This window comes from Triturus cristatus, chromosome 2_2 (assembly GCF_964204655.1).
Source record: "Triturus cristatus chromosome 2_2, aTriCri1.1, whole genome shotgun sequence".
Classification (NCBI taxonomy): Eukaryota; Metazoa; Chordata; class Amphibia; order Caudata; family Salamandridae; genus Triturus; species Triturus cristatus.
The window spans coordinates 221,760,988-221,833,076 of NC_140582.1; the positions used below are offsets into that span (position 1 = coordinate 221,760,988).

At 40.8% G+C, this 72,089-nt stretch overlaps 1 protein-coding gene across 1 annotated transcript; it reads left to right on the top strand.

Annotated features, from left to right (window-relative positions):
- The first annotated feature begins 8,376 nt into the window (after nt 1-8,376).
- On the top strand, nt 8,377-47,918 carry LOC146862072 (uncharacterized). Its single transcript, XM_085643055.1, has 3 exons — nt 8,377-8,486; nt 12,867-14,843; nt 47,741-47,918. The coding sequence occupies exons 2-3, from the start codon at nt 12,910-12,912 to the stop codon at nt 47,916-47,918; spliced, it is 2,112 nt and encodes a 703-aa protein (XP_085499181.1). The 5' UTR covers nt 8,377-8,486; nt 12,867-12,909.
- The last annotated feature ends 24,171 nt before the right edge of the window (nt 47,919-72,089 follow it).

Genomic DNA, 72,089 nt, shown 5'->3' on the forward strand with positions numbered 1-72,089 from the left:
CATACATGCACCACTGCCGAAGAACCAGGGAGGTGTGAGAACTTTGCGATGTTGAACACACACACACACATAAATATATATAGTATACATAATATATATGTATTGGAATAATATATATATATATATATATTTTTTTTTTGTACTGTACAAAAAGGAAATAATTAAAAGTTGGGAAGCGATAGCCTTAGAGCAGTATCTAGAGGTAAAAAGAGTCCCGAGGGGACTGCGCATATTTACCATGCCCACACACCCTGACACTTAGACAGCATTATTAGAAGAGTGGGGACAAAACAACATGGATTGTTCAATGAATATGATAAGGATTCTAATAAAACACGCCAAAATAGACCTGGATGAAATAACAAAAAATATAGAAGAAATGGACAAGCAAATAAAAGCACTATCAAACAAGGAAGAAATAAATAAACTGCGCAAAGAAATGGAAATACGCTTAGAGAAATATGAGACTGAAATACAAGAGCTCAAGCAAAGAAAATCCAAAAGGGATGAAGCAGATTACACGCATGGAAGGATACTAACATACGCCAAGAGATTTGATGCGTTAAAAAGGAATTACCAATCAAATAAATACAAAAACACTGGATATCCCTAGTGAATCAAACACAAGTGAGGGAGAAATGACCATCGGAGAAACAACTACTGCAAAACCAACTTTTTTAGACGAAATGAGGAAAATGCATATTGATCAATCAATACAGAGAGGGTAAGGAGGGGGGAGAAGCACATATCGAGGACGAGGCAGAGGCAGAGGGGACCTGGATGCCTCAAAAAATCAAGAAAGACAAGACGAGGGAAACGGAAAAAGAAAGTATCCACTGCGCAGTTTGAAAAAGTAATGGAGGAAAATCTTATTGTGAATTTATCCAAATATGAATTAACGAAAGAAGAAACAACTTTACTAAATAAAGGACTATCCTTTTGTCCAGAACATTATTTCAATTTCATTACAAGACCGGAGGCTACATTATGCATTAATCCTTTAATGCAGTCACAGACAGCCGCACTACATCACAAAGAAAGAAACAGTTCTAGAATGTGGTGACCAGGATACAAATGGCATGAGACACAAACAGACTGCCTCTTTTAAATGCGGCTCACAGGCAGATAAGTAACAATTCTTCTTCCTATGTTACATTGTCTTAGTTATTCATTTAATATATAAAAAAGGGGGATTTACTATTAACATTTAGATTACCTTACCGATTTTCATGGTGTTTAAGCTGCTTTTGATGGTGTTTATCGTTGCGCAATTTCTTCTAACCATCGCCTTCTCCAACAGCGTTGCCGTCGTGCCATTAACGACTTTGGGCTCACACCCCCCTTCCCTTAACCCCCCCTCCCTATCGACTTCCTATTAAGGTCGTCGATCCCTTACATTTTCGCGCGTTTTTTCAATATTTGTAACTTGGATTCTAACTTAATACCAAGATAAATAACTTGTTTTCGCTATACCTCTCATCTCACACCCAATCTCGACGCGTTCGTATTTTTTGGGGTTTCTTGACGCGCTCGCGTTAATCGGAACGAGCGCATCATAACTTAGAGGAATGCAACCTTGGAAACGGTGCACGTTCGCAAGCCTTTTCCCCAGGCTCTTTCCTCTGATTTTGACGGCTCCCTGGCAACAGCTGATCTCGAGCGAGAGCTTCAGTTACTCGCTCGATCAGCTGCTGCCAGGGATCGCGTTTCAACGGATTTCTACAAAAAAAAAACTAATAAGCTTATAAATCTCGTATAAATAATTTATAAATCAATACTTCTTACTCCAATCGAATTTTATACCACCCCACTCCTACCTGATCCCTTCAGGTTACCCAAATTACATGTTGCCTTTGCCATCTCAATAAAAATTAAAAAAAAGGAGAGAACTTAATACTCCCCTATTTGCCATCTCAATAAAATAATAAAAAAATAAAAAAAAACAATAAGGGGGAGAGAACTTAATAATCACCTATTTATTCCTAAACAATATTAAATCTTCATTTATATTTTATTAACTATGGTTTTAATAATGTCAGATGACACCACGGAATTGACAATTGATCAAATACCAAACTTACAAACAATGCATGCTTGAACTAATGTTCAATTTAGATGAAGGGGAAACCACTGAACAACAAATCGTCCAAGATTTATCATTTAAAACCAACAAACATCCCCCAACAGGCCTCAAGAAAAAGTCACGATTTTGTCCAGCCATGTCACCTGGAAATAAATTCGACCTCTTTGCTGAAGCAATAACTGAGGAATTAGATAAAATGGAAAAAATCACTCACCCTAACCGAAACGACAACCTCACATGCAAAAAAAGAGAAGCCTTAAAATCCCTAATGGAGAATAAAACGCTAATAATTAAACCTGGGGATAAGGGCGGAAATATTATTATACAGGACATAGAGGCATATAAAAGTGAAGTTTATAGGCACTTAAATGATACCTCCAAATTTACAAAGCTTCACAACAATCCCATTAACGACATGACAATCAAACTGAACATGAAATTGAAATCCTGGCATAAAATGAATCTACTAGACCAGGATGAATAACAATTTCTGACAAATGAATTACCAACTATCCCGACAATTTACTTTTTGCCCACAATACACAAATCACTAATAAATCCACCGGGCAGACCTATTGTGTCTTGATGCAACTCCCTTTATGAAAAAATATTGACATATGTAGACCATTTTCTAGTGCCAATTGCACAAAATGTGAGCTCTTACTTACGTGACATGGGAGAATTCCTAAGAATCTTAACAGGAACAGCATGGAACCTGGAATGCACCATGGCCACCATAGATGTGGTCTCACTATATACATCGATTGAGCATCAAATGGGACTAAAGGCTTGCGCATACTTTTTACAACAACAAAATATATCAGAGTTGGAACACACGAAAATGTTACTGTCCATGATTAAGCTATGTCTGACTGATAATGTATTCCTCTTCAACCACGGCATGTATCGACAAAACTGTGGGACTGCCATGGGCATATCCTTTTCGCCAAACTACGCGAATATCGTTATGGGATGGTGGGAAAAGGAGATAGCCTGGAATACACAAAATCAGGATTATGTGAATAAAATAATTTTATGGGTCAGATTTATTGACGGCATTCATAATCTGGAACGGCACAGAAGGCGAGTTCATGGAATACTTCAACACATTAAACAGGAATGATGTAGGACTGAGCTTTACATGCACCACCAGTACGAAAGGCATTGCATTCTTGGATACGTGGATTTACACAGAAGGAGATCAAATTCACTCCACTCTTTACCGAAAAGAAACCTCAACAAACAGTTTATTACATGGCATGAGCTTTCACCCGAAGTCTCTTTTGGAGAGTATCCCCTATGGGGAATTCACACGAATGAAACGCAATTGCTCAAAAGAAAAGTGATGCGGAAGAAAAAATAAAGGAAACGTCGTCAAGATTAAAATCAAGAGGATACAGAGAGACAATACTGCGGAAAAGCAGACAGAAGATAGAACAAAAAACAAGAACCCAAACCCTAATCACTAAAAAAGATAAATTAACAACAGAGGCTAAACAGCAAGAACCACCAAGATGTATCATAATATACAGTAAAGAAAGTGGACTAATCATAAAAAACATTTTTAAAAAACATTTTTAAAAAACATTAAAAAATATTGGCATCTAATAACGAATGACCCGGACATTGAACCTTCACTTGGATCACGTCCTTCAGTCACATATAGAAAGACAAAATCTATAAAAGATTTACTTTTACAAAGCCACTTCTGGGAAGAAATGCCAACAACCTGGTTACAAAAACAACAGAAGGGGTTCGTGAAGTGTAAAGCATGTAAAGCCTCCAAAATTGGAGAAAATCATAAAACAATATATGACTTCCAAGGGAACAAAATTGAAATTCAACAAACAATAACATGCTCCACGAAATTTGTGGTATACATCATTCAATGCAAATGTGGTATGCAGTACATAAGAAGTACAATCTGTATGCTTAAAAAAGAATCCTCAAGCATATTCGAGCTGTAAAAACAAAGATACTTCCTATGCAACAGCAAAATATATGATGATGTGCCAAAACAGTGACTGGAGAGCGATGCGTTTCTTTGGAATCCACGTCATACAAAGTAATGAAAGAGGAGGCAATAGAATGAAGAGACTGCGCCAAACAGAACCCAGATACATAATCAGATTACGATCAAAGACCCCTCATAGGATCAATAATGATGAGGAGCTATTTGTACATCTGGACTGATAATCTCTGAATCCTAATATGCTGACTAGAGAACAAAAAACAAAAAAACGAATAAAGGAGAACTGCTGTAGTTGAAAGTATCACAAAAATCCCCATAATACAATAATTAAATGAAGCAGGAACATTGGATGTTATAATACACGTGAAAAAAAGGAAAAAATACAAAAATACAAAGAGACACTAAGGTCGAACAAATGGACATAGAAGAAAGACTAATTGACTTGGTACTAACCAATAATAAAGTGATAGAGTATTTAATAAATGCACATAATGTAATAAGTGAACTACGTGTCCCACAATGTCACATTACAGGCAAAGTGTGTTTGGTATAAATAGTGAAATAGAAAAAACATTCACTAACCGTGACAAAGGCCTCGCAAGGGCTGAAACGCGTTGGTGTGAGCCACACTGGATTTTGGAGTGCGTCGTATCCTTCTTTTGAAAATTAATTAAGGGCTTGGATTCAGCCCCATCACGATTGCACCCGTCTTTGAGCGCGCTGCTAAAAGAATCTGATTGTGCTGCAATATATATATCTATATATATATTCACTGAAAAAACCATAGGTTTCACACATGTTATAGTTAGCGGAAATTTTACTGATAAAAAACCAATGAAATTCCCCCGTTATAGTTAGTGCAGGCAACTATAACTCACGCGACCGCAATCCTCTGCTGATGCTAATACTGTATTTAGACACTTATTTGCCCATGTCTTCTTCCATACATTTTTAGCTATACATATATTACAAATATTTTTTTTTCATAAAGACACATATGTCATCAGCAGAAGATTGCGGTCGCGTGAGTTATAGTTGCCTGCACTAACTATAACGGGGGAATTTCATTGGTTTTTTATCAGTAAAATTTCCGCTAACTATAACATGTGTGAAACCTATGGTTTTTTCAGTGAATTTGCAAGGTTTTTTAAATGCTAATTCCTAACTATAACGTGTGTGAAACCTATGGTTTTTTCAGTGAATTTGTACGGTTTTTTAAATGCTAAGTTACTTTACGCCATTCGTGGCGTGCGCGCCCACTTAACGCAGTTCGTTCCGTGCGCGCACGGTGCGCTTCGCGCACCGTGCGCGCACAGTGCGCTTCGCGCACCGTGCGCGCACAGTGAGCGCGCGGTGCGCTTCGCGCACCGCGCGCCCACTTTACGCAGTTAGTGCCGTGCACGCACGGTGGGCACGCGGTGCGATGACAAAGCAAGAAAGCACGTCAACAAATCTGTTTCTGCTTTCCTCCGTGACTATGGTATGGGTGCCATTTACCACAACAACTTGCGTTATGACATGCAAGACATTTATATGGTGTGCACTTCAATGATGAAGGGAACAGAGTCTTCCTCTTGAACCTTAGACTCTGCATCGGTACTTACTTGTAGGTACCACTAAAAAATCATTTCATAAACACAACGGCTCTTTTTAGAGCCCCCTAATATCTAAACACTTAAATCTGATTTTCATTTTTTTTTTTTTTTTTTTTCTACCGTACGCTTACCGTAAGCTTACCGTACGCGTACCCCGTGATTTTTTTTAAAATCAATAAATGTTTTTTTTGTACTTTTCTGTCCTTCTTTGACCCCCTTACAAATGTTAGGGGGTCTGTAACTCTCCTCATTGCCCCCTTTCCTTGTTTTCACTCTTTTTTTTCAGAGTGAAATACACAAAATGGCGGCCGCCGCTTCCTGGTTTCGGCCGATTCGAATGTTTACTAAGATCTAAGAGCCAATCAGAATCGCGCTCGCGCACGCCACCGTACGCTTACCGTAAGCGTACGGTAAGCGTACCGTAAGCGGGCTCAGATATATATATTGATTTAAAGGCTATTTTCTCAGAATCTACTGAACAGATTTACACCAAACCTACAAAAGGCACTTCCTTGACCTAGGGACTACCTCTCTGCCAAATTTTGAGTAATTCTGTTCAGCCGTTCGGGCTGTAGCTCGTTCTAAAGGTCCTATGGAAAAATGCATGGGAAAAACGCGTTTTGGGACCCCCCTTTTATCTCAGCCCCCGCTTGACGGATCCCCCTGAGACTTTCAGGGTAGGAGCGGAGCGCAGCGCCCCACCTATTTTGAGAAATTCGCGAGGATTCGTCGACCGGCGCCAAAATTATTCAAAATAGAATGTTGAGGTTTTCCTATGGAAACGTGGTCCTAACTATAACTACCTACTGGCGACCGCCAGTAGGTAATATAATATATTACCTACTGGCGGTCGCCAGTAGGTAGTTATAGTTAGGACCACGTTTCCATAGGAAAACCTCAACATTCTATTTTGAATAACTTTGGCGCCGGTCGACGAATCCTCGCGAATTTCTCAAAATAGGTGGGGCGCTACGCTCCGCTCCTACCCTGAAAGTCTCGGGGGGATCCGTCAAGCGGGGGCTGAGATAAAAGGGGGGTCCCAAAACGCGTTTTTCCCATGCATTTTTCCATAGGACCTTTAGACAGGGCTACAGCCCGAACGGCTGAACAGAATTACTAGAAATTTGGCAGAGAGGTAGTCCGTAGGTCAAGGAAGTGCCTTTTGTAGGTTTGGTGTAAATCAGTTCAGTTGATTTTGAGAAAATAGCCTTTAAATCAATATATATATCTGAGCCAGCTTACGGTACGCTTACCGTACGCTTACGGTAAGCGTACGGTGGCGTGCGCGAGCGCGATTCTGATTGGCTCTTAGATCTTAGTAAACATTCGAATCGGCCGAAACCAGGAAGCGGCGGCCGCCATTTTGTGTATTTCACTCTGAAAAAAAAGAGTGAAAACAAGGAAAGGGGGCAATGAGGAGAGTTACAGACCCCCTAACAATTGTAAGGGGGTCAAAGAAGGACAGAAAAGTACAAAAAAAACATTTATTGATTTTAAAAAAAATCACGGGGTACGCGTACGGTAAGCTCACGGTAAGCGTACGGTAAAAAAATAAAAATAAATAAATGAAAAGCAGATTTAAGAGTTTAGAAATTAGGGAGCTCTAAAAAGAGCTGTTGTGTTTATGGAGTCATTTTTTTAGTGGTACCTACAAGTAAGTACCGATGCAGAGTCTAAGGTTCAAGAGGAAGACTCTGTTCCCTTCATCATTGAAGTGCACACCATCTCCTCTATAAATGTCTTGCATGTCGTAACGCAAGTTGTTGTGGTAAATGGCACCCATACCATAGTCACGGAGGAAAGCAGAAACAGATTTGTTGACGTGCTTTCTTGCTTTGTCAATCTGTGGACAGAAATGATTGGACCAGTTCCATTTTTGCCTTTGGCATATGTTGGAAAACACAAAGGCAGTTTTAGGGAAAAGTGTAAACAGTTGTGCAAAGGTGTCCTTCATAAGCATTTCCAGACCTACCCCAGTCAAAGTGCCTAGGTCATTGCCACCACAGTGCACTATTATGAGGTCAGGGTGTTGGATTTGCATGAAGGATTTCACCAATGGCATCAATTGGTGCCACTTTAACCCTCTCTGACCAATCCATTTAATGTCTACATTTGGCAAAGCAAGGTCTCTCACCATATCTGTTTTCTCTGCAAACTTTTCACTCCAGAAGACATAGCTGTGCCCTACAATCCACACTGTGAACATCTTCAAAGGAGAACTGGATGCACTCAGGAGGTGTCTTTCAGTAGAATGGCAATATGAAAAGAAAGACAGTTTGGAAATGGAGGCATACATATTTTTTACAAAACAAAAAGAACTGATTGGCTGTTTCATACCATTCTAGAAAAAAAACTAGGCTGTATGTGAAAATTAATAGAAGCATGTTTTGTATTGGTACAAAAAAATGTGTAACCAAAGAACAGTACTATGGATTTGCAGTTAGGTTTGAAAAGTCAAGCACTCTTGCTCTGTGGAATTGAAACATTGTGTGTCGAACTTCTGACCTAACTGCACACAGCAGTGTTCCATGAGCTGTTGCTATGGTAGCAGGCAGAAGTCAAGTTGGGGGAAGGGTACTAGGCAGAAGTCAAGTTGGGGGCAGGGTACTTTTGGAAAAGGGTTGGTTTTCAACCAATAGAAATGTGTCATTACATTTGAAAAAAAGGGGGAAGCACTGAGATTTGAAACTTACATGTATATGTGTGGAAAAATAGAGGGAAAGTTTGCCATTATCTGGTTCTGCTGAGAGGAGAGAGGTGTACAGAACAGAGATCCTGGCTCTGATAATCTGCTGTTTGAGTGACACATTTCTTTCACAACTAACTAATTTTAAAGGTGAGTTTACAGTTTGAGAGGGGATGTATGTGGTAACTTAAGAAATGAATAATAGAAATGGGAATTGTTTTTGTTGTAGTTACACATGGTGGATTCATAATGTGTCAGTCTGTAAAAGAGATTTTCACTTGGCCCGAAAAAAAAAGAGCAGTAAGTGTGCTTTCAAATTGGCAAAGAAATTTCGTTTTGGCACTAATGTGAAAACATGACTGTGTGTGCATAGAAGAATTATAGGCAGAAATGTATTGCGTCTTGCTCTGGTGATTTCACAGTTGCAGTAGATGGAAAAGAGGAGCGAATTTTTGGGGGAAGAAGCAGAGGTTTAGCACACACCCATGTGCTTGCCATGTATAGTCATGCACAGTAATTAGAAGCGAGTGGGGTTTTCAGGTTTAAGTCTGTAATGCAAATACATTCAGCATCACTAAGGCTGGTTGCCCCTGCTGGAGTGTAGGCAGTCACAGAGAATGCACACGGTGGTGGTCTGAAAAAAAAACAGCTTGGACATGTGCATTTAAATAAATTTAAAAAAAAAGGTTTCAGAATGTGTCAGTCTGTAAAAGTGATTTCAAAGTGTAAAAAGAGATTTTCACTTGGCCCGAAAAAAAAAGAGCAGTAAGTGTGCTTTCAAATTGGCAAAGAAATTTCGTTTTGGCACTAATGTGAAAACATGACTCTGTGTGCATAGAAGAATTATAGGCAGAAATGTATTGCGTCTTGCTCTGGTGATTTCACAGTTGCAGTAGATGGAAAAGAGGAGCGAATTTTTGGGGGAAGAAGCAGAGGTTTAGCACACACCCATGTGCTTGCCATGTATAGTCATGCACAGTAATTAGAAGCGAGTGGGGTTTTCAGGTTTAAGTCTGTAATGCAAATACATTCAGCATCACTAAGGCTGGTTGCCCCTGCTGGAGTGTAGGCAGTCACAGAGAATACACACGGTGGTGGTCTGAAAAAAAAACAGCTTGGACATGTGCATTTAAATAAATTTAAAAAAAAAGGTTTCAGAATGTGTCAGTCTGTAAAAGTGATTTCAAAGTGTAAAAAGAGATTTTCACTTGGCCCGAAAAAAAAAGAGCAGTAAGTGTGCTTTCAAATTGGCAAAGAAATTTCGTTTTGGCACTAATGTGAAAACATGACTCTGTGTGCATAGAAGAATTATAGGCAGAAATGTATTGCGTCTTGCTCTGGTGATTTCACAGTTGCAGTAGATGGAAAAGTGGAGCGAATTTTTGGGGGAAGAAGCAGAGGTTTAGCACACACCCATGTGCTTGCCATGTATAGTCATGCACAGTAATTAGAAGCGAGTGGGGTTTTCAGGTTTAAGTCTGTAATGCAAATACATTCAGCATCACTAAGGCTGGTTGCCCCTGCTGGAGTGTAGGCAGTCACAGAGAATACACACGGTGGTGGTCTGAAAAAAAAACAGCTTGGACATGTGCATTTAAATAAATTTAAAAAAAAGGTTTCAGAATGTGTCAGTCTGTAAAAGTGATTTCAAAGTGTAAAAAGAGATTTTCACTTGGCCCGAAAAAAAAAGAGCAGTAAGTGTGCTTTCAAATTGGCAAAGAAATTTCGTTTGGCACTAATGTGAAAACATGACTCTGTGTGCATAGAAGAATTATAGGCAGAAATGTATTGCGTCTTGCTCTGGTGATTTCACAGTTGCAGTAGATGGAAAAGAGGAGCGAATTTTTGGGGGAAGAAGCAGAGGTTTAGCACACACCCATGTGCTTGCCATGTATAGTCATGCACAGTAATTAGAAGCGAGTGGGGTTTTCAGGTTTAAGTCTGTAATGCAAATACATTCAGCATCACTAAGGCTGGTTGCCCCTGCTGGAGTGTAGGCAGTCACAGAGAATACACACGGTGGTGGTCTGAAAAAAAAACTGCTTGGACATGTGCATTTAAATAAATTTAAAAAAAAAGGTTTCAGAATGTGTCAGTCTGTAAAAGTGATTTCAAATTGAAAAAAGAGATATACACTTGCCCCCGAAAAAAAAAGAGCAGTAAGTGTGCTTTCAAATTGGCAAAGAAATTTCGTTTTGGGACTAATGTGAAAACATGACTCTGTGTGCATAGAAGAATTATAGGCAGAAATGTATTGCGTCTTGCTCTGGTGATTTCACAGTTGCAGTAGATGGAAAAGAGGAGCGAATTTTTGGGGGAAGAAGCAGAGGTTTAGCACACACCCATGTGCTTGCCATGTATAGTCATGCACAGTAATTAGAAGCGAGTGGGGTTTTCAGGTTTAAGTCTGTAATGCAAATACATTCAGCATCACTAAGGCTGGTTGCCCCTGCTGGAGTGTAGGCAGTCACAGAGAATGCACACGGTGGTGGTCTGAAAAAAAAACTGCTTGGACATGTGCATTTAAATAAATTTAAAAAAAAAGGTTTCAGAATGTGTCAGTCTGTAAAAGTGATTTCAAATTGAAAAAAGAGATATACACTTGGCCCCGAAAAAAAAAGAGCAGTAAGTGTGCTTTCAAATTGGCAAAGAAATTTCGTTTTGGCACTAATGTGAAAACATGACTCTGTGTGCATAGAAGAATTATAGGCAGAAATGTATTGCGTCTTGCTCTGGTGATTTCACAGTTGCAGTAGATGGAAAAGAGGAGCGAATTTTTGGGGGAAGAAGCAGAGGTTTAGCACACACCCATGTGCTTGCCATGTATAGTCATGCACAGTAATTAGAAGCGAGTGGGGTTTTCAGGTTTAAGTCTGTAATGCAAATACATTCAGCATCACTAAGGCTGTTTGCCCCTGCTGGAGTGTAGGCAGTCACAGAGAATGCACACGGTGGTGGTCTGAAAAAAAAACTGCTTGGACATGTGCATTTAAATAAATTAAAAAAAAAGGTTTCAGAATGTGTCAGTCTGTAAAAGTGATTTCAAAGTGTAAAAAGAGATTTTCACTTGGCCCCGAAAAAAAAAGAGCAGTAAGTGTGCTTTCAAATTGGCAAAGAAATTTCGTTTTGGCACTAATGTGAAAACATGACTCTGTGTGCATAGAAGAATTATAGGCAGAAATGTATTGCGTCTTGCTCTGGTGATTTCACAGTTGCAGTAGATGGAAAAGAGGAGCGAATTTTTGGGGGAAGAAGCAGAGGTTTAGCACACACCCATGTGCTTGCCATGTATAGTCATGCACAGTAATTAGAAGCGAGTGGGGTTTTCAGGTTTAAGTCTGTAATGCAAATACATTCAGCATCACTAAGGCTGGTTGCCCCTGCTGGAGTGTAGGCAGTCACAGAGAATGCACACGGTGGTGGTCTGAAAAAAAAACTGCTTGGACATGTGCATTTAAATAAATTAAAAAAAAAGGTTTCAGAATGTGTCAGTCTGTAAAAGTGATTTCAAATTGAAAAAAGAGATATACACTTGCCCCCGAAAAAAAAAGAGCAGTAAGTGTGCTTTCAAATTGGCAAAGAAATTTCGTTTTGGCACTAATGTGAAAACATGACTCTGTGTGCATAGAAGAATTATAGGCAGAAATGTATTGCGTCTTGCTCTGGTGATTTCACAGTTGCAGTAGATGGAAAAGAGGAGCGAATTTTTGGGGGAAGAAGCAGAGGTTTAGCACACACCCATGTGCTTGCCATGTATAGTCATGCACAGTAATTAGAAGCGAGTGGGGTTTTCAGGTTTAAGTCTGTAATGCAAATACATTCAGCATCACTAAGGCTGGTTGCCCCTGCTGGAGTGTAGGCAGTCACAGAGAATACACACGGTGGTGGTCTGAAAAAAAAACAGCTTGGACATGTGCATTTAAATAAATTTAAAAAAAAAGGTTTCAGAATGTGTCAGTCTGTAAAAGTGATTTCAAAGTGTAAAAAGAGATTTTCACTTGGCCCGAAAAAAAAAGAGCAGTAAGTGTGCTTTCAAATTGGCAAAGAAATTTCGTTTTGGCACTAATGTGAAAACATGACTCTGTGTGCATAGAAGAATTATAGGCAGAAATGTATTGCGTCTTGCTCTGGTGATTTCACAGTTGCAGTAGATGGAAAAGAGGAGCGAATTTTTGGGGGAAGAAGCAGAGGTTTAGCACACACCCATGTGCTTGCCATGTATAGTCATGCACAGTAATTAGAAGCGAGTGGGGTTTTCAGGTTTAAGTCTGTAATGCAAATACATTCAGCATCACTAAGGCTGGTTGCCCCTGCTGGAGTGTAGGCAGTCACAGAGAATACACACGGTGGTGGTCTGAAAAAAAAACAGCTTGGTTTCATAATGTGACAGTTTGTTATACAGATTTTCACTTGCCCAAAAAAAAAGAGGAGTTTGTGTGCATTCAAATTGGCAAAGAAATTTCGTTTTGTGACTATTGTGAAAAGAAATGTAGTAATATATTTAAATTCAATAAAGAATTTTTTTTTTAGTTTTTTTGCAGGTATTGCTGAAGAACAGTGAACAAAATTTAAGATGCCTACAAAATCTCGAGTTCAAAAAACGCTAAAAAAAAAACTATATTTGAGGACAACTGGAGGACCAAAGTTAGTAGAAGATGCTGATGTTGGGAAAAAGAAAAAATCTTCTGGTAAGCAAAAAAGACAATTCCTAAACAAAATATTGAAAACAAACAAAAATGTACAAAATGTCTGTTCTCGGAAAAATGTAACAAAACCTACAGAACAGCAAAAAATTGAGGATTTAGTTAATGCAAATATACCTTCTGCAATTGAAAAGTTTAACATAAACAGAAAAACAGCATTTAAAGAGATACGTAGAAAAATGTTTCAGAGAAGAGTTATGTCCAATTTGATAAAGGATATAAAGAAATATAAGCAAAAGGCTAAATATTATAAGAGAAAAAAAGAAATTGAAGCCATTGCAGCAAAGGCATTAGAATTAAAAAGGAAACTATTCATATTAATTTTGAATAGGATGCGTACATTAGATAAAATGGTTAATGTACTGAAATCACAAAGCAAAAGCAAAAGAGTAGTGAACAGAACAAATTTTTGTAAAGTGTTTTTAGGAAAGTGGATGCATAGCTCAAGTAGTGAACCTTTTTTTAATGAAGAGAGCTATTTTCAAAGTAATAGTTTGCTGCATGCAGTTGACACCAGAGGTCGTTCATACGAAGTAAAAAATGGTTGCATAATGGAGAAGGAGATAATGGTTCCAAGAGATGAGGTACAAGTGATGGCAGATGAGGCAATGGGGAGACGTCCTAAAGCCCCAGTGTACACTTGGAATTGTAGTAGTATTTGCACTGTGCGTCAGGAATCTATTGACAGATTTCGAGAGTTTCTAAGAGAATATAGTAAAAAAAGTGTAAAACAAAAGATTAAGGTGCTTCAAAGTCTGGATCCATGCAGAGTGAGAGAGAATACTGGTTTGCAGGGTCATTCTCTTGCTTGTCTATCTAGAAAAGTGTGCAATAGTGTTTTCCATCATTTTAGGATGCTGGCTGTTCATCATACTGAAATGAGAAAGTTTGTGAGACGGTTGTATTTTGCCAAAAGTCCAGCAATAAAGTTAAATGAATTGAATAGGGCTCTGTTCCGAGGAACGGTATCAGATGTAGAGAAGGTTGTTGATGAAATTCAGTTTTGTTACTTTGGTCCTGAACAAAACAGTGCAGAGAAGGACACAGTAAATGAGGCAGAAGTGGAAGAGAATGTAGAACCTTGTGTAAGTAAGACATTTAATGATCACATAACAAAATTTGCAATAGTCTCTAATGAAAGACCAAATGTTACTTGTATTTGTTGCCGCAGAACTCATTATAGAAAACAAACTAGGAATGTTGATCTCTACAGAAAGAGTGAAAATGAAGATAATTATAAGTGGATGGATTTTGCAACATATATATTTCTTGAAAATTGTTTTGAATTGGGTGAAGATCAGCGTATTTGTAAATACTGCTACAACAAGTTAGAGGAAAATAGAATGCCGACCAGAGCTGTACATAATAATTTAGAATTGGATGCTATTCCTGCTGAACTTTCTGAATTAAATACATATGAGTCTATACTCATTCAATGTGTTCATCCGTTCCAGACCATAGTACGTATGGAGCCCAAAACTGGTAAATTACCTCCTTCAGATTTAGTGAGAGGTTTAAAAGGTAGAGTGGTGTATTTGCCCTTGGATTTGAAAAAAAATATGGAAACTATTGATGCGGATACTTTGGAAACTGAACCATTAATTATTCTGGTTAATGGTGTACCTACAAAGAATAAGAAGATTTGGCAGGAGCTGGTAGATGTGCGGAAAGTACAAAGAGCAAATTTGTATTTGAAAAAAAATAACAAATGGTATGAATCAATTTATATAGTAGAAGAAGAAGAAGAAGAAGATTTACAAGGAGATACAGAAACACCAAGTGGACAAATTGAAAAAGTGGACAAGTCAAAGGAAGAAGAAATTTATGAACATTTTAGCATACATCCTCTCCATTCGAAAGAAGTTATGGGAGACAATATTGATCTCTTTCAGATGAAGAAAGCAAAAGGAAATCCCGTGAGTGTATGGGAGGAGAGCTTGGAAGCTCGATGTTTTCCCCAGCTGTTTCCTAAAGGAAAAGGAGGACGATACGATGAACGTCCGGAACAGATTCCAGCTTCTGAGTATCGGACTACAAGACTATATGCTGAAGATCCCAGATTTCGACAAAGTATCCCTTATTTGTTCCATCTTTTATTTGAAAGCGACTTGTCTGCACTGTCTTATGCAGTAAATCACATTTTAAAAAGTGGAGTACATTTACAAAATGTGTCTGCTAAGGATTTTATGGAGAAAGTGCAGCACCGAGATGATCATTTGGAAACACAACTGATCAATCTGATGGCTTGTCAGCGTGGGACAAATGAATATTGGTACCGACGCCATGGTGAACTAAAATGCATGTTATGCAATTTAGGAACACCAACATGGTTCCTTACCCTAAGCTGCGCCGAGTACGCTTGGGATGATTTACTGGATTTTCTACGAGAGGCCAATTCAAACATTGAAAACATCGAATACAAGACAGCAGGAGAACTGTGCTCATTGGATCCGGTTAATGTTTGCAGATATTTCAATCATAGATTTGAGGCTATGATGTCCTTCATCTGCAATAAAAAAAATCCACCCCTTGGAGAAGTAGTGGATTTCTTTTGGAGAAAAGAGTACCAGGCAAGAGGTGCTCCTCATATTCATATGCTGCTGTGGATCAAGGATGCCCCAAAGTTTGGAACAGATACTGATGAAGCAGTGTTATCTTACATTGAAGAATATGCAACATGTGCTATACCTAAAAGCACAGAAGAGTACAAGTTAAAGGAGCAAGTTCTACGTTTCCAAAGTCATCGGTGTGGAAAATACTGTCGACGGAAATACAAGAGCAAAGAAAAATACTACACTAAATGTCGATTTGGATTTCCTAGACCTGTTCTTACAAATGGAAGAGTCAACAGTTTTATGTCAGCTGTGAGACATACTATCACAAGAAAATCACCTAAGAATACCTACAACCTTAAAAGAAAAGAAGAATCAAAAAATATAAATGACTACAACCCAGTCATTTTATCCATGTGGAACGCTAACATGGATATACAGTATGTTGCTGACAATTCCATTGCTGTTGCTCGATATGTAACGTCTTACATTACGAAATCAGAAAAAACAGAATTGAAGGAAATGTGGGAAGAGATTTCTCACGAGAAGACTGTCAGTAAGAAGCTGTACAGTTTCAGTTTGAAGATGTTATCGCATCGAGAAATTGGATCCTACGAATGTTCAGATAGATTATCTTCTGCAAGTCTCTACTCGAAGTCAAGAAGAATAATTTGGGCAAGTTTAGGCCTTGCAGCAATGAGAAATCGGGTACTGAAATCTGTTGGAGAAATTGAATATTTGGCACAGTTCGAACCTGAAAGTACAGATATATTGAAAACAAACATGTTGGACACATATTATCCCAAGAGAAGTCATCATCTGGAGAACATGTGTCTCTATGAAGTGCTGCAGAACTACATTTATTCACGGAAAGCTGCAGAAGACATCAATAATGGAAAATATAAAGTCGTTGGTGAAGAAGGATGTTTGGTGAAGCAAACCAAAGGAAGTTTGATAAATCACCGGAAGCTGAGTTGCGACACTACCGACAAGAAAGAATTTTACTACTTGGCTCTTTTACAGTTGTTTAAACCATGGCGTTCAGAGGATGAACTACTGGGAGAATTCCAGAGCTATGAAGATTCTTTTAATGCTTGCAAAGACAGCATACAATGCAGTACATTCTCAACTTATCTGCAAATGTTAAATGAAGAAATTGAACAGGAAACTACAATTGCAGCAGAAATTGCTAGAGACAGTTCTCAGGACAGCCAAAGTTCAGGAACATACAGTCAAGATCCCCTAGGACAACCAATCGTTGAAAATGAAGCATCAATAGCCATGAATGAAGTGGAAACGGCTATGAATCAAGCTCAAGAAGAATTTATAGACTTAGAAAATTTGGAAAGACAACTGAATCAAGAGCAGCAACAAATTTATGAAGAGATCAAAAACAAAATTGAACACGGATTTCTACATGAAAAAAAAGAGTGCTCATGCACATCATTTCATCCAATCAGGATGTATGTAAGCGGACAAGCTGGCACTGGAAAAAGTTTCCTAATTAAAGTCATCAGAAGCTACCTAAAGCAAAAAACAGATTCTACTTTGTCTTGTGTGGTTACTGCTCCAACTGGGTTAGCAGCATATAACATAAAAGGAATCACCTTACATCGTTTGCTAATGTTACCAGTGGAGCATGAGAACAAAATACAATTCAACAAGCTAACTGGAGAAGCATGCTTGGAAGTTTCAAGAGTATTGAAGAAGATGCAAGTTCTCATTATTGATGAGGTGAGCATGGTATCAAACTTAATGCTTGCCTTTGTGCATTTAAGAATGCAGCAAATTTTGAAGACAGACTATGACGTGTTATTTGGTGGAAAACACGTCATCGTTTTTGGGGATCTTTTGCAACTTACTCCGGTTAAAGGACAACCAGTGTTTAATACTGTGACACATGAAGACACGAAGAAGTCATTGGGAAGCATCGGTAATACAAATATTTGGTCCTTCTTTGAGTACAAGGAACTTACAACTAATATGAGGCAAGCAAACGATGAAGAATATGGAAGTATTCTGAAAGATATCAGGATTGGACTACTCACAGAAGCTGGCAAAAAAGCATTACAGACTCGGCTGCTACATAATTTATTTCCAAAGGAAGAAATAGTTGCAGAGAAGATATACAAGAACATTGCAGAAAACAAAAGTGTCATCTGCTTAATGCCAACTCTACGTGAATGCTCAATATTCAATGAGGAGCTTTTGAAATTGGAAAAGGAAGAGATCATGAAATTGGAAGCAGTGGACAAAATTGAGGATGGAAGAATTACTGTCACAGTAACAGGCAAACTGAAAAATAAATTGGACTCACTAGAGAAGAACATCTCCAAAACAGCAGGATTAGAAAAAAATCTATATGTTTGCATGAACTGTAGAGTGTTTTTAAGGAGAAATTTGGATGTTGAAAAAGGCTTAGTAAATGGAGCGATGGGAAGAGTTGTGGGTTTTATTAATTATCAGAAAAAAGATGGAATTGAATGGTTAAAAATAAAATTTGATCAGATAGAGGAAGTTAAAGACATTTGTCGTTGTTCAGTTCGTTTCATGCTTGTGAAAGACTTATATGTACGTAGGAAGCAGTTTCCGTTTTCTCTAGCATATGCTGTAACTATTCACAAGTCTCAAGGATTGACTGTAGATTGTGCATTTGTGAACATTGGATCTAGTGTGTTCAAAGAAGGTATGGCATATGTTGCTTTGTCACGAGTCAAAACATTATCAGGTTTATTCATGATAGACTTCGATGACTCAAAAGTTAGTGCTGATACAAACTGTGTAAAGGAGTATAATAGATTAAGAAGAAGCTATGCTCCTCATTTAGGTCAGTATCCTGTGTTGGAGAAACGTGTAGTTTCTCGTAAAAGGAGAAATGAGAATATCTGTAATGAAGATGTAGAGAAGAGGAAAAAAAAGAGGAGTGATGTAATTGCAAGCAAAAAGAATAAGGAAAATGAAGAACAGGTTGTAGGATGTCATTTTGAAAATAGCTCTGGTGTCAACTGCTACGCAAATGTAGTGCTGAATGTTGCTTTTTATCTGGAAAGTTTGCAAGAGCAGATAATAATAAATCAGGGAAAAAGATTCTGTTCAGAGCTCAGTCTCCTTTTTCAAAAGCTGAGTAAAGATAAAACTCAAATAGAAAGTGCTACTGATATTAGAAAACTTTTAGATGTATGTTCAGGACGAACACAGTTTTCTCAAAATGAACAGCAAGATGCTCACGAATTTTTGATGTATTTTCTTCAGGTAGTGGAAGAAGAAGGAGTTCCCATTGACATTTTTTTTGGTCTCTCTTATAAATGGGAACATAGTTGTGATAATTGTTATAATATAAGTGGTTCTATTGTTGATAATGAAAGGTTTATTTATTTGACATTGCCAGAGAGTAAAACAGTCACTTTTGCAAACTTAGTTAAAGATGCTAATCATAGCATGAAATGTGGTGAGTGTAATTCTGACATGTTATCAACATTAATTTTAAGGGAATACGGACAGTATGTAATTTTAATGATGCAACGATGTAGAGCTGATGGATCAAAATTGGATACTTTAATAAAGAAGTTTACAGGACAGCAATTATCAATTTCAGGAAAAACTTTTGTAACTGTTGCAATAATTTTCCATGATGGACCTACTGTTACTTCTGGACATTACACAGTTTATCTAAAATGTGAAAAAGGATGGACACTGTGTAATGATTCCCAATTGATTTTCAAACAACGTTTGCCTTTTGATTTAGCAAATTCCTATCTAATCTTCCTGAAACCTAAATTTTAGAGAGACTTGGCAAGATCTGGACAAAATAATTTTACCATTTTACAGGATTACCATTGCAATTTTGTAGAAAAAAGATTTTTAAAATTATCATTTGGCCTAAAGGAAAGATAACCAATTGTAATGTGGACTTTTTAAATTTTTAATGCAATTTTGAAAAACCAATAATTTAGAGATTATCGGTAACTTCTGCACATTTTAAATTTTGGAATGTTATTGGACTGCCACTGGAAATTTTTTCAAAAATAATTTCAAAAATTACTATTTGGCCATGTGGAAAAGTAAGCAATTCTATTGTGGACTAAATAAATTATTCGAAAAATTTTCGTGAACCAAAATGTTACAGAGAATCGGTGAGATCTGGACAGATTAAACTTTAGAATTTTAATGGTTTTCCCTTGGAAATTTATTCCAGGGAAAGAATAAAAAATACTATTTGGCCTAAAGGAAATAAAATCAGATGTATTTTGGAGTTATTTGAGATATATTATTGTGAATGTACTTCTGAAACAAAAATATCAGACGGTATTTTAAAGAAAAAAGTATTGTTTTTAGATGACATTTTTTAAGAATAATATGCATTTCTGTAATGATAAGTTTAAGTGAGAAGAGATTCTGGGCTTTTTTAATACAATCTTTGAGATTGTTATTTTTTTTTGCCCGCTGTAAAATGATGAATGCAATTGCTTTCACAATTTATAGTGAAATGCAATATATTCTGAAAACAGCAAAAATAAGGCAAAAATATTTTTTGGGAAAAAATGTAAATATGTGTACTGTATTATAAAATGTTTTAAAAATATTAATACTTTTTTCTTTTTTTTCAGATCGATATAGAAAATTTTCGTAAACTACAACCATTTTAAAAACTATTTTTTAAAAAAACAAATGAATAAATATTTTTTTCAGTGAGTATGGTAAGTCAATAGTAATAATTGTAGTCTTTCAAGGACCTTGTAATGTGAAAAATGATTTTTAGTGTTTTTTTTAAAAAATAAAAAAAAAGGTACGCTTACCGTACGCGTACGGTAAAAAAAAAAAGTTTTTTAAAAAAAATGTAAAAAAAAGATGAAAGATAAGGTTGGCTCTTAAAAGAACCGTTGTGTTCATGCAGGGACAGAGGAAAGGAACCATGGGAAAATCATTCAAAGCTACAAATGTGCTGATCTATTTTGTTATTCACTAGGGAAACACTGGTCTCCCTATAACAAATTAGAGCTTTACAAAATGTGCAATGAATATCAACCTTCCGAAATCGAGGGTTCATTTCCAGAGGGCCAGCAAAAGGAGATTCTCCCCCCACAGATGAAGGGCTCACCTGAGCTGCAGAAGAAGGAGTAAGCTCTGCAGGTGATGGTCCAGGCTGAGCTGCTGTGGATGTACTGGCTCGTCTTTCTGAAGAGTTACCTCCAAAAAGTTGAGCATGTGTCCTTTTGTGTACATCCTTGAGGTGCCTCATCATGGTGTGATTCCCAAAGGAATACTTCCTGTCAGGATTACCTCTAGAAAGTACACGCTGACACAGCTTGCAAGTAACTAAGGGTGCATTCACCTTTTGCTGGCCTTCTGGAAAAGTAAAATAATCCCAAACATAAGAAGGTTTTACTTTCCTCGCTCTCTGCCTCAAGACAGTGCTGCTGGTGCTAGCCTCACTCTCAGAAGAGCTCTGCTGTTCTGCCATCGTATCCCAAAGACAAACCAGCTCCTTCTCCCAAGGGATCACAAGCAGAAATGAGGGGAATGGGTGTGGTGTAGGAGAGTTCTAGAACTGAAAGTAGTTTCAACCAATCAAAAGTTGTGTTTCAAGATCACATGACCTACCGTACGCTTACGGTACGCTTACGGTGCGCTTACGGCAAAAAGTACGCGTGCGCGTAAAAAAGACACGCGCTTGCGCACATGCGCATAACAGTCATTTCCCGGCACTTCCGCGTAACGTGCGCGTGTTGCGTAAGCGCGCACGCGTCCCACGCGCAGTACGCGCGGCTACGCAAAGTGCGTAACTATACGCAAGCAGCGTAGATAGATTACGGACGTTGCGTAAACCGTACGCTTACCGTGAGCTTACGGTACGCGTACTATAAAAAAAAAAAAAAAAAAATCTGGAAATAAATTTTACATGTTTATTTTAAAAAATATATATAAAAAAAATATTTAAGGATTTTAAAAATTAAAGCATAGTCTTTATAAAAGATAAGAAAATTAAAATAAAAATATGTTTGAAAAAAATGAAGAATATAAAAAAAAAATAGCATTTAAAAAACCTTGCAAATTCACTGAAAAAACCATGGGTTTCACACACGTTATAGTTAGGAATTAGCATTTAAAAAACCTTGCAAATTCAATGAAAAAACCATGGGTTTCACACACGTTATAGTTAGGAATTAGCATTTAAAAAACCTTAGAAATTCACTGAAAAAACCATAGGTTTCACACACGTTATAGTTAGGAATTAGCATTTAAAAAACCTTAGAAATTCAGTGAAAAAACCATAGGTTTCACACATGTTATAGTTAGCTGGACATTTTACTCGTAAAAAACCAATGAAATTGCCCCGTTATAGTTAGTTCAGCTAACTATAACTCGCGCGCCCGCAATGCACTGCTGATGACGTCACATATTACATCACTCATGACATGGTCAGTGACATCACTCATGACATCACTGATGACATCTCAAATGACATCACTGATGACATCACTGATGACATCATCTAGTGAATGTGTGTTATTCTGAAAATTAAATATGTTTTATATATGTATATCTCATGGTCGATGGAAGAATAAATGGGTATATAAGTGTCTAAATGGATGATTTGTTTTTGAAAAATTGATTGTGTAACTGACTGATTAAGTGTATCATAGTGAATACATGGCTTAGTGAATAATGTTTAAATATGTAAATATCTGTATCAGTCTCTCACTTTGTGTATAAGTGGCTGCATGGGTTGGTGAGTAGCTACATGGGTGCCTATTTAGGTTATTAGTTGTTTTTTTGAGTATCAGTCTGAGTGTCTGCATGGTTCGGTGGGGGGTATTACGTAGTGCATCGGTGCATGAATGAGTGACTCACTGTTTGTATGTGTTGAACACAGCATGTGTGCAGGACTGTATGGGTGGATGAGTGTGTGTATGGGTGTGTTAGTGAGTGAATGACTGTCTCAATAGTGTCTTCAGGAGTAACTACATACGTTTTAAACTAGTATATGTGACTATTGGTGTATATATGTGAGTATATGTGAAAGTGAGAGATTGAAAGAGTTCCTGTATGAATAAGTATGTGTTTCTATAAGTGATTGTTTAAAAGACTAAGTATGTGTAAGTTTCCGTAGAAGTAAGTGTGGTGGTGTGTGTATAACTGTATATGCAAGTAAATGTATGTTTGATTCTTTATTAGCATGAGTGACTATGTGTGTGAGTAACTCTATGGATGAGTGGCATTGTGTAACAGGATGTATAGATGTATGAGTACATATGATGAGTGAGTACATGTATGAGTGACTGTATAGGACTGTTGGTGAATGAGTGGATGTGTATGTGGATCTTAGAATTACTGAAGAGGTTGTTGTAACTGGTATTGGTATGTCCATTGTTTTGAAATTTTTAGTCTCTATTTTTGAATGTGTGTATCAAAGCTTATATTAAGGTGAGAGGAGGTCTGCCACTCTATCACAAGGATGATGTCATCAGTGATGTCATCAGTGATGTCATTTGAGATGTCATCAGTGATGTCATGAGTGATGTCACTGACCATGTCATGAGTGATGTAATATGTGACGTCATCAGCAGTGCATTGCGGGCGCGCGAGTTATAGTTAGCTGAACTAACTATAACGGGGCAATTTCATTGGTTTTTTACGAGTAAAATGTCCAGCTAACTATAACATGTGTGAAACCTATGGTTTTTTCACTGAATTTCTAAGGTTTTTTAAATGCTAATTCCTAACTATAACGTGTGTGAAACCTATGGTTTTTTCAGTGAATATATATATATATGTACACAATGGCCGACTAGCAAAATAAACTAATTTGCACAGAAACGTGGTCCGTGCCTGCTTTGTATCTCGGAGATTGGGGAGCGAAGTAAGCAGCAAAACAGGATATATATATATTATCTACTGGCAGTCGCCAGTAGATAGTTATAGTTAGGACCGAGTTCCCATAGGAAATCTGAAAATTCTATTTTGAATAACTTTGGCGCCGGTTGACTTATCTTTGTGAAATTTTCAAAACTAATGGGGTGCTCCGCTCAGCTTCTACACTGAAAGTCTCGGGGTGATTCCTCAAGCGGGGGCTGAGAAAAAAGGGGGGTCCCAAAACGCGTTTTCCCCATGCATTTTCCCACAGGACCTTTAGTCGAAGGTACAGCTCGAACGGCTGAACCGAATTACTTGAAATTTGGCAAAGAGGTAGTCCTCAGGTCAGGCATGTGCCTTTTGCTTAAATGGTGTAAATCCGTTCAGTAGTTCCTGAGAAAATCAAAAGTAAAATCACATATATATCTGGGCGGAGCCTAACCACACATCTCATCGTGATATCTGATTGGCTGTCAGCACTTCATCCAAGAAGTGTTGGTGGCCATCTTGGGCCCAATATACATGATAGCACCTCATTAAAAAGCATTACAGTTAATAGAAGGTTTTAAGACTTTAGTTACATTATAAATCATTTGTTGATGGTACCATACTCATTTTAGGAATTGTGGTGTGTTCTAAGGTGATTTTACCATGTGAAAAAGCCTTCTGCTGTGATATCATGAATCATGTTTGAGAGAAAACTATTTTCTCATGCTTTTCCCACAGAGGTTTGGAAGGTGATCTATAAGCTAACTGAGAGCATATTTTCTGTAAATTCACATTATCTTTCTCAGTCATGTGAGAATGAAGTCTGACATTCTCAGTAAAACATGTACATCCAACAAGGGCAGAGACTGTCAGTTGATTCCTTTGTGTTCTACTGCAGCTTCCCAGAGTGTTCTAAAGAACAACTAGAGCGCTAACAGTCCTACTTATGACAAACGTATGGCACACCTGAAGCCATCTTGGTTGGAATAAAGTGGTAATTCTTAAAACATTTAATTTAAAAAGGAACAAAATGAGGGGGTTCATTTTGCCATAGAAAGTATGATTAGTGCTGCAGAAAGAAAATTAGGGCACATTTTGAGTGACTTCTCAAATCCTCTTCTATTTCATTAACAAATTCTGACATGCAGACTGAAACATGCACTTTCAATACCAGCCGCAGACTTCCCTGGTGAGCAGTAGCTTTACTACAGTGATCTAATAAGCAACTAGAGAGCTAACATTCTGAATTTATGGCAAATTTATGACACATCTGAATGCCTTCTTGATGGAATCAAAGTAAAAAACTGAAAGTATTTCCTACTGAGGAGACTGTAGTAAATGAGGAAATTAGGAAACAAATAAGTCTCCCAAAATGGCCACCAGAGACAAAAGAGCCCAAATGTAGCCCAAATATCACCCAGATGTAGCCCAAGTATAGCCCAATGACAGAATGTCCCAGAGTGTTCTAACGAACAACTAGAGTGCTAACAGTCTTACTTATGACAAAAGTATGGCACACCTGAAGCCATCTTGAATGGAATAAAGTGGTAACACTTAAAACATTTAATTTACAAAGGAACACAATGAGGGGATTCATTTTGCCATAGAAATTATGATTAGTGCTGCAGAAAGAAAAATTAGGGCACATTTTGACTTCTCAAATCCTCTTCTATGTCATAAAAAAATTCTGACATGCAGACTGAAACAATGACTTTGAATACCAGCAGCAGACTTCCCTGGTGAGCAGTAGCTTTACTACAGTGATCTAATGAGCAACTAGAGTGCTAACATTCAGAATTTATGGCAAATGTGTGACACATCTGAATGCCTTCTTGATGGAACCAAGTAAAAAACTGAAAGTATTTCCTACTGAGGAGACTGCAGTAAATGAGGAAATTAGGAAACTTCATAACAAATACATTTCCCAAGATGGCCACCAGAGACAAAAGAGCCCAAATGTAGCCCAAATATCACCCAGATGTAGCCCAAGTATAGCCCAATGACAGAATGTCCCAGAGTGTTCTAACGAACAACTAGAGCGCTAACAGTCTTACTTATGACAAAAGTATGGCACACCTGAAGCCATCTTGATTGGAATAAAGTGGTAACACTTAAAACATTTAATTTACAAAGGAACAAAATGAGGGGGTTCATTTTGCCATAGAAATTATGATTAGTTCTGCAGAAAGAAAAATTAGGGCACATTTTGACTTCTCAAATCCTCTTCTATTTCATAAACAAATTCTGACATGCAGACTGAAAAATGCACTTTGAATACCAGCAGCAGACTTCCCTGGTGAGCAGTAGTTTTACTACAGTGATCTAATGAGAAACTAGAGTGCTAACATTCAGAATTTATGGCAAATGTGTGACACATCTGAATGCCTTCTTGATGGAACCAAAATAAAAAACTGAAAGTATTCCCACTGAGGAGACTGCAGGAAATGAGGAAATTAGGAAACTTCATAACAAATAAATCTCCCAAGATGGCCACCAGAGACAAAAGAGCCCAAGTGTTGCCCAAATATCACCCAGATGTAGCCCAAGTATAGCCTAATGACAGAATGTCCCAGAGTGTTCTTAAGAACAACTAGAGCGCTTACTGTCTTACTTATGACAAAAGTATGGCTCACCTGAAGCCATCTTGATTGGCATAAACTGGTAACACTTAAAACATTTAATTTAAAAAGGAACACAATGAGGGGGTTCATTTTGCCATAGAAATTATGATTAGTGCTGAAGAAAGAAAAATTAGGGCACATTTTGAGTGACTTCTCAAATCCTCTTCCATTTCATTAAAAAATTCTGATATGCAGACTGAAACATGCACTTTTAATACCAGCAGCAGACTTCCGTGGTGAGCAGTAGCTTTACTACAGTGATCTAATGAGCAACTAGAGTGCTAACATTCAGAATTTATGGCAAATGTGTGACATATCTGAATACCTTCTTGATGGAATCAAAGTAAAAAACTGAAAGCATTTCCTACTGAGGAGATTGCAGTAAATGAGGAAATTAGGAAACTTCATAACAAATAAATCTCCCAAGATGGCCACCAGACACAAAAGAGCCTAAATGCAGCACAACTATTACCCAGATGTAGCCCACATGTAGCCCAATGACAGAAGTGTGCAAAACACTTATTTTTTGTATATTTGTAATTTTATATAGTGCAGACTTGTCAGGTATTGGAATGCTTTACATGAGCATTGGTTACATCACACAAGATCAAATTCATTTTGGTTGTAGACATGGGGAAATTAAGTGATTTGACCACAATCACAGAATGTTGAGCTGAAGCAGAAACTCCAACCTGGTTCCCCAGTTGCAAAGTCTGCAGCTCTGGAAGTAACACCACATCCTCTCGCCAAGGTGCAACATTTAATCAAGTGGTCAACTGGATAAAAAAACATAAAGATTACAAATAATTTAAAAGTTCTTTGTCGCTATTTGAAAACTCAGAAAATATGTCCTCATTTTAGTTTTTTAGAGCACTAACCATAATTTTGATGCCTAAGAAGACCCTCTCATATATGTAATTTCTAAAGGAAATACTCTAGGTATTACAGTTTTGATTACATCAAGATGACGTCAGGCGTTCCACACTTTTGTAATAAATATAGAATGTTAGCAATCTAGTTGTTCATTGGGATACTGTTGAGAGGCAGAGGCCAGAGGCACGGACTCTGAAAATTGAAGGCAGGTAGGAGAGTGCAGAGGCAACAATTTGACCACACTGGGCAGGCAGGAAGGGCAGTGGCAGCACAACAGACTATGGAGGGCAGTGGAAAGTGGGGCAGGGGCAACAAACCAACAATACAGGACTGTCAAGAGAGGCTGTGGCAATATAATAGGCCATTGTGGGCAGAAGGAAGAGGCAGTGGTAGTACAACCATACATGCCAACAGACCCGTTTCAGCCAGGAAACGTCCAATGTTTTTAAGTTCAAATGGGCTTTATTTGATCTGTCTCCTGTCTACAGTCTCCTCTTTTTCAATGTAACTCAAAGGGGAAAATCAATACCCCAGTTTTTTTTCAAATTCTCCCTCTTACCAAGTCCAAAATGTTCGCAAGTATGGTACATTGAATCATGGTAGGCAGGAGGAATTGGGGTAGGGACATGGACTCGGATAACAGATGACAGGAGGGACATGGAGAGGTGCACCAAACTGACCCTACAGGGCAGGCATCAGGGTTTGCAGCAGCACAATACACCTCACAGCGCATGCGGGAAGGGAGTACAGCACAACAATCCATAGAAAGCAATAGGGAGGGGACAGGACCATGCACATGGACAACAGAGAACAGATGGGAAAGAGGCAATGGTAGCTAGCTGACCATAATGGACAGACAGGAGAGAAAGCTGCAGCATAACAGACCATAAAGGGCAGGAGGGACAAATCAGGGGCATTACAATGGAACAGACAAGCCAGGAGGGAGGGAATAAGGGGTCTGCACATGGAAACAGAGGGCTGAGGGCAAAGTGGCAGGGCAGGAGCAGCAAGATGACCATGGAGGTCAGGCAGGATGGGCACTAGAAACAAGACACACCATGGAGAGCAACAATGAGACTATGGTGGCATACACACAGACCATGGAGGGAAGGTGGGAGGGGGTGAGGGGCAGCTAGCTGACCACACAGGGAATGTGGGAGGGGCCATGGCAGCACAGAAGAACATGCATGGCAAGCGGGAGGGTTAGTGGCAGCACAATGGCTATGATGGGCAAGAAGGAGGGTGCAGGGGCATGCACAAAGGACCATGGAGGATAGAAGGGAGGGTCAGGACCTGGGCACAGACAAGAGAGTTCAGGGGAAGGGGCCTCGCAACAGACCACGCGGGGCAGGCAGGAGGAGCAGTTGCAGCACAACAGATCAGGGAGGGCAGAAGGGTGTGGCAGTAAAATGGACCATGGAGGACAGGAGGAAGGGGATAGGGGCATGGCATGTGGACAGGCAGGGTGGAGGTGGCAGGGACAGGTTACAGTCATCTGACAATGCTAGGCAGGTGGGAGGGGAGTGGCAGCTCAACAGAACACTCTGTGTGGCAGGTCCATGGAACATAGTGGGCAAAAAGGATGGAGCAGGGGCATGCACAAAGACATCGGAGGGCAGGGGGAAGGAGAATAGGGGCAGCAAGCTAAGCACAGAGGCTAAGCAGGAGGTCAATGATGGGCCATAGAATTGGGCAATGGAGGGCAGGAGGAGTGGACTGGTACATCATACTAAATGGAGGGCAGTGGCAGCACATCAGACCATGTATGGCAGGAGGGAGGAGGCTAGTCCATGGATTCAGACAACAGAGGATAGGGAGGAGGAAGATGGGGCAGCAAGCTAACTGTTCAGAGAAGGTGGGTATTAGGAACTTTATTGTTTTTAAAATGTGTGTCTGTGCGAACTACTTAAAATATGAACAAGTATGCAGCATAATCTCACTTTTATTCAGGAAGAAGAGGACGTTTGTGACTGTGACTCCGGGCTCACTTGGCAGAAACACCCCTGACCCTCCACCCCCATCGCAAAATGTAATGCCCGTGAAAAGGGTAGGTGGACGCAGTGTTATAGAGAACATAGTCCTGAGAGCACGATTGAAAATGAAAACTAGATGTAGTCTATGGTATAAACTATGCACCAAAAAGTGTGATATAAGATGAACCGGGGCGTGAAATATAATATGCAATACATTGTGCGCAATGACAGATTCATTGGAGAGCGCGAGATAGCACAGGCACTAGCGCGTGCTATGCGATATGCGCCTTGGAGTGTAATATGCACAGGGCAGTGTTGTGTAACATAACTAGTCTTTAAAGTTGTAATATAAAATATGTGCTGGGGAGTGTAACGTTGCATATGCACTGTGACAAAGATATGGATCCCAGATTGTAATATGTATGGCATAGCGCTGTGCGTTATAACATACACATCGAGGAAGGCACGTTAGATGGGGCAATATAACCCGTGCGAAGGCAAGTGTGGCATGACATATTCACGGGGTGGTGTTACAGTGCACATGGGCTAGAGAGTGTCATAGCATATGCACTAGCTGGTGGAATACGACACAGAGGTGTGAGGCAATCGGCGGGCACTGGTGGGTGTAACACAGCATTGGGCTCAGCCAGGAGCACGCTGTGACTCTCAAGTGAGGTTTGTCTCCTTTCCAGAGAGTAAAATAAAAAGTATTACACATCCGGCGGTGGATGTGTTTTTTATTAACCGTGAGGGGGGTTTCTTGCATAGTTTGGTCGAATTTTTGTCTAATCCCCTTTGAATGGCTTGGTGTGCGTGTATATTAAATGAGCCCGTCAATAGCTTTGTTTGTATAAATAAACGACAAGGGTGTCTACTTGGAGAGTACCCACCGGCGGGGGCGCCGGGATTAGGCATGGTAAGGCGTCAGACAAGTCAGAGCTTCACTAGCGGTGTAAATACATTCCATGTGGATTCATTCTATGCATAGTCGCCTTTTAATGAATATCACGCAAATCGTCATGGTGATAGGTACATACGGTTTGTCCAGCATGTCCTAGGTGTTTCTATAAATATATATATTTTTAAAATAATAAAAAACAAAGGCCGGCCCCGGGGGATAGGGTCCCGGGAGCCATAAGTGGCCTAAGGAGGGGGGCAGCGCAGCCCCCTCCTAAAGAATTTAAATTAAAAAAAGGCCATGACCCGGGGGTTGGGGTCCCCATGGCTGATTAAGGCCTTGGGAGGGCCAAATTTAATTTTTTCAACAAAAAATGAGGGTGCCCGCAATGCACTGCTGATGACGTCACATATTACATCACTCATGACATGGTCAGTGACATCACTCATGACATCACTGATGACATCTCAAATGACATCACTAATGACATCACTGATGACATCATCCTTGTGATAGAGTGGCAGACCTTCTCTTCCCCTAATATAACCCTTGATACACACATTCAAAAATAGAAACTACAATGTTCAAAACAATGGACATACCAATACCAGTTACAACAACCTATTCAGTAATTCTAAGATCCACATACACATCCACTCATTTACCAACAGTCCTATACAGTCACTCATACATGTACTCACTCATCATATGTACTCACACACCTATACATCCTGTTACACAACGCCACTCATCCATAGAGTTACTCACACACATAGTCACTCATGTTAATAAAGAATCAAACATCCATTTACTTGCATATACAGTTATACACACACCACCACACTTACTTCTACAGAAACTTACACATACTTAGTCTTTTAAACAAAGTTTGGGGGTGTTTCGTCAAGGGGGGGCTGAGAAAAAAGGGGGTCCCAAAACGTGTTTTCTCCATGTTAATTTCCATAGGAAACGGAATTGCCCCAAATTTGGCAGGGAGAAGGGTCTTGGTCTAGAAAACACGCTTTTGTTTATTTGGTGTAAATCCGTTCAGTAGTTTTGGAGAAATATCAAAATTTACAGATATCAATATTTGGGAATTCTGCCATCTGATTGGCTGAGGCGTTACGAGCACGAGCTTGCTGCTTATTGGCTGTTAGCGGTGCGAGCGGTTGCAATTAGGAAGTGTTGGCTGCCATTTTGTGATTCTGTTGAAACGAGTAAGGGGGAAAAAAGCGAAAAAAGTAGGAAAGGGGAGGGTAGGAGCACTGTAACGTCTGTGGGGTGTTTAGGGTGTGCTATACAGGGAGTGTGAAGCGAAGTATTTAGTCCTACCGGTGTGAAAGTGCTGTTTTACCTAGAGTGAGAGGGTGCTGAGGTGAGGTGCTGGTACACTCGGCGATGAAAGCGTGCGCCTAAACCATGAGCTGAGTGCTGTAAACTGATGTGCTGAAGTATTTATCACTACCCGTGTGAAAGTGCTGTTTTGCGCAGTGTGAGATGGTGCTGAGGTGAGGTGCCGGTACACTCGGAGATAAAAGCGTGCGCCTAAACTGTGAGTTTAGTGGTGTAAACTGATGCGGTTTGGGCGCTGTAGCATACCGGCCGCTGTAGGATAGCTGTGCAGGTGGTGTTGGTATGAGTTTAGAGTATAGCGGGAGTGGGAAGCAAACTACTCACTGGTACTGGTCTGAAGACTCGGGGATGAAACCGTGAGCGTAAGCCGTGAGCTGATTGCTGTAAAGTGATGTGTGTGGGCGCTGTAGGATACTGTCCGTTTTAGCATACCTGTGTAAGTAGTGTTAGTATGCGTTTATACGATACAAGGAGTGGGAAGCTAACTACTCACCTCTACTTTCTGAGGACTCGAATGCAGTGTTTTAGGTAGCAGGAATAAATAAATAATCGTGAAGAATATAATGCAGAATGTTGCAATGCCACAGAAGAGCAATGGTGAAATCAGGTGTGTCTAAGAAAGTGGGTGTGTGTAATAGGAAGGAGGAATAAAGAAATAATAACTAAAGAAATAATCGTGAAGAATATAATGCAGAATGTTGCAATGCCACAGAAGAGAAATGGTGAAATCAGGTGTGTCTAAGAAAGTGGCTGTGTGTAATAATGCGATGGAGTCTGAAAGTTATATAAAGAGTGTCTTTATTTAAGTGCCATAAATGGATCCACTGGTGCAAGAGGTAAGGCATTCAGTTGAGGCAAATTCCAACCGCTTCTGCTGTATTCAAATGTAAGCTCCTGCATCAGTGAATTCCACATTACATGTTACATTTCCTTGTGACATAAACAATACCTATTACACTTGAATGACTCGAAATTCTATAATGAAAATAAAGGTAGGATGCGATTAGCACATGTATCCTTTAAGAAAAGAAACAAAAAAAAAGTGGCAAAGTGCAATCATCAAACTTCTTCGGTACCCTGGTACTCCTTTGTTGTAACACAAAATTATTAACAGTAGAACAGTCTGCAATCTCTTGTACGGTAGATTCAATCTGGTGCGTGTCAGAATTGGTAATAATCCTAGTCATATCGGAACTTTGAGGAGAAACACAAAATAGTGCTTCTGAGAAGCACATTAGGTACACTTCTCGTCAAACCATACAGTATTGTCTTCAGCTCTTTCAAAAAAAATTCATGTGAAAAGAGCTAAGGCACCGAGCTGAGGCAAACTCCAACCGATTCTGTTATATTCAAATCTGAAGCTGCTGCATTAGTGCATTCCACATTACATGTAACAGTTCCATGTGACGTAAACAATAGCTATTAGACATGAATGACTCAATTCTATAATGAAAATAAAGGTAGGATACGATTAGCACACTGTGCCAACCAGTTCCTAAACAATGTCGTGTTTTTTTATGTTGATCGCCAGCTCGTGAGTAGAGGCTGAGGATGAGTAAATTTGTGTGAAAGGGCTTCGTGGATAACAGGCAGGCAGAGAGACGTGTGCACAAAGAATAGAGATGGTTCCAAAATGGATGTCAGGTTTAGGCTAATTTAGGAAGTAAATAGCATATTTGGATAGGCCATACATCACCCATCCCTGGTTAGACTGGAGACGTAAGGGGCAATATAGAAAACAGAGTTCAAATGCCTGAGCATACTTAGAAAGTTATTATATGAAAATAGTTCAATTGAAGTTTATTAAAAAATTGAAAGGAAAAAGTCAAAAAAGTTGGTAAAAATCAATCCAAGAAGAACGTGAATTTCTCACAAGTCTTGGAGATTGCAGTCTGGAAGTTCTTCAGCGGCTTGAGATGCGTAATGTTCCAAGAGGTCATTGTTGCCATCGTGTGAGAAAAGGGAAGCGATCCAATTCATATCTTCGAAGGGACAGTAATGTTCCTCGAATGTTGGAGCGGCAATTTGAATTGGCAGGCAATCTGCGATGTTGTCAAAGGTCGTACTTTGCAGTAGATTTTTCGCGGCTGCGCAGAAATGCCATTCCGCCACGATACCTTTTTGCGTTGCATCGGCCATTGCTCTACTGCCTGAACAATCGAGTTCATGGTTTTCAAGATACTCCATTACCTGCTGGATATCGGTAGCGATTGTTGGGATGTTTGCAAGGCATACAACCATTCGGCAGTCGAATGGGCAAGTTTTGCAATAGAAAGATGGTTGGACGCACATTGGATATGTGTAAATAAATGTCATGTTGTAGCTGGCTCCGATAACAGATAGAGGCAGGCAGCCAAAAAGTAGTTTAATTTTTTCACGGAATTGATGTAGCTTCGCGTAGAGGCATATTCTGTCGGAGATGCTTGTTACCACAGTTAGCGCAGTCATTTTTTACAAGCAAAAATAGTATTAGGATGGCCGCAAAGAGTGCGAGAATTTTGGGCACCGTTCCTGTTATTCCAGAGATGATCGAATGAATGAAGTGTGGTATTATACCAAAAACAGTTTGAAAACCTGTGACAAGGCCGGAGGAGACCGTATTAAAAAAGTGTGCCAGACCTTGAGTGTAAGATGTGTTGAAAATTGGGTAACAATTTACAAAGTGTAATAGGAGGTTAGAATTTAAAAGGGACTATATTTTACTGGAAGTTCGTGCTATTTGCAGGCAAAACATTTCTTTTGCAGAAATGAGGGACACTTCTGTTCTGCAGAAAAGCGCTTTAGTTTGGTTAGTTTAATGAAATCTGTTTGCAAAGTAGGGATTCAAGGCCAAGTTGAAGTTTGGGAGTTAGTTTTTGTGGGTGGAAATAGACATTGCTACAGGAAGTTACTCGGTTAGAAACAGTAAGGACATACGGTATGCCATCTCACATTCCGTAGGATTGCATGTTATTAAGAAGCAGATAACTGCCGTTAGAAAGCTGTGTGAATGTTGGTGTGATTATGGGAGTTGGCGTGCTTTCAAGAAAGCAGGCAAGATTGGGGGTTGTAAGCTTAGAAGTGTCGTGCAGTTGGAAATTCTTGCATAGTAATGAATGACTGCCATTGTAGTCACAGTTTGCACCTGTGAGAAAAACTTCTGTATGCTCTTTCAGACAGCGATATGTAAATGGGAGAAACCACTGCTCGTGAAAAAACGCGCTACCTTATATAATCGCATACAACATGACAAACAACATGTTCACCTATCAGACACAACGACACTACATACTGTGGGAACCGTGGCTAGCGATGTACACAAAGCAAACATGGCATAGCACCTCTGTTACACAATGCAGAATGCAGGGAGAGATGGGAGGAAAGTATGTGCGAAGGTGGCACGTGATTCTCGATTATAAAAGTATACAATGGAAAGTGTTGAGGGGATGTTGCGACAGACTTGAGTATGCAGAGCACACACATGTACATGTGAATATACACTGATGGTCTATTGAGTGAAGTAGATAGTGGACGGAACCATAATAGTACAGTCAGTAGGGAAGGTTTCGAAAACATAGCGCGTACGTGCCCTCCCCCCCAAATCTTTAGCGTAGTGGGCCTGCGCGGTGTACGCAAGGCCTGCGTAGGGGTATGAATAAAAGGCACGTTTCTCTGTGTGTGGTTCCCTTCCGGAATGGCGAGCGTGTCTGCCAGGTCTGCGCAGCTTACACCGCCACGAGGTTGACCTCGTGAGTGAAGGTGGCTGCGTGAATAATGCTCTCAGCCTGCTGGTACTCAGAAACCGTCGTGACCGCTGCGACGCACATATGCCCCTCAATTCACCTTCGCTACCGCATTATGTGAAAGACGGCCCACCACGTGCCGGCGGAAGCTCCTGGGGCGAGGTCTGCGAGGTCGGATGGTTTCTCAGATCAACGCTGGCTACCGCGACACAGGCACACAGCATTCAGTTTGAGGCCCAGCAGCGTGGAGTGCTCTGTATACTACTAGCACATTAGTCGAACAAGTACCAACAATAAAACGATGTCTTGATCCCACAATGGATGATGTTCGAACTGCATCTGAGAGGAGTGGAGATGAAGGTACTCCCTTCGAGCAGGTGCAACCAACTCTAGGTCACAATAGTGGAACGGTGTATTGTTTCCAGAATGGACGATGTCCGATATTACTTGCTGGTGGGTTTTCACAGAACTTCTGTTCACGTGCATCAGACTCTGTGCTTCCGTAGGTAATTGCTGCACATGATTATTGGGCTTGGTTGACTGTAGTGGCTGGAGTACACCGCGCTATAGCAGGTCCAAACAGTGAAACGGGGTCTTGATCCCACAATGGACGATGTTAGAACTGCATCTGAGAGTGCAGATGAAGGTACTCCCTTCCACCAGGTGCAACCAACTCTAGGTCCCAACAGTGGAACGGTGTCTTGATCCCACAATGGACGATGTTAGAACTGGATCTGAGAGTGGAGATGAAGGTACTCCCTTCGACCAGGTGCAACCAACTGTAGGTCACAACAGTGGAATGGTGTCTTGATCCCAAAATGGACGATGTCCGATATTACTTGCTGGTGGGTTTTCACAGAAGTCCCTCCGTTGACGTGCATCAGACTCTGTGCTTCCGTAGCTAATTACTGCACATGATTATTTGGCTTGGCTGACTGTAGTGGCTGGAGTACACAGCGGAACAGCAGGTCCGAACAGTGAAACAGGGTCTTGATCCCACAATGGACGATGTTAGAATTACATCTGAGAGTGGAGATGAAGGTACTCCCTTCGACCAGATGCAACCAACTCTAGGTCCCAACAGTGGAACGGTGTCTTGATCCCACAATGGACGATGTTAGAACTGCATCTGAGAGTGGAGATAAAGGTACTCCCTTTGACCAGGTGCTACCAACTCTAGGCCCCAACAGTGGAACGGTCTAATACCTGCTGCTTGGTTTTCACAGAACTCCCTCCGTTGAGGTGCATTAGACTCTGTGCTTCTGTAGATAACTGCTGCACATGATTTTTGGGCTTTGCTGACTGCAGTCGGTGGAGTACACCGCAGTACAGCAGGTCGGAACAGTGAAACGGGGTCTTGATTCTGTGATTGAGGATGTCAGAAGTTAAAGTTTGTGATGATTTGTGTGTACCCCCTCCGATCAGGTGCAACCAACTGCGTGCTTCCGAATCCAACGGCACGTGGCTGTGAGGCGTTAATGACCACTGCCTCTTGCCTACACTGCGGTCAGCAGGGCTCACAATTCAGATTGAATGGTGATTGTTTAGTTACAGAATTCAGTAGGCAACTAACTACAACGTCTTGAAATATACAGAATATTCTTTTAGTATACTTGCTAAAAGAATTTTTTTTAGATGAGTTATATGTTTAGTACAATGGTGAAATTCATCTTGCAAGTTCAAAGGAACCCTGAATAGTCTACACTGTGGACAATAGAAATTGCAAATTGGAATTGTTTTGATTTAGTTATTGCAGTTTTCTGTAATTTATGTTGTATTTTGGGAAGAGGAAGTGAGAAAAAGTATTAATGGATGTCTGTGTGACTAATGCCTTCAAATTACACTGCAGACAGCAGTGTTCACAATTCAAATCGAGTCGCTATTGTAGATGACGCAGTCCTGTAGGAAAAGACATTGCTGCAGTGCGCTCTGTCCACACCATGCATACGCATCATCGCAGGCTCCACACACGCTTTTTCTTGCTTCGCGTACGACAAACTGTGTAGCTCAAGATCACCTTACGTAGCTGTGGGTCTTTGCTGACCACTCTCTCTGGCCTACACTGCAGACAGCAGTGTTCACAATTGAGATTGAGTCGCAATTGCAGATGATGCAGTGTTGATGACAACAGACATTGCTGCTAGTACGGCCCACTTGCAGCAGGCTTCATCGCTGGCTGTGCACATGCTGAATGCTTATGATGTGGCTATCTGAGTGCACTAGAACTGCTGGACCCTTTATGATACAATCTTTTTGTGTATTATTTCAGATCTATTGCCTGTGTCTGAATATAGCACAAGTTGTGGTTCTTTTACAATAGAATTGTTTCTGTATTATTTTACATCTACTGTCCCTACCTTACTGCAGCACAAACTATTGACTCTTTTATTATTGAATCTCTGTGTGTGATCCAATGATTACTGTTGTAGTTGATGTTAGCAGCAACCATTCTCTAAGGGCAGGTTTACACTCACCCCACACGCATCCAGCACAGATGTCACTGGATATGTGACCCTGGTAATAAAAAGGAGTCAAGCGCACGTGCCCGTACCTAGTTCCACTATCTATCTGTGTCCGTGTGTTCATTATCTATGGATGATAGTGCCCTTGGGCCGTACCACATTACATTGTGCTGTGGATAGCGTATGCAAGCATGTTACCTCTGGCAGTGGGGAAAACTTTGGTTATGTAAGTTTTAGGTGTGTGCCTATCACAGGTGGAAGGCTACTTTACAGACCATAAATATTGATGAAGATGATGGTTGCATGTTGTGTGTAGTGTAAGATATGTGTATATAGCAAAATGTTTTCAACAAAGCTCTCTAAACAGAAGAGGTGTGTCTCATCAAATACTGTAGAGAGAATGACTAAATTGGGTGGCGTTTTCCAACTGGTAGAATGGGAAATGTTATGAACCAATCAAATGCTTTTTTTTAAAGTCACATGGAAATCACACACTCAGCGCGCAAAGAGACCGCACCCCCGACTCGATTTTGAGAAAATATATTTACTATAATATAAGTTTATTACAGTTAGAAATATACAAATGCTTAAGGTACTTTAGATTATCGCTTGCTCTCATATACACTTTAAAATTATGTAGATGTAGTTTTGAGACATACAAAAAAAATGAGGGAATGGCGTACCTGGCGTGGCACCATACGTCCATGACGTAACACAGGGCCTGGCAGCGTGCAGTCGTCGTGTACGCAACACGCAGCGGGCGCGACCCCATATGTACATGACATAACGCGCGGCTTGGTATTGCGTACCCGTCGCATACCAAAGTAGCAGCTGGCGCAACCTCATACGTATAAGTTCTTACACGGGACGTGGTGCCACGAACTCGTAGGATACGAATTGTGCATCATTTCAATATGGCGGATAGGATTTGTGTGCTGATGGAGCTTGGTAGACTACCGGTACGGGACTCTAGGTTTCTCAGAAAAAAAACAATTATATAGAATATTTTTTGGAAGATATAAAACATTACATAATTTTTAAAGTTAAAAAAAGGTTTATAGAGTTCCAAAATATTATTTAAAAAATTAGAAAAAATATAGGTTTTTATAAATATTTAAATATGAAATTAACATTTAAAAAACCTTCGAAATGCACTGAAAAAACCATAGGTTTTACAGACGTTATAGTTAGGAATTAGCATTTAAAAAACATAGAAATTCACTGAAAAAACCATAGGTTTCAGGGACGTTATAGTTAGTTGGACATTCCACTCATCGAAAACCATAGAAATTCCCCTGTTATAGTTAGTTGAACTAACGCACTGCTGATGACGTCACATATTACATCATTCATGACATCGTCAGTGACATCACTGGTGACATCACTGATGACATCACTGATGACATCATCCACGTGAAAATCTGATGTACCTCATCAGACCCTAATATAATAGTTGATACACCCATTCTAAAATAGAGACTATAATTTTCAAAACCATGAACACACCAATACCAGTTAGTACATAGCCACTCACTAATTCCTAGGTCTACACACACATCCATTCATTCACCCATACAGTCACTCATACATACAGTCAGCCATCAATACAGCATTATCATATCCAGTCACATGTCTATACAGACACTCACACACCGCCTCTCAATGATAGATTTATTCACACATGTAGTCAGTAATGGAAATAATCAATCACTGTTTTATTTACTCACCTGTACAGTTACGCATATACCACCTCACTTATTTAAACATATACTAACACATACTTCCACTCTAATACAATAACTAATACAAGCACACACTGATCCATACAGGCACTCTCACAATCACTCAGTCTCACATATAGTCATTTATACACTCCAACACTAATATATACTGCCTTTCACATATGCAGTTACTCCCACATGTACCACTGAGGCATCCATTCATTCACCAATACACTCATACACACACTCACCGAGCCATACAGCCCTTCACAGATATAGACTTGAACACATATACCCAGTGAATTATCCACTCACACATCTATGCACAGAGTCACACCCGACCCCCATCCACACAGACACTCAGGCACCCATACAGATACTCAGACAACCAATCAATACCCATATAGATCCTCATTTAACTGTTAACCAACGCATGCAATCGCTTACACACCAACTGACAACCTAAACTGTGTGATTGTCTGTACCAGTCGCTAACACATGCATTAAGCAAGACAATTAATCACTCACTTATACAGTCAGTTACACACCTACTTAATCATCCATCCTGACTCTTATACACCCATTCATTCTTCAATACACCTTGGCATATATATATAAAGCATATTTACATTTTATAGAAACACATAGTCATTGGATGATACCATCAGTGATGACCATGTCATGAATGATGTAATGTAATATGTGACGTCATCAGCAGTGCATTGCTGGGGCGCGAGTTATAGGTAGCTCAACTAACTATAACAGGGGAATTTCTATGATTTTCTATGAGTGAAATGTCCAACTAACTATTACGTCCCTGAAACCTATGGTTTTTTCAGTGAATTTCTAAGGCTTTTTAAATGCTAATTCCTAACTATAACGTCTGTAAAACCTATGTTTTTTTTCAGTGAATAAATATATATATATTACCTACTGGCGGTCGCCAGTAGGTAGTTATAGTTAGGACCCCTTTTCCATAGGAAAACCGCAACATTCTATTTGGAATAACTTTGGCGCCGGTCGACGAATCCTCGCGAATTTCTCAAAATAGGTGGGGCGCTACGCTACGCTCCTACTCTGAAAATCTCGGGGGGATTCGTCAAGCGGGGGCTGAGATAAAAGGGGGGTCCCAAAACGCGTTTTTCCCATGCATTTTTCCATAGGACCTTTAGACAGGGCTACAGCCCGAACGGCTGAACAGAATTACTAGAAATTTGGCAGAGAGGTAGTCCTCAGGTCAAGGAAGTGCCTTTTGTAGGTTTGGTGTAAATCTGTTCAGTAGATTTTGAGAAAATAGCCTTTAAATCAATATATATATCTGAGCCAGCTTACGGTACGCTTACCGTAAGCTTACCGTACGCGTACGGTGGCGTGCGCGAGCGCGATTCTGATTGGCTCTTAGATCTTAGTAAACATTCGAATCGGCCGAAACCAGGAAGCGGCGGCCGCCATTTTCTCTCTCGCACTGAGAGTTAGGTTGTTAAATAAAACCAATAAACATGTAATGGGGCTGTTTAGACAGCTCCCACACACATAGCCATGATGAGGGAGTCCCCAAAGACCCCCCAAGGCCAAAAATTGAATTTTTATTTTTTCGCTAATTTCGCCGATTATGCTTACCGTATGCGTACGGTAAAAAATGTAATAAAAAAAAACACTATCCACACTCTCCCCACCCCCTGTGCTTTTGGTGGCCGCAGGACACCAAATGTGCAGGGCTTATTAGAGGTGTGAAAAACCACAATATTTTAAACAAAAATAATAAAAGAAAAAATTATCCATACTCTCTCCACCCCGTGTGCAAATGGTGCCCGAAGGGCACCATTTGTGCATGGCTTATAAAAATTACGAAAAATTAAAATATTACCTTTCAAAACGAAGTGCATCATATGTCCTCCATGTGCGCACGGTGCGCGAAGCGCATCGTGCGTACATGGCCCATCTAGCGTAACGTGGGCACGCGGTGAGCGTAGCGCACCGCGTGCCCACGTGCGTGCACGGCACTAACTGCGTAAAGTGGGCGCGCGCACGGAACGAACTGCGTTAAGTGGGCGCGCACGCCACGAATGGCGTAAAGTAACTTAGCATTTAAAAAAACGTACAAATTCACTGAAAAAAACATAGGTTTCACACACGTTATAGTTAGGAATTAGCATTTAAAAAACCTTGCAAATTCACTGAAAAAACCATAGGTTTCACACATGTTATAGTTAGCGGAAATTTTACTGATAAAAAACCAATGAAATTCCCCCGTTATAGTTAGTGCAGGCAACTATAACTCACGCGACCGCAATCTTCTGCTGATGACATATGTGTCTTTATGAAAAAAAAATATTTGTTAATATATGTATAGCTAAAAATGTATGGAAGAAGACATGGGCAAATAAGTGTCTAAATACAGTATTAGCATCAGCAGAGGATTGCGGTCGCGTGAGTTATAGTTGCCTGCACTAACTATAACGGGGGAATTTCATTGGTTTTTTATCAGTAAAATTTCCGCTAACTATAACATGTGTGAAACCTATGGTTTTTTCAGTGAATATATATATATATATATTCCTTAGGACGCTGCAGGCTTCTTTATTCAGCTACCACAGCTTCAACCACAAAAAGGAGGAATCAGGAGCCAATCAAACCTGCAAAAAAGGGTTTCAGATTTATTATAGAGTCATGTGCAAATCCAGAAAAACACACTGGGTGCAGGGAAAAGTACACTGGTAACGGCCAACACGTTTTAGCTACACACATTCTACTGGGCATCGATAACAATCATAGTGGCCATGTTTTATTCATACATTACAGCATTGACCATCACAGCCCTGCTCCCAACTACAGCACTAAATTAACCATTAACTTAACCATTAGGCTGGATTTTCAGAGCCTCCATCTTCCAATCTCCTATAATCCGATTTCGATTATTGCATCCCCCTCATAATACATTCTGTTTCTTTATATGTACATTCCTGAGGATAATGCAAATTCTTCTATTATTATGCTGTATTACATTTTTATTTTTATTTTATTGGAAGAAAAACAAGTAAACAACGTCATTCAGCAGCATTTTTAGGTTCATCACAAACTGAAGGAAAATTCATGATTTTAGTACAAATTAATGAAGCTAAGATTCCTTAACCACATACTTCTACTAAAACATTCCGACATCAAATAGTCATAAATAACACAAAAAGTCCCAATACACCCCCTTGGCCCTATATTATATCCTAGCATAAACTATCCAGTTTCTCCCATTGCCCTTGGCCAGGTTGACCAGATTTTGTTAAAACACTTGATTGCCCCTATTCTTTTAGCATAAAGTAATTCATGTTGATACACCTTATCCATCTTATTATGCCAATGATTTATGGTAGGTATTTTGGTGGATTTTCAGTTTGCTAACACAAATGACTTGGCTACCAAAGGATACGATAAAACACAGCTGTTTCAATTCAGTAGTCTGATCATAAACAGCCAACGAATCCCCGAAGAGAACACCTATTGCATCTGGCAAAATTATTCTACCAACGCAATTACTTAATTCAGAAAAAATACCTGTCCAGAATAAATTTAGTTTAGGGTAGCTAAAAATTATGTAGAGCCACTTGTCAACCTGAGATTTACATCTAAAACATACAAGGTCGGCAGCAGGGTACATTTTTGCCAATTTTTGCGGGTGTATAATAGAGCATCCATTTATAGTAAAAGCTCATACGCTTAAAATTGGAAGCGCGAATCGCTTTTTTACATAGGTTGCTGTAATAAACCCAGTAGGGCTTAGTGATGTTACAGCCCGCAATGTTGTTTATGGCAATATTGTGCTTTGATACTACTTCAAGTCCCGAGTGTTGATGTAGCAGTCTGTACCAATCACCGATCCCCCCAAGCCGAGCAATGAAAAAAGCTTGCCCGTCTTTTTCTGTCCTAAGGTTCGGCTCAACGAAGTTAGATAGACATACATGCTTAATTTGAGCATAGCTAAACAAAAGTGTTGAGCTCAGAGATATGTGATGGGAAACAAGTTTTTGCCAAGTAACAAACAGATTATTATGAAAGAAGTTGCTCAATGTGCGAAATCCGATATTTGCCCAGCGTGTTAGTGTGGAATGCCCCAAGCGCAACCCCAAGCCAACACAGGTCTCTAGCTTCATCAGGGGATGGAAATATGGAATCTGATATTCTCGCCAAATATAGTTAGCACAATCAACAACTATCTGGGGGGTCTTATAGCGTGTGTGTTTGGGCAACCTAGGGATTGTGAAAAAAGAGGCCGGATCTATTTTTGCTGTTTTTAACATAATATGAAGCTAGCAATTATCGGTAGCAGCTATCTTTTTTAAAGTTATGGTCAGCCAGCTTGAAAAAAGCGTGGCGTGATGGTAAATTCTTATAGAGGGCAAAGCTAGCCCACCCTCCTCCTGAGGCAAAGTGTTAACAGTTTAGCCCTCGGTCACTTCGACTGCCAAATAAACAACTGAAATTCTCTATCTAAGGCTCCGAAAAAGGTCCTTGTAGGCTTAATTGGAATATTAGCAAAAGTAAACAAAAATAGAGGCAATAGATTCATTTTTATAAGTGATACAAAGCCGATAATTGTAAATGGAGTTTATTCCAATGATTCAGCAATGAGCGAACTTTAATTAGCAAAGGCGTATAATTTAGAGCATATAAATTGTTATAATTTATCGTTACCTTAATCCCGAGATAGGTACTTGGACGTGTGGCTGAGAAAGATGTCTGCATGGCGACTGGTAATATCCCAGGGGAACTATTGAAAATCAAAGCTTCGGATTTAACTTGATTTATTTTATATCTCCCTATGGCCGTGAACTCGGCGATTTTGTTAAAGGCGCGCTGAACATTATCCTTGTCAGCTTTTAAGTACAAAACCATATTGTCCCATATAACTTAAGTTTGGGCGGCGCCCTCATAGATGGTTCAATAGATTGGACAGCGAGAATAGCACACGCCATTGGTTCAATAAATAATGCAAACAATATGGGTGACATTGGTCAGCCCTGGCATGTACCACGACTTATGTTAATGTCTCCAAATAAAATATTATTAATCAATATGGACGCCTTTGCCCCAGAATATAAAGTTTGTAACATTAACAAAAATCTAGCTGGAAAAGCAAATTTCGGAAGTATTGCACATAGGACCTCCCACTCTACCAAATCAAAAGCTTTCTCAGCATCTAACATAATGGCCGTAGCTGGATTTTCGTTATTGAAAAGAAATCAATAGCCTGTATTAAGAAATTTGTGTTAGTAGTTATCAATCTCATCGGGAGCAAGCCGTTCTGATCTTGATGCGCCATATTCTGTGCTACTGCTGCGACCATTTTAGCCATAATTTTGGCAAATAATTTATAATCCATATTAAGAAGACTGATAGGACGATACGATTTGGGGTTGAGTTCTAGCTTTCCCTTTTTTAGAAAACTAACAACAATAGATTCAGAAAACAAGCTAGGGACGCCTCCCCCCTGCAAAATTTGATTAACTAAGCGAACTAGAAAAGGTGATAATGGCTGAGAAAATGTTTTATAAAATTTGGCTGGCAAACCATCTCTGCCACAAGCCTTACCGTTAGGAAGAGATTTAATGGTTTGCTGTACTTCAGCTACCAAAATGGCTGCATTGATTGGTTCCACCTGGGATTCTGAAAGAGTCAGGACTGTTATATGCGCCAGCTGTCGCTCTATCGCCTCCGGTTGGCTCACAGTGCCTCCAGTATAAAGTTTGAGGTAGTGCTGATAAAAAATCTGACCAATGAAGATATTTAGTATTCTTCATAGAATCATTTATTTTTTTAATACAATTCACATTATTTCTGGATTTCGCAGAGGAAGCCAGAAACTTACCAACAAATTTGCTCTCTTCATATCTTTGCTGTAGATATGAGGTGTGATTTAACGTAACCTTTGAAAAAAAGAATTCCCTCAGATTCTGTTTGGCTTCATTCATTACCTTCAGCATAGCTTCAGATCGAGAGGCGGTATATGCCGCCGTAGCCTCATCTTCTGCCGTACTCAGATTTTCCAATTGCAGCCCCTCCGTCTGTCTAATAGCGGCAGAAAATGCAATTGCTAGGCCGCAAAAAAATGCTTTCAGAGCTTCCCAAACCAGGAAGTCTGTTGCTAAATCTATGTTAAATTAAAAAAATTCCTCAAGACTTTGTTTCGACCGTTCAACCCAGCAATCATTTGCTGGTAATACTTTGTTAAGGCTCCATCTGACATTTGAAGATCTGGCAGATACAGATGGAATAGATATATTAATTAATGCATGATCCAAAATAGGTTATTGACTATGTTTGCGTCTTCAATGTCTAATACATATGATTTAAAAAAATAATCTATGCGAGATGCAGTACCATAGCGCTTTGAACAGCATGTACACTCGTGTATAGCTTCATTTCGTGCCCGCCAGAGGTCTATAAGGGCAAAATCTTGAATTAGAGCCTGCAAAGCCTTCATAGATCTAGGTTTGTTTTGCAATCTATTCTGGCATGATGTGTCTATTTCTACATTTTGAATTAAGTTAAAATCTCCTCCCATTATAATATTGCCTGTCTCATTTTGCAGAAGAGCATATACTTCCTGTAGGGCATTCAGGGAATCCTCAATGAAACCATAGTAGCTTATCAGATTGTAACTATCCCTTCCAATTCGTTTTTTAACAAGGATAGACCTAGCGAATGAGTCGCAAACTACTTTTAACACTTCTGCTTCAACTGAACGCATTATCAGTATAGCCACCCCCTGATAGAAGCCTGTGCTGAAGCAAAAAATGCATATTGAATCTGCGGAGGGAGCCAAGGCTGTATACCCTGATTCTTTAAATTAGTTTCCTGTAACATAATAATATCCAAGTTTATTGATCTGAGCCAGACTAACAATCCTTGGGTCTGTAATCTATTATTTAGTCCTTATTAGAACTAATTTTCAGCCTTTTACGGGCCATTATCTTTCCTCCTTTTTAAAATTATTAACTGCTGTTTTTCTTCCATTTTTACCCTCAACATTACCCCACACCCACATGCAGTCAAGCTCTCCACCACCCAACTCTCCCTCCTCACCCCCAGAGCCCTACTCGCCTTAAGCTCCTTCCTACCCCACCCCACTGTATTACATTCACGTTTGTTTAAACAAAAGTGAAAAATAAATACATAAAGTGCAGTGTGCTTATTTTAATCCCACATTCTCTTTTTAGCCTCATCCATTGCATCTGACCCATAAACATATAATGGTACTACCAACCGCACGCTAATTTGGCCATTTTGCTCGAATTTTACAATCTTCATATTTCATTACATTCGATTTGTGATTACATCAGATTAGATCTTTAGCTCGTTTTATGTCACACAATGACTGCCTCCATTCGAAGGGGGAGAAGTTGATAGCAGTAAGTGCATAATGCTAATTTCAGATGGTTTCCTTCTGTTGTATCTGACCCTCATTGCAGTGGCGTAACACAGCCCCCCGCAGCCCCCGCAGTGCGGGGTACCCCCATACTCCAGGGGGCCTCCTCAGCACAGTACTCTGCATGAGAGCACCTGTTTGCGCCCAGAGGGGGGCCCTCCACGTACCTTGCAGGGGGGCCCCCTCAAGCTTCGTTACACCAGTGCCTCATTGGTATATAAAGATTTTTATATCAAATTCCAATGTTAATTATGATTCCCTAATAATACTATGTTTCCAAATTATAAGGGTTGGCATCCACAGACACCCATTGTGCCATGACAAATTGCCCTCCATATTAACTCACAGTGCTGTCAGTGGTCACAACTGCATATCAAGTTAAAATGTACATGTGCCACTAAAGTAGTATGTAGAATAGCTACCATCGTTGGTCCTTTCACATTTTTAATTTAAAATGCTCATGTGCTTGCTCCCCGAGGACTGTGGGGTCCCAGCTTAAAAAGACAGCATTTCCGGTAGTAGGCAGGCCCCAGGGGGCATGTTAGTCATAGCGGAATAGCGAAAAACGGACTTTCGAGTTACGTAACATGCCGGAATTCTGGAAGCTCGGGGCCACAGACCAAATAGGTGCTGTTACGGGGCAGGACCCTTGACGGTGTAAGTATGAGTGATGTGGCATGCATCTGGAAACTACTACATCAAGTATGTTTTGAACCTTGAATTTCGACACCAATAACTGATGGCCAAAGCGGTGCCATTTTCTTTGTTCTTGTCTCCCTCATCAGTTTTCTATTATTCCATTTGGCATAAGGACATGAACAATGCCTGACTAAAGGGCTACCCTAAATTTCCTGATGTCCCCAATGATGTGCCTACTCTCCCGAAGTGGGGTAATGGGGAACGATATGCTTGATTTGGAAAGTGAGAGTGTGACACAATGGCAAACTATCACAGTAATGTATGGTTAGATGAGAGTGACACTGGAACGGTTTCGTAAGAGACTACACATGCACAGCGGTTTGAATAGAGGCAGTATGCGATATATATCGACACATCACTATATATACACCACAGAGTCAAATGTGGCGTTGATATAAAGTATTGGATATACATACCAAGTTGGTATGATGAATGTTGGCTTCTACACACCATCCCTGTCTGACAAGCATGGGTGTAACCAATAACACATCACTAATGGGAAGTGTTGATTTCATGATAGCAATGTTGCGCTATGATCTCCTTTCTCTCTTCTTTTCATTTACAGATGGAGTCAAGAATCATATAAGCAAGATAATATATCTGTTGCTATTTTTAAAGGAGCAGCTATCTGCCCTTTTGAGATAAAAGTGGCTAGGGACTGTCCTGCCCGCAATAACCAAAGAGGATACCTACTTTTTTGCCCTGAAGAAAGTCCTGGACCAGACTGGCCAATGAAGGACTGAAACATGTTGGCACTAGGGTCATAGGACCATAAAACTCCAAGTGACCCCCCCCCAATTATATATTTTAATATCCCTGACTGTTCCACGATTAAAGGGATACTGGGATCTGTCTGCATTTTTTTTTATCTTTAACACCCCCTGGCCATATCTTTTCAAGAGCGCCCTGGAACACGGTTGAGCCCACCCTGACCTTTAGGAGTCAGGGTGACCCGATGATAAAGCATGACACTACTGGAGTGTGTAAGGGTCATATAAACAAAAGGAATTATTTCCTTCCCCACTATCTAGTGGGTAACAACTAAATTGCTTCAGAATAACCTTTCCATACCTAACTAACTAGAGTTAGTTTCAGGAAGCGGAAACGCGGGTCACAAGTCAGTGGGGTACTTTATGTGGAACAGTGTTTAACACGGGAGGGTGTACTCCCATTAGAGATTGCCTTTCTGTCCTTACGGCACAGGAGAAGGTTCCCTTCCCTGCATGCCATAGTTTCCTTTTGTACCTCTTTCTTCCACCACCCCATGAATAAATTTGCGTAGGTGGGGGCAAAGCAGATACCCATAGCTGTGCCACTTTGTTGCAAGTATATCCTCTAGTTGAAGGTAAAGACATTGTGTGTGAGACATTACCTCAACATATCCATCATCATCTGTGTATGTTCCAGGAGTTCAATAGGTCTGTCCCTTAGGAAATTATATCATGCCAGTAGTCCAACATTGTGATTGATTGATGTGGACAGCGACACTACATCCAACGTAACCATGACATATTCAGGTTTCCATGGTATGCCATCTATTTTCTTCAAAACGTCAGTAGAGTCCTAAAAGCAAGATGGTAAGCTTGCAACTTATGTTTGCAGAAACAGGTCCAGCTATCTTGAGGTGCTCTCCAATAGTCCTCCTATTGAACTAACTTGTGCCTGCCAGGTGGTATCCTAATATCTTTGTACACCTTTGGGAGTAAATATATTGTAGCTAATCTGGCATATTCTGTGCAGAGATACTGATATTCTTCCCACTCCAAAAGATCTTTCCCATGCCACATTTTCAATAACAAATGGTATTCAGCTTCAGTCTCCCGCATGGAATTGCGGGGCAGATATTCATAGTGAGATGTATTGCCCAAATGCTGTTCTGCCTCAGTCAAGTAAGACAACTTGTCCATCATCACAATATTTCCTCCCTTGTCAAATGGCTTGATGATCAGTGAGCAGTTCCCCTTAAGTTTTGTGATATCATTGCAATCCTTTGGGGTGAAGTTTCCTTTTTGTCCTTTTCATATGTCATTTGCCTTCTGGGGTTGTTGAGGTCTTCTGTCACAAACTCATGAAAAAGATAAATTGTATTCCCCACTAGGAGCTGGGTACAAAATCTACCTTTACATTTACACCCACTTTGTGCTGGCAAATCAGTATTGAACCCCTTGTTTCTCAGCGTTGAGATCTCTGATGCATCTGTGTTTATTATTTGTGACGCTCCATCCGCTGTCTGTGATGTTTCCTCAGCTAGTGCATAAATCTTCATTAGGCCAGGGATGTCATCGATCTATAACTTTGATTTATTACTGCTAGGGATCAAACCTCTGACCTCTTTTTTTAGGTTTCATTTCAAAGCGTTTGTACAGCTTCAGTTTCCTGATGCACCTATATATTTCAATTCTAGTATTTGAGAAGTCCGGACCAGTCAAGGGGCAAAATGTCAATCCTAAATTCAATATTCTTTCTTGGTTAGGGGTTAATTAAATGGATGAGATGTCAATTACAAATGATTTCTCATATGTACTTATTTCATGCTCCTTTAGAGATCTTATTTCCTTCCTCTACTCTTCCCCCCATCCTCTTGCACTTCCTAATTCTACATTTCCTTTGTTGAGACTCTTTTGTGGTCTACCTCGTCCTCCTTGCTGCGTCGTCATTCATAGGAGGTGTAGTACCCTGTTATAAATCCCCTCTCTCTGAGGATGCCTCATCCGAGCTGGACCTAGGATCTGAACTGTAATCCGTTCTGGTTATGAGTTTATCCAGTTTTTCCTTTGTTCTGAAATGATCAAAGGGCACAAAATTCTCTGTATCCTCTTGCATTCCAAGTACCTGGTCAGGGAGGTCATCACCTACCATTGTTTAGATTCCATCTGCCTGGCTTTTTCCAACTCCTTTATTATTTGGGCCGGTGTTCTATTCATTTGCCCTTGATTTTCTCCCTCAGTCTTATTCTCCGCTATCTCAATAAATGTTCGTTCCGCAGCCAACCTCCATCTCACTAGTCTGTCCTCCATGTTGGCTGAGCGTATTTTCCTTCACAATGGGATTAGGATTGAAGCGTTCTTCTTGAGAGATTCTTTAAAAAAATTATTGTTTCAATTTATTTAATATAACAATATTATCACATTACAGTAACAACAGATTGCATCTTAATACGACAAGTTCATACTGCTTTCTTTGCACTAGTGACCACCCTTGTTCCAGCTCTTGAGAGATTCTTAGTATCTTATTGTTTCTCACACAAATTAACTTGTGCCACTCATGATTAATTATATCATCACTTCTTGTATATCCCGCCCACCCTTGATGGTCCATAATTCATACTCTTTTCCTTTTGATTATTGATACATACATATACATACATATATATATTCGCTGAAAAAAACAAAGGTTACAGGCAAGTTGTAGTTAGAAAATAGAATTTAAAAAAACCTTCCAAATTCACTAAAAAGCCAGAGGTTACATGGAAGTTATAGTGAGGTTCAGATTTTACAAGCACAAAACCTTTGAAATTCAGATGGTATACTTAGAGTTATTTCAAGTAACTATAACTCGTGTCCTAAGGTAACTATAGCTCGTGCCCACACCATGCACAGTTTTCTCATCAATAATTTTGCTGCAAATGTTACAGTGATAGTATCAATGATATCATAGAAGTTGTCATGAGTGATGTAATACCTGGGGTTATTAGCAGTGCATGGTGAGGGGGCAAGTTATAGTTACCTTAGGACATGAGTTAAAGTTACTTAAAATAACTCTAGTTATAACATCTACATTTCGATGGTTTTGTGCATGTAAAATCTGAACCTAACTACAACATCCCTGTAACCTTTGTTTTTTTTCAGCGAATTTCAAGTGTTTTTTGACATTAAGTGAAATGCCTATCACAATACAAAGTGGGGGGGCAGTTGGATGCATGGCCAGGCCTGACATTGTGCTGCCCCCATCCAAGCTTGCTGCTCCTGCTCACCCTCCTCCCTGCCATTCATTGTCCAAGTCAATGACCCGGCTCCCTCATTACAGCCCTGTGTGGCCGTTGGTCTGCCTCAGCCCTTCCTGCCTGCAATGAACAGTTAGCTTGATGCCCCATCCATTTTCTCACTACCATCTGTTGTCTGAATCCATGCACCTTCCTCTCCCTCTTTCCCTGCATGGTATGATAGGCTGCCACTACACCTCCATTTAGCTTCATGTTCCTGCCTACTCCTCTGGCCCTCCGCTGCCCAATTCTATGCCCCATCATCGCCCTCCTGCTTAGCCTCTGTGCTTAGCTTGCTGCTCCTACCCTCCTTTCCCCTCCCTTTGATATATGTGTGCTTGCCCCTGCTCCCTTCATTTTCTCACCATGTTCCATGGACCTACCACTGCCCTTCCCTTTTACTCTGAGTGTTCTTTTGAGCTACCACTGCCCCTCCCACCTGCTTAGCATGGTCAGATGACTTCCACCTGTCCCTGCCACCTCCACCCTGCCTGTCCGAGTTCTATGGCCCTATCCCCTTCTTTCCTGTCCTCCATGGTTTATTTTGCTGCCACTCCCTTCTGCCCTTCATGCTTTGTTCTACTGCAACTGCTCCTCCTTCCTACCCCCATGGTCGGCTGTGAAGCCCCCTCCCCTGCCTTCTCTTGCCTGTGTCCAGCCGCTACCCATCTCTTCTGTCCTCCAAGGTCCTTTGCTCATGCCCCTGCACTCTCCCTCTTGCCCACCATGGCCGTCGTGCTGCCACTAACCCTCCCGCGTGCCTTGCATGGCCTGCTGTGCTGCCATAGCCCCTCCTACCTTCCCTGTTTGGTCAGCTTGCTCCCTCTTATCATCTCCCTCCCTCCCACCTTCAATCTGTTGTCTGTGTGTATGCCATTATAGTCTCACTGTTGCCCTCCATGTTTTGTTGTGCTTCCAGTACCCATCCTGCCTGCCTTCCATGGTCAGCTTGCTGCTCCGGCCCTGCCCCTTGACACCTGCCCTTCATTTTGCATATGCAGGTCCCTATCCCCTCCCTCATACCTTGTCTGGTCCGTTGTTGTGCCCCTGCCCCCTCCCTCCTGCCCTTCATGGTCCGTTATGCTGCAACTGTCCCTCCTGTCTGTCTGTTATGGGCAGCTTGCTGCCCTTGCCTTTTTCCCCTCTGCTCTCCAAGTGCATGGCCATGTCCCCTCTCTATTGCTTTCCATGGTATGTTGCCCTGCACTGCCGTCCCACTTGCCCTGTGTGGAGTTTTGTGCTGCTGCAACCCCTGGCGCCTGCTCTGTAAGGTCACTTTAGTGCCCTTGCCCATCTCCCTCCTGCCCTCTGTTATCCAATCCATGTCCATGTATATAAAAAAGGCATTGTGTACTTTAGTAAATGTGAAACAGAATTCATAAGCAAAATCTGGATTGGATTTTTACATCTTTCGTCACAAGGTCTGAAAAGGTTATTTAGGTCTAGCACAGACATATATTTATTCAGGGAGAGACATAGAGACATATTCAGCTTTCCTTTGGCTATTCAAGTGAGCTGTGTATTGCAAACATCTTCAGTGAAGGCCACTGGTTCCCCTGAGCGAGGACCTGAACTGCATATTTCTCAGGTCGAGAAATACCACAACAGAGACAGAGAACAACCTTCTCAAAGCACAGAGGGGAACTGAAAACATTTCTGTTATTCTGCTAAAGATATGCGGGAGAGATGTCTCCCAAGAGTCTCAGATAGGTACTTTGGTGTTTTTAAAGTTTAGCGAGGAGCTAGACAGAAGGCTTTAGTTATCAACAATTGATGTTGTCATTTTATGTTTGAATTCAATGAATGCCATCAACAATTTTGCAATTTTTAAATTAATTGTTTATTAATTGCTTTAATTAACACCGTTTTGCTTGCTTTTATAGTTGCATCTATTCGTGGAGATATCATCTCCCTTAGATTAGGTTCATAAATGTTTAATAAAGCATTTCAAATATATATATTTTGTGGTTTTCTTGTGTGAGTTCATCCATGGTGAAAAGAGTTTAAGAACTATTAGTGCAACAAATAATCATGCATTCTCACACTACTAATTGTTGCCCTGAACATAACATCAAATAATCTGGTTCTTGAGTTACAGTCTGTGAATTTCCCTAACTCGGTTGGTAAATTGACTAAGTGTGCAATTGGTTAGAGGGTTTAGGGATTCTAGAACCTCTGCCATATTTGTTTCTAGAGTTGCAAAAATGTATCAAAGTATCACTCAAGCCTGCAACACTATCTGGGTACCAACTCAGCCCTCAAAGTAATTTCATTAATCTTCAGATAGTTTCTTCTTGACATCATGATGCAGAGTTTGTGGTGATGTCCTCTCTTATACACCAGTTCTCTCCCCTGCTTCCTTCTTACCCACAGTGGTACTGGCAATGCTGTGATTATCTTGTTGCCGGGTGGGTTGATGTTCTTCTGATCAAGTTTCAAGAAAAGAAACGTTTTGATTAAGTCATTAAGTGAGATATCTAAGGCAGTGTGATTTGCATTTTTCCAATCAAGTTATTGTAAGGCAAATTTCAACAGGTTATACAGTTGTGTAAAGACTGGTGGTGTTTCACATGTCACTCCATCTGACCAAATAGCATCTGTTTTTTTTTTACTTTTATTGTGTGAGACCCCTCTATTTCATCAGTGCTATGTTTTCATTTCCTCTGACAAAGCTCTGACAAATGCATTATTAAAAAATCAACAAACTAATGGCTTTAGCCAATTGCTACCTGTGTGGAATACACATATAAACAAACACTGGGAAAGCCAGTAGGTCTGGCCTTGGTATGCTGACGACATTGTTTTCTTATTGTAAGGATATGCCACAAAAAGAAAAAAGCCTACCCCCTAAACATGGCACCAAAGATTTGCAATAAAGTTGTTAGATAAAAAAAATAACTGTTGCATACAAATTTAATAGAACGGTATAGGTCCTTCCTATTAGGCAAGTGTACTTAGAACAGGTATAGAAACCCTTTTTATGGAATGGCTTGAAAGCGCAGTTGTCAACAGACTATTATGTGAGAATCACTAGAAGAGGGGCTTTGGCTCTTACATGTTGGAAGCTAGGAGTACATGTATTGCTTGGACAGAAGCTGTGTACTTCCACAAAAAGTGCCTAATCTCTACTCAGCTATGATCATTTTGTTTATCCAGTGGAAGAGCCAGCCACAAGGAATGTATTGAAGCCCTACCACCCTCCCCTTCCATCATTAACTTTAGATATCAAAGTGCAGGTTTGCACTTGAGAGCCAGTATGGGATACCCAGAGCTACACTAATCTACATGGATTTTTAGGTCTGGCTTATAGTGTAAATGTAAATGTATTTGTACTTATATAGCACAATTCTACCCAGGGGTTTCGTAGCGCTGTATTCATACCGCTGTGGAACCCTTCCTGGTTTTCCTGTGAGATGTCCACTCCTGGGCACCCCCAAGGTGAAGCCAGGTATCCTAGCACTGTTGGGGCCGTTGTGGAGATTAAGCAAGCTATTGCCCAGAGTTGCACAGTGGGACCCATGATTAGAATAGGCACCGAGGCGAGAATTATCAGGTCTGGGGAAATTGAATCCAAGAGCCGCTGAGGCGGGAATTGAACCCTGGTCCCGGGCCAGACCTCTGCATCAGGGTCTGCAGCTCTAACCATTGAGCCACACTTCTCCACAATGCCCCAGATGCATGCACCTAGATGCAGATTTAATACATATGATGTGGGGATGCCCCACACTGACAGAATACTGGCTGGCAGTGGCAGATGCGCTAACACAAAACACAGGCCGCACACTCCCCTTCGAATGGCACATATACCATCTGCACCTATTCCGCAGAAGTCGCAACAACAAGGTTACGTCTAGATTCTTATACCTGGGGATGACAGTGGCGATGAGGCTATTTACAAAGAGATGGAAAGATTCCAACCCACCACACTTCTTTGCATGGAGACACTCTATGCTCAACTGGGCTAAAGCAGAAAGTACCGCACTTGGACGTGAGGACACACTTGGGATCCGGAAGACCCCCATTGCTACCAGTTGGGACGCAATTCTAACCACATTGATCAATATGCAAGAGAACACGTCTCCCGCCCACGCTTCAACAGGGGATGCATCCCTAGAGCACTCAGCATAGAGCAGTGCTCACAAGCAGAGGGTAGAGTGCAGTGGTCAGGCGTAAGACACCAACTTACCGTGCAAGCGTAATTGAGTGCATGCCCCCAACCTTGCTAACAGCGACCATCAATGCCTACAACACAGACGTCATCACCAATATTACCGCCCCTGTATTCCCAAGCGCCAGCCCCCACAGTCCAGACCCCATACCTGTCAGAGGTTATTTTGTCACAGTTTCGTTATTAGTCCTCCTCCACAGTTATGGAGTACCCTAAACCCAACGCGCCCACAAGGCGCCTGCACGACATGCGCTGCAAGAGAAGCAATTCAGGCTACCACCACAGATCCAAAACGCTCAGTTGGGCCTGGTGTAAACTACAACAGTTGTTAATGTAAGGAAGTGATGCAATTGGTAATTCCAGTGAGCATACTAGACGCAGATAGCTGCAAACGTTGGGAACACAGCAATGTTTTACATTACCACAGGGAAACACACAACACCGACACATCACGCACTAATGTGTCTAGCACATGCGTTCAGGATGAATAAATAACTTACACTACGTACAAGCAATTGTCATAAGGTCATGTTTAAGTCTACTAGTTGTAAACAATTGTACTATGCTTGACAGTTGTAAATGCCCTTTGATGTTGAATTGTCCAAATGTCCTAGGCACCTGACTTACAAGAGATATGGCATGTATAGAGTGTAACGAAGCCTCCAGCTGTTTCCATTCTGTCTGTCTGTTATAAACCAAAAACTCAATAAAAAGGTTTAAACAAAAAATGATTGCAAGCCAAAGACTATAGCTCTATAGCCTAATCCTTTTATCATGACATTTTGTGGTAAAGGCACTAGGCCTGACATATTTATTGGAAAAAAGATTAGGTTAAAGGAAATAAGGATTTAAGAAAGATTTTTATGACTATATATTGAAGTTTACCTAGAAGGATTTTATTGCTTGTAATCTCACAGATTACCATAGTAGTTTTGGCGTTGGCGTGCCACTTACACAAACCCTAAGGGTTTTCACTGTAATGATTCTTATTAGACCTGTTGAGTGGGGTTGTATACAGGTTTATGTACTATATTGTTCTACATATTAGTAAATTTATATCTGTATGCATTATGGTTGTCAGTTTATGTGCATTTAAACAGATCAGTGTTGCGTAAGGTGTAAAGCAAATGGTAAAGGCTTCATTGGGAAAAGTCATAATTTCCTTGGTTAATCCAGGTGCCAAAAAACTACTGGGCATATCATGACTTGAAAAAATCTTTTTTTTGCATAACATCAATTGAGATGGAATTCTATATCTTACTTTTTGGGGAGTTTAAGGGTCTCCACACACCAGGAAGATCAGGGGTTTTCAAGACTTTCAGCATTTGAAAATGGACTGAATTATCAAAACTAGAGGACTCTACTAACAAACTGCGTACTTGTAACGCCAGGGATGCCAAACAATAGCACTGTAGATCTAGGAGTCCCAGCCTGCCCTTGTACTTGGGCCGTTGTAAAATGCTAATTTTAACGCGAGGATGCTTCTGATTCCACACAAGTGAATGTACATAATCGTTCAATCTGGCGAAGAAAGAATTACCTCATTTATGTGACATAGCCAGAAAGAGGAATAAAAACTAAAGGAAAATCAGTATCTTAACTAGAGCGATGTTGCCAATTATAGAAAGCAGGATTTGCCTCCATGGTATCAGCAAGCTATCAACCTTCCTTAAGACTGGGTTATAATTGTCATGGAAGAAATCTTCTTGCTTTTCGGAAAAGTATATGTCTAGGTATCTCTTAAGGCCCGGTCTATAGTTGTTTTTCAGAGGTTTGATCTGTTTATGTAAAAAGCTATGCCAAACCAGGTAGGCCTTACTTATTTTGAAAAGCATGTATAAAAGGCAATAGGCTTTTAAGGGTGAATTGTTATTACACTGTGCTACCGGCATTATGTTATTAGGCAACTGTTTCGGGGCTCGTGACCCACCTGAACAAACCATGGAGATAGTCGATTTGCACTATGGTAATCCTTATTAGTCTTTATAAGTAGGGATTTTGTATTGTTTTGAGAATTGCATTTTGGAAATATTTGTAAATTTATTATGGTATCTCCGATGGTTGCCTTTTAGGAAGGCTTTAAACCAATGCAGTAGGTCTGAGTTGGTGTTTTGATGAGTTGGTGATTGGTGATGGTGATAAGTTAATGATAACATCTGGAGTCCTGATTGGTACACTAGGAAAATATATTTCTGATGCTATAGGTCTGATCTGTTATCATAAAAAGTTATAATAAATGCATTAGGCCTGACATTAATTGTAAAAAGCGTGTGTTAAGTCAATAGGAATTTAATGGTGGATTGTTACTTCTATGTATTAAAACCTACAGATAGGTACTTTGTTAAATGAAATGTCACAGGTTACCTTTGAAGAAGGATTTTGGTTTTAATTACTGTCTTTGACAAACCCAGGTGGGGGGAGATCTGAACTGTGATAATTATTGATAGAATCTTCTCTTAGCTGTCTGCCAGGCTTTTGTAACAATGAAAAGTATTATACATCCATACCTATAAATATACCATCATATAAGTACAAAGAAGGCCTTTGGTTCATCTCTGTTCTGCCATTGGGATGTTTGAGTGTCATAAACGCTCTGCTTCCATCCACGAGAGCATACTGCATGAGGTAATTGTTCAGTCCGTATCAGTCATTGTCTCTCTTGCCCTGTGAATGAAGGCATTTTCTGATCACGTATACGTCCACCTATTCCACCTGAATATTAGTACGCTTCGGTGTCTGGTTGACCAGTCCTTTAGTTTTTAGTTTTTCTCCTTTCATTTCAGTGCTTCTCCTCTTTTTATTTTAATATTTCATAAGATGATGTTACAGATCTCCAGGCAGTGCTAATGGGTCACTTGCTTGCCAGTCATTTTATCTACAGTGTGCAGCATCCCATGTGGCCACTTCCAAAACCAAGAGAATGGAATGTTATTGTCCATAGTGTGTCAGGTTTTTACCATTCCAGGATGGCCAACACGTTGGTTCTGTATGTGGAAGCCATGCTGAAACTTTGAAACAATGATAGAACATTTACAAAATCTCTGCAAGGTGGACATCCCACTGCTATGTTTAGTTTCGTTCTTGCATGCATGTGTCTGCCATGTTTTGACAGCAGCATGTTTTCTGTTTCCTGCTTGTATTCTTTTAAGTTATTGTGCATATGCTGCTGAGTTTGTGTGTGTTTTATTGCATTTGTATCAGAGGGTGAATTTGAGAATAAGTCAGTCAATAAATGGATGAGTGCAAAGATGAAAGACAGAGTACATGTATGATAACCCATCAGTGACAAAAAAGGTACTTTCATTCATAAGCCAGACCTTTTTACATTGCCATTGCTTGCTTGTTTTAATGCTTGCTTGTTTTAATGCGAGTCACAAGAAATTATGACACAAAGAAAAAGTACTACTGTCTCCTAAATACTGTAAACTGTAGACTTAGTTTATACTCACAGCAATGACTGAAAAATTACAAGCATGTTTAAACGAATAAGTCTGGCCTTGACATAGCTACAGTACCTCAAGTAATTACTAGAAGTCCTTCAAAACTTTTACAGATGTCTCACTCAAGTCAGAAGCAACTACTTAACACATCTACCATAAAGCTTAAATAACTTATGCTGTTACTAAATGTCCTCCTTGAGTCAGATGCAACTGCTTCAAAATTCCTTCACAAAGTTGAGAGTGTGTGGCTTTAACATAAAAAATGTACATAAACACTTTTGCTACTCAAATGAATTTTTCTTGTTTTCCATAGGATAAATAAATATTCCAATCAATATTGTAACTTTCAATAAATGTCTTGATTACTACGGCACATAGCATATATAGGTACCAGCAGCATGTTTACAAATCTCAGCATGTATAGGTACCAGCAGCATGTTTACAAATCTCAGCATGTATAGGTACCAGCAGCATGTTTACAAATCTGCTGTGTCTCAAGTTATTTTGAGAGGTCACTCTCAAGCCAGATGCAAAAGCACTGAAATTCTTTCATGAAAGTGCACTTCCTCAAGTCGTTACGAGAGGTCGTGCTTGAGTCAGTGTAAAATCTTCAAAGTTCTTTCACAGAGCTGCGGTTCCTCAAGGAGTTACTAGAGCTCCTGCTTGAGTCAGTGTAAAATCTTCAAAGTTCTTTCACAGAGCTGCAGTTCCTCAAGGAGTTACTAGAGCTCCTGCTTGAGTCAGATGAAAAAGCATTAAAAAGCATGAAAATGCTTTCATGAAGCTGCAGTTCCACAAGTCGTTACTAGCGGTCCCTCTTGAGTCAGATGTAAAATCTTCTAAACTTTTTCAGAGAGCGGCAGTTTATCTATGCTTTACAAGAGGTCCCTCTCAAGTTAGATAAAAAGCATTGAATTATTTTGAGAAGCTGTAGTTCTAACAAGTTGTTACTTGAGATCCCTGTGTTTGAAATGTCAATCACAAACCGTAGGGGGGAGTGTCTTCATACTAGATATTTGCATATATGCTTTAGTCACGCTTATAATGTGCTCATTTTCTGTAGGATAAATAAATATTCCAAAGCTTGTTTATTGTGTGGAGTCAATGTTGAAACTTACAATAGTTTTTGATTGTTAATGAAAAGTAGATGAATACTTACCATACATAGGGACTAACAGTCACTGGGAAGTACAACGGTCGAAAATAATCTATTTTGGGGAGGCTATGTGTTTTTTGGGTACGTGTACAAGGGAAAAATGCAGTCACTCAAAGTGAAAGCATCCAATTGGCTGGAGTGGGCTAGTCCAATGATCTGTTCTTTCTGCTGTGGTGGGAGGGAGCATAGTTTGAGTGACAATTGAATAGACCAGAGGTGTAGGAGTGTTAATTGAAGCCCCTGTATATGTGTGCATTTTGTGTTGATATATTTTGCAAAACAGGAGGCTGGCAAAACATCAAAAGCTGTCTACAGGCTCGACCTAAAAGGAAGAGACAGACAGTCTGCCTAGCTGATGTGACATACTCACCCTCATGTGTTCTTGTGCAGATGTTTTGTGCCCATCAGTGAGTGCAATCGTCCCTGGTCTGCACAACTCAACAGCAAGGAGAGTTGGAGAGCTTGCGACAGAAATGGAGTCGATTGGCCACTTTTTAATTTCACAATGACCAAATGAATAGGCAGTAAGAATTTCTGTGTGCTGTGCTGCCCACACTCTAGGATCGACTGCAGGGGGCTGAATGCAATTACAACACAATAAATGACCACGGAGTCTCACTAAATCTGTGGATTCTGTAAAGTGTACTACAGTAAAAAATGCCTCAGTGTGCATCATCAGCCACAGTGAAGAAGTGACTGCCCCTTGTCCTGCACTGCTATCCATACGTCACTGTCTCCCTTTTTCAGAAACTCTTGCCAGGTCTTCCAAAAGCCAGCTTTACACATACTCCTGCTGCACATTATCCAGCACCTTCCAAAGAGTCAGAGTTTCGGTTCTCTAAATAGAGATAGAGATAAAAAGGCGGAAACATAAACTGATAAATATTGAGAGACATAGTGAGAAAGTGCTAACTGGGCATAGATAGAGAAAGGTAGGTGGACAGATGTATATAGAAAGAGACAGATGAACATTTATAGAGACAAGCATAGATAATCCGAGACGCATTGTGATAGAGAGTGATAGATACATCAATAGAAATGACTAAATATAGAGATGGATATATAATGGTGGCTTGTCATCCCACTGCTTTTCAGCAGTGTAAGAAAAAATAAATGATAATAACTCAATGGTATTATCATTTTATTTCTTCCTGTTGTGAGCGCGGCAGCTTTACGGGCGCAGCTGCTCTGCTGACAGAGTAGGGGAGGGGAGGAGTGGTTTTCACTTACTAAGTGTGCATGAATGTTTAGCTGGCTGACTTGGGCTGGTCAAACTTTCATGCCCACTTAGAATGTTCTCCACCCAAGCTGCATTACAGCCTGGGTGGAGGACATGCCCTGGCTACCAGTCCGCATCTGAGCACCAAACCACGGCACTCAGACCAATCACAACGCTGCAGTGCAGCTTTGTGATCAACTCAAGGGAGCCTGGGTGCTTCCTGAGAGCTTCCTGTTCCGTGTTCTGGCTAGATGGACGAGGAAGAGAGACGCGACGAAGAGGACGCAGCGAGGAGGACGTGGCAAGGAAGTAAGTTAATTTTTGTTTTTATTTACACCCTTCCCTCACCTCCCTGCCTCGCCACCCCCGATCCGTGACGGCCGCCACTTCAGATATATAGAGATAGAAACCTAGTCAGACTTAAACAGTCTTTAGTTGGTAGAAAGAGAGATAGAGACAGAGATATAAATAGATTATAGATATAATGGAGGTGCCGGCTCGGGCACACTTGCCCGTTGATGGTGCCTACTTCCCTTTCACTCTGACATCTACTAGGCAGAGAGTATGGCTGCAGGTCTCATAGAAGACTGAAGCACCAAGGGAGATGTTTGTCAATACTAAGCAGTAAAGATTTGAGTGGGCACACTACACATGGGTGGTCCTTCGGAGCAGAACAGTAAGGCAACATTCTTTCTTGCCAAGAAGACAGAGCTGCAAAAGCGGTTGCCCACCTTTACAACACATCCAGTACAACGAGTGGCCAATACATCTCAAGCACTACAATGCACTTACCTCCACAATGTGGTAAGTACAACACATTACACTTACAATACAAAAGGGGGCTTATGGGTGAGTGGCGGTTGGTGGGGATTAGTGTCTTTCTAGGGTTGAGAGGTGGATAGAGGTAATGGGTAGTAGGGTTTTTTAGGGTTCAGGGATGGTTAGTGGCAAGAGATGTTTAGGTTTCAGGCAAGGGCAGTGGTAAGGGATAGTAAGGGGTATTTATAGTTTAGGGATGGGTACATGTATAGATATATTGACTGAAAAAGCAAAGGTTCAGTTGGAGTTATATGTAAGTAAGGTAGTAAGATTTCAGATGTCATGTATTATGTGCAGTCAGAAACAGTGCATTATAGCGGTGCAAGTTACACTTATGTCAGTTATGTATAGCTGGTGAATTTCAGTGCTTTTTTTGTTTTTAAACATTCATTTTGTATTAGAAGCCCTACTAATAACTCCACTCTAACCTTTGTTTTTTCAGGGAATTTCTAAAGTTTTTATTAACATAAAGTAAAATCTTATTTCGATACCTCTGCGGGCAAACCCAGCCATGCGCGGCCTTTGTCTCTGCTTGAGGTGGGATGGCTGCAGGGCCTGTGACCAGGCAATGCGCCCTTTGCCCAACCCCTTGCAGACGGTCAGTCTTTGGCGCTGTTTGATAAATCTTCACAAAACTTTCCCTAAAAAAGGTTCATCCATCTCAGCTCCTTCCTGGAAAGTTTAGGGGCGATCTGATAAGCAGGGGCCAAGAAAAAGGAGGCAGCCCAAAAATGTTAATTTCCTTGTCACCTCTTTGAATTTCTTCTTGTGGTACACCGTTCAAAATAGCCGTTGTAATACCCTCTCATTGCATGCTAAGGGGTGGTTGAATGGATGTTTGGGATCTGAGGTTGGCAAGTAAAGGACTGGTAGAGCTCCTGGAGCTTTTAAATAGGTGAGATGAGGCAAAGCTGATCTTTCTCTGCTCAGATTATCTTTATATAGTATACAGACAAAAATAGATGCAAAACAAGTTTTGATATCTTCCAATGTAATGGAATGTTTTTTTGTGTGTTTACTACAAAGCTAGTAAGCTTATATCGCATAATAAATAAGCTTTCAAAGCACTAAACACTTCAGTTTGAGTCAACTATACTATTGTGAGGTTAAGGTTGGATATTAGGCCACACAAAAGCTTGCACTTCCTCAAATAGCAATTACATGACGCCATTGAACCTCTCTCCTAAGAGGGGTCATTCCATTTTCAACCACAATCTGAGCAGAAGTTAACAGGTTTATCGGGTTTAGAGAAAAATAACATTTCACAAACAGGGCATTTTCGTCTGCGAGCAACGCTGGGTTAATGACAGCAAATTAAAATTTTTAGCTGTCCCAAAACCTGTGTCCCCTCCTTGTGTGATAGGGGTGGTTATCTGCAATCTGTTAGACAAGCTCACATTTTTGACTGGTGACTATTTTTGTGCATGTGGACAGTGGCGGCTGGCACGGATCGGGGGAGGTGAGGCAGGGGAACAGAGGGGGGACGGGGAAGCGGGTGTAAAAAAAAAGAAAAAGAAAAAATGTACCTTCTCAACGCTTCCTCTCCGTGTCTCTCCTCCGTAGGCCATCGCTCCAACCGGTCTCTCCTCTGTGGTCTCTGCTCCAGCTGGAACAGGAAGCACACCCAGGCTCCCCATAACCAATCACAACGCTGCAATGCAGTGAAGGATCCGCCACTCCATGTGGAATTTCAGGCCTGTATCACATAAAGTGAGCAGCCACAGTTCTGGGTTGAGTGGAGTCTTAAGTGGTTCAAGGGTTATATTACCCCTTTAGAATGCGGTAAATGGTCTCTTGTCACAGAAGCTTTCAAGGTGTTTGCTGCTGTTTTCTAGATATAGCAGCGTTTGTAAACAACTAAATGCAACGCTAAACAAAAAACATCATAACACCACAATTAAAACATATCATGGAACATCACAGTGACAAAACAGTTAAAATAGAAAGCTGCAAAAAAAAAAAAAACTGCAGTGCAACAAAAACAAAATCACATTGCAATAATCCAGCACAAAAACAGCAGCTCAGTTGATTTGATAGCACCCTGTGTCTGGTCTGTGAATGTTAGAGGTGTTTATCTGCAATTGTGTTAGATGAGCTCACATTTTGGACTCGTGACAGTTCTGCTAGAGGGGAAATTCCCAGTGGCACGCTTGTAAATCCCAGAGAGAATCTTGGTTAGAATCGGATGTCATTTTTAGAAATAAATAGCATTGTACACCGAGGAGGTAGTAATAGCTGAAGTCGGCCCACGCCTCGCCCTTTAGAAAACATGAGCCATTGTTTAGCAATATATTTTTTTCGATAGAATTATGTGTAAACACATTGGACAGTCCCATGTTGTTTTTCACTGTGCAGTATTCTTGTCATTTGAATGCTTTTACATTTAAAACTGATATGCAATTATAAGCTCTCCCTTTTCTCTTCATATGATAGACATTTCATAAAATTATTATGACATGAACATGTCTCGTTACATTTTCTTTAGGAAAGTTTTAGGAGATATATTTATATTATTTGGAAATCATAGAACTGAAGGGGAAACAATCTGTTATGCAGATCAGTAAGAGAACAATATAGACATTTGGAATGGACCCAAAAAACTGAAGGGTCCCCATATGATGCTGTTTTGAAGTCCTTAACCTGCTAAGTGCTCTGATTATTTACTTTTTCAGATTTACTAAGTGGGCTAATAGGCCTCCTGCGTGAAGCACCAGACATCTGATTGGATATATGCATAACTCATTAACAAACAACAGCTGGATGAGTTATAAATAACTGGAGAACACGAGTTTGTTAACGTATAAACAAAGAAATCGGTTGATATTTCTTCTCTGCACTAGTGTGGTGGCAGTTGCTTAACGGGAGACACAAATCATTGTTAGACCTGTTGTCAGTCAAAAAGCTTTATTTCGATAAGAATTATCATAAAAGCATATACATACAGGCATAGTAAAAATAGAAGTTCATCAAGGGAACAATTTTTACAGCAAATCAATGAACGCTTAATGACTGGGTTAAAAAGAAACACACTAAAATATTTTTTAAATGGATTTAAAATAGAGTTAAAAAGACATATAAAAAAGCAATTTGCTAAATCAACTAGTGGAGCTATTAAATTTGCTTCTAATAGTCCAGGACCAGCCCAGAAATTTGGCCACGGCACAGACTAGCACCAAACTTGTGTCAGAGCGAAGAATACGTAAGGCGACACAATAGTTCGAAATGCCCAGGAGACAGCAAGCAGGGCCTAGCCATCTTTTTCTCGGGTTTCTGTACGCTGGGCATTCAAACATAATGTGGGCTATGCTTTCTACTTTTTCTGTACATATCGGGCAAGTGTCGGGGGTCTGATAGGGAGGCTTCCATTTGCTGGTGAATTCACGAGTAGGGAGAATCTCGAGTCTGAATTGAAGATACAGTGATCTATCCCTGGGTTTTTGTATGAACTCAAGGTAAGGCTCAAAACTAACAGACTGTTTGTAGGTGTAAAAAGCTTCTGTTAACCTATCTAGGTTGGGATTACCAAGATCCTGATTATCAATCCAGGCCCAGTATGCTCTTTTGAGATCCACCTTACTCACGGGGGCTCCATGCTCCCAGGCATCGTTTAATCCAAGCTGGATAAGGGATTTTTTGATATTACGAAGCCAGCTTATTTTGTGGGAGCCTGCAATGTTCATGATTTCTCTCAGGCCCTCAGTGTATTTGGCTAGCTCCGGGGTGCGCCATAGGCGGGCCCAAAATAGCAGAGGGCGTAGGCTTGCAATGTCTTTAAACGAGCGCCTACCCAAATCACTGAAAAGAGGTTTCAGAGGGGTACCCCTTGGCATTGAAACTAGTTCTCTCAGAAATTTGTTCTCAGACAGAGTAATTTCTTCTAAGTTGTCAAAACCCCAGAGTTCGGCTCCATATAGGGCCGAACCTACTGCTTTGGCCTGATAGATCACTAGTGCGGGAGTGATTGGCTTGCTCCTCGAGGAGCGATGTTCTTTAGCAATTACCCCCGTGGCTCGTTTGTAATTAAGCAGCATTTTGTGAATATGGGGTCTCCAGCTCAAAGTGTCAGAAATTCTGATGCCTAGATAGTCAAATAGTTTGACATATTCTAGGGGGACTCCATCAGACATGATGGGTACGCTGGGTGATTTGCGTGATTTAAAAGAGAGGAGCTTGGTTTTTGTTGTGTTAATAACCAGGCCTCTCATTGAGCAAAACAAGTGAAATCTGTCTAAGAGCTTCTGTAACCCTGCTGGTGTCTTGGAAATCAGCAGGGTATCGTCCGCAAATAGGAGAGTGGGAACTTTTTCCCCCGCCAGGGCAGGAGCGTCCGCTGGGACTTCTAGCAAGAATTTCACCACTCCATTCACAAAAAGTGAAAAAAGAGTGGGCGCTAGTACACAGCCCTGGCGGACTCCTCTACTGACTGGAATCTTTTCAGTTTTCTGAGCCTGGGTTCCCCATCTCACCCTGGCGAAGTTCCCCTCATGGAGACGGACCAAAAGGTCGAGGACAGGAGGCGGAAGACCCAGATCCTGGAGAACAGACCATAGGCGGTCACGAGGGACCAGGTCAAAGGCTGACTTCAGATCGATGAAGGCTAGATGGAGGTTGCCCCTGCCAATCAGAACGATTTTCCAATATAACAATAGCAGCCTGAAGACCTGGTCAATCGTGCTCGTATATGGTCTGAACCCGGCTTGATAGTGTGACAGGATACTATTTTCAGTAGCCCAGGATAGAATTCGCTCCAGCAGAACCCTGCCAACCACCTTCTGACTAACGTCAATAAGACTTATTGGTCGGTAGTTAGCAGGGTCCTCCCTGGAGCCCTTCTTAAATATTGGTATAACCTCCGCTCCCCTCCATGACTCGGGGATAGGTAACCCCTTGAGAAGAGCATTAAGTACGATGGTAAAATACACGGCCCAAGATTTAGGATCGGAGCGGAACAAGTCTCCGGGCAGGCCGTCAGGGCCTGTGGCTTTGGCTAAGACCAATCTATTAATGGCAGACATAACTTCTGATTCTGTGAAAGGGTCATGGTTTGCCAAGGTGGGATCTATAGGGATTATAGGAAGGAAAGCACTGGTGCCTTGAGTATTGTCACCTGAGTAGAGATTCGAGAAGTGGGTGAACCATTCATGATTGGTAATATGGTTGGAAATTGTATCGGGGTCTGAGCCTCGCGAGTATCTGCAGAGGTTCCAAAATGTGGTCCCATCCCTTGCTAGACTGGCGTTTTTCAAAGCCAACCAATGAGATTCTTCCCAAGTACACTTTGCGTTGGTTACAGCCTTCCTATAATCAGACCTAGCATTTTTAATTAGAGAGCAATCCTTAGATTTAATAGCGATTGCAAGCTCTTTCCTGCTGGATCTGCACTCAGAGTTGAACCAAGAACCAGGTGATTTGTGTTTATGAGTGTTATTAGTGGAAGAGGATATGAAAAAAGACCCGATTAACTCAATAGTGGCTGCGTGAATGGACGCGGCCCTTGAATTCTCATTGGTATCTTCACATGCTTGCCTAAGTTCTGCAGTTTTTAGTAGCAGTATTTCTTTTATAGAAGACAGTTTTTGTTCGTCTAATGCAATTTTAGGCCATTTGAGATATCTTTTACAATTAGATGGAATGACATCTCTAGTAAGCAATGTGGGACGATGGTCGGGGGTTGGTTGATCAGGGGTCCATAAGTTCTTTAGAGTCAGGCACAGGGGATTATGGTCACTATCGGTGGTGGGGACAATAACCATGTCCACTGCATAGTGCCAAAGTCTGCGATCAATTAAAATGTAATTGATTCGTGATGGGCTGGAGGATCTATTAAAAGTAAATGCTGCGTGAAGGTCGGAAGGAAGTCGGCCATTAGCAGCTCTCAGCCCATATTCCATAACCAGGGCATTCAGTTGGATTATCACCGGTGACCATCTCCTTACTGGGGGAACAGTGAGAGAGGGTATACCCCACCTGGCATCTTCCTCTTCGACCTCCAAAATGTCTTCAGAGGCGAGGGATTCATAGGTGCAATTCAGGTCTCCAGCGACCAGTATGAGTGAATTGGAAGGGCAAGAGGAAAGTTCCTCTTCTAAGATGGTAACAATGGGAGACTTAGATCCTCCTTGGGTGCCCCTGATATAGATATTAAAGAGCTCAATAGTAGGCCCCCCATTCAGCCCACTCAAGGTTAAATGCAGCACGTCCGGAGAAGGGCTTTGTACATGGCGGACTCTGCAAGAGAGGGCAATATTTATCCATATAATGAGGCCTCCAGAGGGGCGTCCACGACCAGTGGACACCGCAGGAACACAATGACAGGTGAAACCAGATTTAAATAGAGGTGTAATGCTCCAGGTCTCTTGGAATATACAGAAATCGAAGGTGGCAATAAAGTTATTCCAGTCTGGCAGTGGGAGTTTTGCTTTCAGACCAGCAATGTTCCATGAGATAATTTTAAAGTTCGTGTTTGAGGCTAAGGAAGTGGAAGTGACAGGGTCCAATGAGTGTGAGATTGGGACTACAAATTGTATTCCACCATCCCCCCTAGCCCCACGGGAAATAACAGAGGGGGATGTTTCGGGGGACAATCTACAGTTAGAGATCGGGACAGCATGGGATACTTCATTTGGAATTGATGATGTATTGGACGCAAGGGTTAGTCAATCAATTTGTCCCAAAGTAGATATGCCCTCAAGCCTTTGGTAAGGTAACCCACCCCTCCTCCCTACAAGATCGTGACTCGGTGTAGAAAAAGGTCTAAATTGGATGGAAGACGAGTCAGGGGAGGAAGATCTATACTCAAGTGCAATAAGGCCGTCAGCTAAGATATGATTGGCTAGGGTCAACTCGATTGTGTCCATGGGGGAGTTGTTGTATCTTAATCTACGGACCCTTAAAAGGTCGTCTCTAATAAGAGATCGGCAGCCTCTGGTATGGCGGATCCAGTGGGTAACTTTGTTCTTTAGAGATTCTTCGCTCTCGTACCCATCAATCGTGGGAACACCCACCATGTGAACAATAGGCTGAGAGATGGCCCTAGGTCTTTGCCCTACAGGAGATTGAGGAAGCAAGTCGTGGGCTGAAGATTTATGAAAGGGATGAGGCTGGCTAATTGTAGCGTTATGATGCAAGGTTGGATGAGTTTTTTTGTTAGGATTGGACGGGTTAGTCCCAGCTCTAGTGGGTGGTAGGGAGTTTGGTCTAACTTGCAGGGATGATGCTGGCAGTTGAGGTGGTATGGGTGCACTAGAATCGATGTTATTAAAGGAAGAAGTTGTTGGTAAATGTGAGTGGTAGGCAGTATTGGGTGAAATAGTTGGTAATTGCAAAGGTTGCATAGAAGGTCTTTTAACTATTAATAGTAATTCCTTTACTAGTGCTTTTAGATCGCTGATTTCAAGCTTCAATGTCTTAATGGTTTCCATGATTAGACCTGTGGCTGGGGCAGTTTTTTCCACTACTTCTTGTTGTTGGCTAACCCTGTGTGATGAGGGTCCAAGACCAAGAACTCGATCACTACAGGGGTTAGAAACAACAAGTACAGCAGGGCTAGTAATAGTGTCAGGGCACTCCACAAAATCATTATCAATATCAGATAGTAGCTCAAAGCGATTTGTACAAACAATGACGGTAGGATCAAGGGGTACCTAGTTAGCAACAGGGGCACAAGGGCTTACAACTTCAGTAGTTACCCCAGGGATGGCACTGTGGCTCTGCGTACCGTCCTGAGCAGTTGCCATTGATGGACTTGGGGCGAATTTTTTACTAATCATCTGGGGGATAATAACGGGACCTGGACGAAGGTTACTTGGAGGCAGTGGGGATAAAGGCGTAGCAGCTAGGTCAGAATCTAGAATGGAAGTACATTCATCGACTAAGGAGTCGATGCGTTCTAGCGTAGTAGGTGGCATAGATTTTTTACTAGATTTTCTGGCCTTGTTCCTTTTTGCCATGCTGCCAGTTAAACTAGCAGAACCTCCATTGGCATCCGACATTTTCCTTTTGCCCATCGTGACCCTCAAACTGCCACACGATCAATGGCAGGGTGGTGTACAGACAGTTTATAACAAAGACGTGGCAGGGGGCCCCACAGAAACAACACAGTACCTTATGATGGAGTCGGTATAGATGTTGAAAGGTGCCACACCCGCCTCAGGACTCAGATGAAAGGGGAATGGCCCGGCCCGGCCTCCTCCTGCCCCGGACGGCCACAGACGGCCTGCCCTCTGCCCGGGCTCAGCATCAAAGCATGAGAAATTCCCTTTACTTTAAATATACAAACATGAGCAAGAAATTGCAAAACATCATGCACCCTGATTCAAATGCTGATTCCAGAAGATGATAAATAAATGAAAAATGCACATAAAAACTTTAAACCTTTCCTAAAAAACAAAAAAAAGGTATTGTAACTCGCTGTCAAGGCCTGGCTGGTCTCGAACTTTTCTTGCACTTCTGACTATGGGTGTGGGAAAGTTGCTTAATTTGGTTTTGTGTAATTATGCAATATTTCAGAAAAATGATACAAAATGATGTGTAATTAAGCGAAATGCAAAGCTGGTATTTGGCACTACATTTTTACATGAAATTCGGACTTGAGGACATATTTATAGCTAAAAATAACCCAAAACAGCATGCACTGCAAACAGCAGTTACTTCTGTTTTGGTAGATCTTGTTGCTCCATGTGCTTGCGCAGAACAGTTTCCCTGGAGGCCACAGTGGCGTAGCTAGGCCTTATGCAGCCCATGGTGGCGCCTTCGTTTTAAGACGGGGCTGGTGGCTGCTGGCAATACCACAGGTAAGAGCTGGGGGAGGCCGCTGCCCCCAAAACTCGTGCCGCGCCCAACCCCCTTCCCCCTTGCTAAGTCTCTGGGACTGCACGTGATCATGTAGTGTGGTTTAATGGTGTAATTTGTGGAATTTATGCAAACAAGCATAAAGAAAAATAACTAAAATGATGTGATATTACACCAGGGTAATGGACATTCTGCCTGGGCCTAGTTCGTAAGCTTTGCCATTGGAGAATGAGCCACAAGCTATATGTTGTTACCGTTCAACCCCACCCTTGCTTGGCATTTTCACTATTTTGGGGTATCTCCTATTTTGCCTTTGAAGGTCCAACACTTTTCCCAATCTCCACTCAGCAGCACAGGGGACTGCAAAGTCCTGCAGCATGCGGTCTAGGCTTTTCCTTGGAAGAAGGGAGTTTGGAGCATGGGGATCTTCGGGGAGCAGGAAGGCTGGGATTATTCACATTTGGCCAAAGGTGTTTGGGCTGTCATTAAAGAGCCAGGGCTCATTGGTTAGCTATGCGGTAGACACACTGCAACGCTAGACCTCCAACCTTTATTCATAGAATGCTTAGAAGACAGAAGGAGAAACATCTTGTGTTGGGACTGTAGTGTAGTGTAGTGTAGTGAAGTACTCATTTCCTATTGATTCACACTAAGAGAGAGAGGGAGGTAAGTGTCAACCACCTCACACCCTCCCCTAAACTAAGTTTCAACAGCGCAGTGTGACAGATTAATATATTGTTCCACCTGATACCACCAAGGAGTAATTTTCATCATCCATTTGTTTGGATGATTATCCTCAACTACATTTTATGGCAGGCTTCATCCTCGGGTCCTATCCACATGCAGAACTGTATGTCTTGTGCCCTGGCTCACCCTCAAGTGAGAGCCCTTAAATAGACTATATTGAGAATAGATCCTTGGGATCGAATATGCAAAATTACCAGAGAATCAACTAAAGGAACCCGTTTTAAGGGTGTCCATTGTAAGATTAATAGGGAATGTCCTAGAATATCATTGATTCCCACTTCCTATCATCAACATTTTTCAGCCACACTTAAGGCCGAGGGGTCAATGGCTTTAATCAGGACTGATATTCCCTAAAATACTCCTGACCCTACCTGCTTTGTGTGGAGGAGAATTGTAAGCAAAGTGAATAAAAGAAAAATAAAGTAATAATAATTCTCACAAATGTTTGTGAATCCAAGGAAATACACTCGGTTAAGGAGATAAGGGCCCCCAAGTTAGAAGAGAGGTGACACTCCTTATTGTCACACCATCTTGTGATTGCTGGCCAATTATATGCTCACCTATACCATCCTGCCATGTAGTATTCATTTGAC

What these genes read in the sequence shown, in the direction of transcription:
- LOC146862072 (XM_085643055.1), top strand. Translation starts at nt 12,910, where the DNA reads ATGCCTACAAAATCTCGAGTTCAAAAAACGCTAAAAAAAAAACTATAT. An exon ending in CAAATTGAAAAAGTGGACAA is followed by an intron (nt 14,844 to 47,740) that starts GTCAAAGGAAGA and finishes TTTCATTTACAG; the next exon opens with ATGGAGTCAAGAATCATATA.